Source organism: Carya illinoinensis, chromosome 8 (assembly GCF_018687715.1).
Source record: "Carya illinoinensis cultivar Pawnee chromosome 8, C.illinoinensisPawnee_v1, whole genome shotgun sequence".
In the NCBI taxonomy this organism is placed as follows: domain Eukaryota; kingdom Viridiplantae; phylum Streptophyta; class Magnoliopsida; order Fagales; family Juglandaceae; genus Carya; species Carya illinoinensis.
The window spans coordinates 33,388,951-33,460,522 of NC_056759.1; the positions used below are offsets into that span (position 1 = coordinate 33,388,951).

General features: G+C 35.0%; 5 protein-coding genes and 1 non-coding gene across 14 annotated transcripts; 2 read left to right on the top strand and 4 right to left on the bottom strand.

Moving 5' to 3' along the window:
• Positions 1-5,952: 5,952 nt before the first annotated feature.
• LOC122274166 (rhodanese-like domain-containing protein 6) lies at positions 5,953-13,432 on the bottom strand. 4 transcript variants are annotated; one of them, XM_043083148.1, is made up of 9 exons: positions 13,158-13,432; positions 12,841-13,002; positions 11,445-11,550; positions 11,105-11,303; positions 10,057-10,138; positions 9,180-9,262; positions 7,824-7,938; positions 7,506-7,668; positions 5,953-6,954 (listed from the first exon to the last, which is right to left on the bottom strand). In XM_043083148.1, exons 1-9 carry the CDS (start codon positions 13,329-13,331, stop codon positions 6,200-6,202), a joined length of 1,839 nt encoding a protein of 612 aa, XP_042939082.1. In that variant the 5' UTR covers positions 13,332-13,432; the 3' UTR covers positions 5,953-6,199. The 4 variants fall into 4 exon arrangements, with proteins under 4 accessions (XP_042939082.1, XP_042939081.1, XP_042939078.1 ...); XM_043083147.1 differs by having other exon boundaries at positions 7,506-7,671; XM_043083144.1 differs by having other exon boundaries at positions 7,506-7,671; positions 7,806-7,938.
• A 16,800-nt stretch (positions 13,433-30,232) lies between these two features.
• On the bottom strand, positions 30,233-30,340 carry LOC122274842. Its single transcript, XR_006228384.1, has one exon. It is a non-coding gene; the product is annotated as a small nucleolar RNA R71 (small nucleolar RNA).
• An 11,708-nt stretch (positions 30,341-42,048) lies between these two features.
• On the top strand, positions 42,049-45,249 carry LOC122319237. Of its 2 annotated transcripts, none has more exons than XM_043137213.1 (4): positions 42,049-42,234; positions 42,984-43,132; positions 44,729-44,802; positions 45,048-45,249. In XM_043137213.1, the coding sequence occupies exons 1-4, from the start codon at positions 42,126-42,128 to the stop codon at positions 45,082-45,084; spliced, it is 369 nt and encodes a 122-aa protein (XP_042993147.1). In that variant the 5' UTR covers positions 42,049-42,125; the 3' UTR covers positions 45,085-45,249. The 2 variants fall into 2 exon arrangements, 1 of the variants encoding a protein (XP_042993147.1); XR_006245038.1 differs by having other exon boundaries at positions 42,052-42,234; positions 44,729-44,929.
• Positions 45,250-45,579: 330 nt separating this feature from the next.
• Positions 45,580-48,761, bottom strand: LOC122319236. Of its 5 annotated transcripts, none has more exons than XM_043137210.1 (5): positions 48,613-48,761; positions 48,148-48,166; positions 47,513-48,056; positions 46,219-46,431; positions 45,580-45,858 (listed from the first exon to the last, which is right to left on the bottom strand). In XM_043137210.1, exons 1-4 carry the CDS (start codon positions 48,717-48,719, stop codon positions 46,373-46,375), a joined length of 729 nt encoding a protein of 242 aa, XP_042993144.1. In that variant the 5' UTR covers positions 48,720-48,761; the 3' UTR covers positions 45,580-45,858; positions 46,219-46,372. The 5 variants fall into 5 exon arrangements, with proteins under 5 accessions (XP_042993144.1, XP_042993146.1, XP_042993143.1 ...); XM_043137212.1 differs by lacking the exon at positions 48,613-48,761 and adding an exon at positions 46,871-46,938 and having other exon boundaries at positions 48,148-48,606; XM_043137209.1 differs by lacking the exon at positions 48,613-48,761 and having other exon boundaries at positions 45,580-45,826; positions 48,148-48,606.
• Positions 48,762-56,558: 7,797 nt separating this feature from the next.
• On the bottom strand, positions 56,559-57,505 carry LOC122318101 (transcription factor bHLH149-like). The gene is made up of 2 exons (XM_043135240.1): positions 57,365-57,505; positions 56,559-57,261 (listed from the first exon to the last, which is right to left on the bottom strand). Exon 2 carries the CDS (start codon positions 57,238-57,240, stop codon positions 56,656-56,658), a length of 585 nt encoding a protein of 194 aa, XP_042991174.1. The 5' UTR covers positions 57,241-57,261; positions 57,365-57,505; the 3' UTR covers positions 56,559-56,655.
• A 7,451-nt stretch (positions 57,506-64,956) lies between these two features.
• On the top strand, positions 64,957-69,794 carry LOC122317886 (acyl-CoA-binding domain-containing protein 4-like). Its single transcript, XM_043134936.1, has 9 exons — positions 64,957-65,488; positions 66,885-67,412; positions 67,560-67,625; positions 67,892-68,058; positions 68,133-68,289; positions 68,374-68,464; positions 68,543-68,910; positions 69,028-69,132; positions 69,222-69,794. Exons 1-9 carry the CDS (start codon positions 65,357-65,359, stop codon positions 69,525-69,527), a joined length of 1,920 nt encoding a protein of 639 aa, XP_042990870.1. The 5' UTR covers positions 64,957-65,356; the 3' UTR covers positions 69,528-69,794.
• Positions 69,795-71,572: the final 1,778 nt, after the last annotated feature.

Below are 71,572 nucleotides of genomic sequence, written 5' to 3' on the forward strand. Positions count from 1 at the left end.
TGGCTGGATGAAAATACATGCATATGAATGAAATGGCAATGTTCTGCTAAAGGAGGAGTATATCTTAATGACCTTGTTTCCTTTTTAAGGTTTTGGCACAGTAGACATTTTGTTGCAATTATATAGAATAGAATAATGTGCATACATTGTGGTCATATAACGTCACAGGATGCTGAGAAATAGCAGTAATGATAGTCATGGCTAGTTTCTTTGGGAGTAGCATTCAAGGTGCGACTGGCATTGAAGAGTGCTAAAGCTAGAGAAGTGGACATTTGCAAAGAAAAGGAAAGGCATGTGGAGTTCAAATGAATCTAAACATGAGATCTTTTTTTTTTATTTATTTGATAAGTAAAAGATAAATATTATTGATCATAAAAAAGGGCATGGCCCTTGTATACAGGAAGTATACATCAGGTACCTAAAAACATTCTACAAGCTAGGAATCAAAGACAAGAAATCATGAACACTGTCCCCATTTAGTACAATAGCAGAGAACCAAAGTAATAAAGTTTGAAAGAAAAAGTTCTTTAGCTCCTCCATAATGCGTTCCTTGTCTTCAAAACAACGCGCATTTCTTTCCAACCAGATACACCACATGATACATAGTGGAATCATCTTCCATGCTGCTGCCACTTGCTGGCACCCTTGTATCTTCCTCAAAGGCATAACCCAAGCAATATTGACCCTTTGGAAAATCTCATCCCATATCTCCCTTGTGATCTCACAATGTAATAGAAGGTGATCCACGGATTCTCTATTTTTTTTGCACATATAGTACCAATCCATCATTACACACCCCCTCTTCCTCAAGTTATCCGTGGTCAAGATCTTCCCAAGTGCTGCGTTCCAGACGAAGAAGGCTACTTTGGAGGGTACACGCGTCCGCCAAATATTCTTCCAAGGAAACGGAGGGTGGTTTTGTGTGGTCAAAATTTTGTAATACTCCTTTACCGTAAATTTCTTCTGATTATTAAACCTCCACTTCACACGGTCACACTGTGCCATAGGAGTCCCTATAGAGTATAGAAAGCTGAAAAGATCTGAAACAGAAGATAATTCACAATCATGAAAGTCCCTATTGAAGAGAACATCCCACTGAAAAGTGCCATTATAGATGGACCGCATATCCGCAACCGAAGCCTCTCTATTAGCAGCAATACGATAAAGGTTCAGAAAAGCTTTTTCCAAAGCATGCTCTCCACACCATACATCCTGCCAAAAACTAATTCTATTGCCTTCTCCCACAATGAATCGAATATGATTCTCGAAACAAGACCACCCCCTCCTTATAAACTTCCATAAACTCACACCATACCCCCCCTCCCTTCGTTGGAACACCAACCGCCCCAAGTATCTCCATAGCAAGCGACAATGATTTCCTTCCACAATGCATCCCCCTCTGATTGGTATCTCTATAACCATTTCCCTAAAAGAGCTTTATTGAAAGTTCTCAAGTCACACACTCTCAGCCCCCCCTGTACGACTGGATCACAAACTATCTTCCATCTAACCAGATGAAATTTCTTCTCCTCCCCCATGCCCCCCCAAAGGAACGCCCTAAAGAGTTTCTCAATTTTGTTTCCCACCCCTACTGGCAATAGGAACAAAGATAGAAAATAAGTGGGAAGGTTCGTCAGGGTGCTCTTAATAAGAGTGAGTCGACCCCCTTTCGATAAGTACATTCGTTTCCAACCAGCCAGTCTTTTCTCTATCTTCTCCACTACCCCATCCCAAATCGCTCTAGCCTTAAAAGTAGCTCCTAGAGGGAGGCCCAGGTATTTCAAAGGCAATGAAGACACCTGGCAATCCAAAAAACAAGCTAAGTTGCGTATATTTGAAGCCGCACCCACCGGAACCATCTCAGACTTGCCAAGATTCACCTTGAGCCCCGACACTGCTTCAAAGCAAAGTAGCAATGCCCGTAGAGTTTGGATCTGATTCCTATTTGCTTCACAAAAGAGTAGGGTATCATCTGCAAATAACCAATGAGAGATCATAACCATGTCGTTACCCACCTTGAAGCCAGATAAGAAACCTCCGCTAACAGCTGCCTGAACCATTTGGCTAAGAGTCTCCATAACTATAACAAACAAGAGGGGAAATAAAGGGTCTCCTTGCCTCAATCCACGAGAACTGTGAAAGAAACCAGCCAGTGTACCATTTACTAAAACTGAGAATCGAGCTGTTGAAATGCAGTGACGCATCCAAGCAATCCATCTATCGCCAAAACCACTCCTCCTAAGCATATACAGAAGGAACTCCCAATTCACATGATCGTAAGCCTTCTCCATGTCAAGCTTGCATAAAATACCTGGTTTGCCCTCCCTCAGTCTATGATCCAAACACTCATTTGCAATGAGCATCGAGTCAAGGATTTGTCTTCCATAAATAAAAGCATTTTGAGGCTTGGAGATAATCTGTTCCAGTGCTAGGCTCAAACAATTGGCAAGGACTTTCAAGATAATCTTATAAACACCACTAATCAAGTTTATAGGGCGGAAATCCTCAATAACCGAAGGCTCGTGTCTCTTAGGTATAAGGGCAATGAATGTCGCATTAAGAGATTTTTCAAACTTTTGAAAAGAATGAAATTCACTGAAGACTTGCAAAACATCACCTTTAACGATGTCCCAACAAATTTGGAAGAACCCCATTGAGAACCCATCCGGCCCCGGCGCTTTGTCTTTGGCCATACCAGAGATGACCTTTTAAATCTCGTCTTCCTCAAACGGTCTCTCCAAAGCAATCACACTCTAAGAATCGATTGTTTTAAAGGACAGGGCATCCAGCTTTGGCCTCCAACCAGCCGGTTCTGAGAGGAGACACTCATAATAATTCCCAATATGGTTTTCTAACTCCGAAGCAGAAGATATCACCTGGTTATCTGAGTGTAGAGATTCAATGGCGTTACTGGGCCGGTGTGAATTGGTCACTTTGTGAAAGTATTTCGTGCACTTGTCACCTTCTTTCAGCCAAAGAGCTCTGGATTTTTTGCGGGAAATCTCCTCTGACAACAAGACCCTCTCCAGATTTGCCAAAACCGTACCCTTCCTCATAAGCACCTCCTCCTCTCAAGTTCCTGCAATTCCTCCAAGAGAGTAGACTTCTGATTATCAATATGGCCAAAAACTTCCAAGTTCCACTTCTTCAGATCTTGTTTCAGTGCCTTCAGTTTACCTGCAAGAATAAAGCTTGGGGTGCCAATGAACTGATACGAGGCCCACCAAGTACAGACCATCTTTACAAACCCATCCGCTGCAAGCCACATGTTCTCAAACTTGAAGTACCGGCGCCCACTATGAATACCCCCACAATCTAAAAGAATAGGAAAATGGTCTGAAAATATTCTGGCTAGCCGTTTCTGACAAACCTCCAGATAGTGTTGTTCCCACGTAGGAGAAACGAGGAATCTATCCAATTTCGACCAAACCCGACCGTTTGACCAAGTGAACTCGCCCCCTGTAAGGGGGAGATCCATGAGATCCAGCTCAAAGATGAACTCGGAGAACTCCTCCATGACTGCAGAATTCCGGTAGTGCCCTGATCTCTCACTGGGGAAGCAAGTAATGTTAAAATCCCCCTCATGCACCACGGTACATCCCACAAAGAGTGCAGACCTGCCAAGTCTTCCCAAAGCCTCCTCCTTTCTCTATCCACATTCGGCTCATAAGACCCTGCAAAAGCCCATGCCCACCCGTCAACCACATTTTTGAAAAGAGTCGCTACTGTATAATCCCCGATACACTCCTCAGTCACCTCAACCACTCTTCTATCCCACATTAATAATACTCCGCCTGAAGCTCCCAAAGAGGCTAGATAGGCCCATCCCACATACGAGCACCCCCATAAACTTCGTACAATTCTTCTATCAATAAAACTAAGTTTAGTTTCTTGAAGACATACCACATCCCCCTTCTATAACCGCAATAAAGATTTGATACGGAGGCATTTATTGCGATCGTTAAGCCCCCGCACGTTCCAAGAGATAATCTTAGGCCGCATGTAAACCGAGATTGTCCCTCCCTTTCACTCTAGCCCTACCACTACTTCCCTCCTTTACATCATAATTAATGGAGCAAGTTAGCCTTTTAAGCTCCCTGTTCTGCTTAGTCTCTGACTTCGACCTCCTCTCTTCAATTGCCATAAGAAGGGCCATAAATTTATCTTCATCTCCTTCATATGAAATCCCAATAACAGCTTGTATCTCCTCCACCTTTTTGAAAACCCAATTAGATGGGCATTTATCATATTTAAAACTAGGTGGGATTGTGCATAAAGGGGTTAGCACAGCCCCCTTCCCATCAGAGCAATCTTTATCAACCAATGCCAACTGAAGGGACCCTAATTCTACAACTGCATCACATTTTCTAACAAACTCATCCCTGGCTATCTCAACGACTTCAGAAGACTTCACTATATCGATAGAATTGCTCTCATCCACCCTAAGACCATCCTGCTCCTCTATTTCTCGAGAAAAACCATCTGTCGGAGACCCCAAGAGCCACGTACCACTCAAAATTTTTCTGGCCGGCGTCAAAGGGACGGCAAGGCCTCCCTCCATCTCAGTCGACCCTGTCTGTGCACTTTCCGGTGCTAGACTGGCCACCCAAGGTTCAGTCGCTAGCCTCTCTTCCCTTCATACAACGGCAAATCTAGCTTCTGACCTTTCCGGCGCATCCTCCATCACCTCTGGCCTCTCCGGCAAGACTTCCAACCCCTCTGGCCTCGGCGGCGAAACCCCTACCTCCGGCGTTAACCCCTGACCCATACCCAAAGGTTGGTTTGTCGATGGACATACGGAGCTCGACGGCGTCGTATCAGGCTGAAGGGCAGACTGAGCTACGTGTTGGACCTGGGCCTGAGCCTAGGCCTTAGTCTGGGTCTGAGCTTGGGCCTGATTTGTAGGTTGCGATTGTTGGGCCTGAGCCTAGGCTAGGTGAGGAGTTTGAGCCTGCATAAGTGTTTTATATGGGTATGGACCTGGGTCTACATAAGTTACTTCCTTAGGCCCTTGTGGCCCATCTATTACCAGGCCCTTCCCCTTAGAATTAAACCCAACATTTACAGGGTCTTCAGAAGCCGAAACAGACTCTTGTTCATGGCCCAACTCGGCAAGGGTACTTATCTCCTCAACGCAGCGTTTCAGCACTCCCATATTCAACTGCATAGTCCCCATCTGTTTCTCCATTTCAGCCAGTGCATGCAGCACGTTTGCCATATTAAGCCCCGACACCCTCCTGTCAAACTTCCCACAAGTCTAAGCTATCACCATAGGGGATGGCTTGCCTGTCCTCTCTACAGGTTTTGGGGCTCGAGACAACACTTCTCTGTATGAAGGAGAGAGGCCCTACGGCGGAGGTAAGGGCTGGGAGGATGAAGACTACCACTGTGATTTTCCTCTGTTTTTCCCTTCCACGACAGAGGATGCTGCAACCATTTCCTTCAATAAATCCCCAAGGTTCCTCCACCCTACCCCCTTCTCCCTTCTGGTATCACTAGCATACCACTTCTCTTCCCTTGACCAAACTCTGATAAAGATAAAAAACCTCCCATTAGAGTTACGCTACCACTGCAAACCAATACCTGAGAACCACTTCGTCTTGATCTGATGAACTCAGAAGAGCCCCCCCAGCCTAGAACTTCCTGCAATGAGGCAACCAGCCAACCCATGGAAGCTTGAGCTATGAAAATGTGATGCACTGTACGACAACTACTCTCCAGTCTCCATGCATCTCCACCATCTCTCGTTTAATTTTTCAAACTCAAAACACTTTTGTTCAATCATAACATTTCTCAATATCCCCATCCCAACGTAACTACTTCTAGAAAAAAAACAAATTGTAACTAAACACCACCTCACATCACCATCATCAATGGCATGAGATCTATACCAGATGTCCCATCATAACGTCTACTAGTAGCAAGAAGATATTCACCTACAAATTTTGCTGCTTACAAACGCTCTAAACACACCACTTATTTGTGAAACCAATTATAATTATACAAAAAATATTCACATCCATAGCATTTAGGCCATTAGATCACCATGCCCTCGCCATCAATAAATCTACTCACAAGATTTTGGCTAAATATAAAGACTAAAATATTTAAAGATTAATCCCAGTACTAATTCTTATTTGTAGTTCACTCGTTGCAAAAAAAAAAAAAAAGGCCTAAATCTTGCACTCAAGAGTACCAATTAAAGAAACCGTTGAAGAAAATTTCGGATCTCATCAATATAAGGAGACCGCGTAGGAATGATATGACCGCAGTCATGCTCAATAATCACACGGCAACCATCATCAAACAAAGAAGTAAGGTCCCTGCTAGCCTGGTTTGCAATCTGCCTGTCCTTCCCATGGTCACTGCCGAAAATGTGAAGCGACGGGCAATTGATCCGTTTACACTCAAGCTCTGGTAATTTAAGAGCAAACCCAGAGCACAGAATCACAAATCTGAAATCCATTTCACCTTTTAGCCTCCCTTCTTGTGCAGAAACTAAAGCAGCAGCCATTGCAGCTCCCTGAGAAAATCCCAATATCCCATCAAATGGCCCTTCCTGAGAGAACACGGTCTTCAAGTATGCCAGTGATGCCTCAAAGCCATCAGTTTGTTGCTGGTACTGGAGAGGATCAAATGGACAATCTGCAATTTTCCAATCTGCTTCACTCCTTCCATTGAAATCAGGTGCCACTAACCATCCATACTTTTTCTTGCAATTCTCAGATGGTGGAGGCTGGGTTCGTTCTAATGAAGGTGATGTGCAATCTCCATGCGACTCTGTGAAGCAGGGCTGGTAGATGTATGGTAATTCATGAGGTGCGTCAACAAATACGAGCTCAACAAAGGTTTTGAGCTTTTTGGCTAATGATGCAGTTCTTCCTTTAAAACTGGAGGCATTCTGCCGAAAGCCGTGCAGGCATAAGATTTTTATTTTTCTCCGAGGTTGGTTATCTACAATGTATCAAGATGTTAGGAAGAATAAAAGGAAGCCAAAACATGGACCCTCAACTTTCAACTCTTCGGAATTCAAGAAAGCCACTAATCACTAAATGAATATTTCTAATTTAACCACTGAAAAAGGAAATACACAAAAAAATATGAGAAGTGCCACAACCACAAAGAGATTACACAAAAGTAATCCTACAAACTGACGTGGATTTATATAATCCGTCATATCTGCTTTATAATAAAAGTAATTTTACAATCTGACAGACCACATCAAGCAACATCAGTTTGTTGGATTATTTTTGTATAATCATTTTGTGGCTAGAGTATTTCTCAAAAAATATTCTATCATTGTTAAAAAGAGTGTTCTGATTCATCCAAATAAGAGAAAATAAGAAAAAATAGCGTTCCTGAAAGTTAACAGATTCGGCTAGTGTGGTCTACGTGTGTATGATAAGTGTTAACTGCCAGCAACAGAGAATCGGGAATATTGATTAATTTGCTCTGGCTACTTGGGACAGAAAGGGCATTTGGAGTGATGTAATTTCAGACCTTACCAAGGCTCCATGGCACTTGACGTAAGAGCTCTGTATCTGACAAAACAGTTTTAAGCTCTTCTGATGATACTGCTTGTGTTTCGCCATTTTCAATTAATGGCACTGATCCAAAACCCTTCCCGTGTTTCTGGCAAAGCTCACAAACATATAGAGATTTCTCCTTCTGCTGACCATGATAACAAAATTCAGAAGAAAAAAATACAAGGTATGAAGCACTTACAATCATTTAAAAACAAGACAAAGTGAAATCTAAAATAGCTCAGCCAATTTCTAATCATGAGAAGGATTATTTGCCTATACCCTGCAACTAACACAGACCAAAACTAGCATCCTACAATGGGTGCATCGGCAGCGTGAAGAATAATCATCAAATGCAGAGCCACAAAGTAGGCAGGTGGAAATGACACTCGCATCCAAGCTCCCAACTGATATCCTACCAGCCACAAAACAAAAAATAGTAGGAATCAGAGTTTTTCTTTTTACAAGTAAAAAGAGTAGGAATTACGTTTGCAACATTGTCAATGTTTTTTTTTTATTTTTTATAAGTAACATTGTCAATGTTATTGTCAGCAGTTCTCACAATGTAAGTTGCATATGTATAGTGCTGATTAAAAAAAAGTTGCGTATGTATCAAAAAAGCCTATATTGCAATATAGCACACGAGGCATTTACATTTTCCTTTTTTGCTTGGCATATTTAAGCACACACCCATGGGGCATGTCATTACTTTTTTTCAATGTTAATAAAACTAGATAAGGATCATCAAAAGGGGACACGACAATAATATCCTAAAGGAAGAAAAAAATAACAAAAAATTGATACATAGAGAAAACAAATCAAAATAGAAAGATCCTGGAGTTAAAAGAAAAATGGAAACAGATATGATAAGCATCCTATAGTTAAGAATATTAGTGATATCTGAGAGAAAGCCTTAAGAACCAAATGAAGGGTGAACCACGTCTGCATGTCATTTACTATACACACACATATATGTACATAAACATCCAAAAAAAATCAAATGTTTGATGTTCAAACCATGAGATTCTCATCTCAATAGTGATTCTCATCTTAATAGGTATCTTTTAGGTAAAACCTCTTTTCTTTTCTTTTTTGATTGGTAAAACAAAGGAAAAGCCTCTTCTTAGGTGCTTAATCTAGCAAATCTAGGGCTCTCAAAAGAACCTGGAAACCAAAGGCAGTTTTATTGTTACATAAGAAGTGAAGGGTCCATACATAGATAGCTGTCACAACCACTATTTACTAATTTATTTATAACATGAAAAATTCACTATTTATAAGATGATAAAACCTTTAAGCGAACCAGCACAAAACCATAGCCCTTGAAGTCTATGTAAAACCATGTATATCATCATAATTATTAATTAAAATAATTATAAAGATTCAAATCACTTGTTTAGTACTCTGGAACCCAAGCTCGTGAACAAGGACATCTAGTACGTCTCTTTTAGGTTGAGATAATGAGAAACAAGAGACCATCTCAACTAATTTCTTTGGGAAACGTTGTGACAGTTTAAAGAAACGTATTTCCAATAGAGGCATTGAATATGTAACACTTGCAAATTCAAATTGGATGTACCACATTCCAGACCTGACATGATAGATAGCAGTATCTGCATAAATAAGTAGAGGCATTGAGAGATTAAAACAACATACCGATGGTCAAAAACAAAATTCTTTCCTTTGAAAAAACCACCATCCGGAAATTGTTCCAAATAACGCTGTATCCCACCAAATAACTGCAATAATGTTTTTGCTAAGTCAAACAACTGCAACAATGACCATATTGTCAACAAATATGTTCATTACCATCTTTAATAAGAGCCATGTTTTTATGCCATTTTATCAAGGTAAGTACGTTTTTTAGAAGCACATACACTATCTTTAAGTAGAAAACACCCAAACAAAATATAGAGGTATGTATCCTATCATGAGTCCTAGCAGATCTATATACAACAATAAGATGACCAAACAACACAATTGCTCAGGTAAATATGGTAACGCAATCCTTGTCTTGGGAAAGATAATGAAAATGAAAAATAGACCACAAATTCATGAGCTTTTCAAATAAGCTTATCGTAGTCTATTGTTCATGACTAGGAAGCACTAATACAAATACAGAATACACAAGTATCAATTCTCTAAAATTTAAGATATGATACAATACAGGCTAATGTATTGAGATATAAGTAAATATTTTATAAATATATAATATGCTTAGCCTTACTTCAACAGAAAAATCAAAAGACTAGAAGGCATAAAATGTGTCAAAATAATAAAATTAACTAAGAAGCTATTGATGAGAGAGAGAGAGAGAGAGAGAGAGAGAGAGAGAGAGAGAGAGCAAACAAGTATACTGCTGTATCCAAGATTACCCCATCAGATACATACTGGATATGGATATAGCAACTATTGAAGTATAAATACTTCCTATGGCGAGGAAAAATTTTCGAAGAAAACAACAGAAATGGTAGCAACATCACCAATAGAAAATTTTGTTTTGGGGAAGAAAACTTTCTCTGCAGGAGCTCACCTGAAACACATTCTCAAACCCAGCACCTTTAGACCTAATATAGGCCGATGCCATCTCACACCTAATCCCGCCAGTGCAGTACCTGAAACATAAACAACGAACCAGGAGCCAAAATGAAGTATGCATCACAAGATTAGAAAAACAGAAATGACTTGGAAGTAGTATTGCCCATATACAAAGAAGTCGATATATAAGAAATGCTTGTCATGGTAGTCCAAGGTTAAATTACCATTCCAAGCAAGGTACATTAGAAAAACTATATAACTAACATAGGCTTTTCCAACCAATCAGTAAGCAATTCCAAAAAAATGTAAAACCCCCCAAAATGCAAATAAAAAAATTTAAAAATGAACTGCACTGCACTTAAAAGTACTTTCTCAAATAGCTACAACCTCCTAAACTCAACTGCAGAAATATAAATCAATAGAAATATATGAGCTACTCACTTGAGCATTGGCTACTGTAAATTCAAACTGAGGGTACTAACATATGGTGCAAGAAACAGTATCAAAACTGTTGGGTCTTGTTTGGTGTTCATGAAGGGAAATGAATGCGCACAATTTTGAGGCTGAAGAAGCTTCTGTTGCGGATTTGAAGCTGCTACTTCTCTTAATTTAATACTTTTTTGGCATTTCTCCAGTATATTTCCCATGTATTAGATTGCACTTTTCTTTGCTTTTGATAAAAAAATAGTGGAAACAAGGCTTTCTACGCAAGGAAACACCATTTTTTGATAAGTGATAAACAAGACAGCAGTGGGAAACACACAGATAAACATTATAAACAATATAAACATAAGCAGGATCCACAAATAGCTAGAGATAAGACACATACATCATGTCGTCCCAACTTATATCTCTACCAAAAGCTGAAGTTCAGATAGAATCATTTGTCTAAACAAATATGTATCAAAACAATTTGCACCCCAGGAAAAAAGAATTCCAAAAATATCTTACACAATAATGTTGTTCCATCTAGGTAGTAAGATAAATAGAAAGTGAATAGCAGGAACCATCCAGGAGAGTACGAGTTCCAGAGGTGAACTTACATAAGAACACTTTTCCCTTTCAATTGCTCAGAGTTATCATCAATCCATGAGGACAGATCACTATACTGCCTAATTCCCGGATCTAAAGTTTCCACGTTTGGTGCATGGAACTTCCCAATTCTTGTCTCATATAAATTCCTTGCATCCAATAAAACAAGTCCTTCGGGGTCTGCAGGACTTTCTTTCTTCAAAAGTTTTCCTGGCAAACATATGCGTAATCAGAAGATGACCATTGCAATTTCCAATTATTTCCTCCATAAGAGCATATAGAGAGAGAGAGAGAGAGAGAGAGAGAGAAGCATATTCAAGAGTTTCTGTGTGCCAAAACCAGATAACTTACCAGCACTCTGAAGGGCAGAATGAAAATCAACTGCAGAGAGATGTGTCCCAGCATTAGAAATTTCAGGTGACTTTAACAGGGGTTGAGAACTAAGTGTAACCAGATCCTGAAAATGAGGTAAAGTTGTATTATTAGATGGTTGAAGGAAATTTACACTGAAACTTGCAATTATTTGAATTAAATTGATAGTTTTTTGGTGAATTAGTTAAGTGATGCCATATCATCTTCATCTGTTTGATCCCTTGACTGCCCATAATCTTTCTTCAATATTTTCTTCAATTTTCCTATAATTATTTGGAAGTAAAATGACCTTTACAATAACTTTTTAATAGTCATGGAGGTACGGGGCAATTAGACGTAACCAATTCGAGGTAAATTTTAATTTCAACCTCTAAACAGATGAACTCCTTATGGTCATTGTGTGAGGAATTACACGTGCAAAAATATCAGCCTCCACACCAGAAAGTTCAATCTCACACCACTAACAACAGATGATGAATGATGGTTTATAACAGTCTAAGCCATTCTGGGAATCGAGTAATCCTTTTGGGGTGGGCTTGGGAGTACATTTATGGACCCCATCCTTCTCCCCTCTCCTTACAGTTACTTAGCAAAACGAAACCCCACAGAAAGCATATGTCATGAAAAAGTCTCTCTAGTATCCCATGACATAACAAAGAAAAATAAGAATTAAAAATCTTAAATTTAAAATTAGATATAAAACTAAATATAGATTAATCAAAGCTAAAGTTTTCAAAAAAGCACAAAGGAACCATGAAAAGAACATCGTGTATACAAATGTAGTCCTTTCAATTTTGCAAGCAATAAGAGAATTCATTAGAAAGCGGAGAACCCTCATGTACAGGGTGTGTATAAAGAGTCTTCAAGCCTACTCAAATTGTAAGGAAGAACCCTCATCGATTGATCATCTTTTTCTTCATTGTGAGGTGGCTAGGGAGTTATGGGTTGGTATTCTTTGTAGAGCTGGGCTGAGTTGGGTTATATCTAAGAGGGTGGTGGAGGTTTTAGCCTGGTGGAACAGAAATCACAATAGCTCTCAACTGGATGCGGCATGGAGGATGATACCATTGTGCGTATTGTGGTGTTTATGGACGGAAAGGAATGACAGATGTTTTAACAACAGGAAAAGAGCAGTGGGGGATATCTGGAATTTCTTTTTCGCTGTGTCCTCTCTTTTTCAGTGGTTTTCTGCTATTGTATTAAAGGGAGAGAGTGTTAATGCGTTTTTGTTTTCTTTTCAACTTTCTAGAATGTAATTAGGTGTCTTATCTTTTATAATTCCTATGTACATAGGCTCCGCCTAGTTTCATTCGATTCGATAAAGTCTATTACCTATCAAAAAAAAGTGTAACGAAGAAAAATCAATCACAATTACCTTGACGACTCGAATAGAAAGAGCAGTGAATCCACATTCCTTTGCAACCTTGTCATTCAATGGGTGATCACAAGTCGCGAGCTTGAAGTCAGTCCCTTCAAACAAAATATTTGACATGACAGCAGCAATGTGTTTCTCCAGCAAGGACAACTCCCCACCAACCTACTCACGTACCAATCACAATAACTCATCAAAGCGAGACAGAAGAACATATGTTAATGCCGCACTTGGTAAGTTGGTAAAGAATGGTAAGTTGGTAAAGAATCTTTGTATCCTCTCGGGAAACAGGAGAGTGAAGAGGGAAAGGAGGGGCCTACAGTGACATTGACGCCTTGTGGTGAGAGGCGGACACGGCCGAGGAGACCGAGGGAGTTGCAGTTGGACTCGTAGAAGGCAACGAGACCGTTCAGGTCGGGGATTTCGGTGTACTTGTAGTAGAGGAGGACTCCATACTGCTGTCGGTCTTGCTCTTCGGCATGGGTCTTCGCCATTGCTAGGGTTTCTATGGCAGCTATCTTTGAGTTGCAAGCTAAATATGGTGGAGGAAGAAGGGGAGACCGGAATTATCATTGAGAAATATTTTTGCAGTCGGCGTGTAATTGGCGTGCAGTCAGTTATAAAAAAAAATTAATATGAGATTTATATGAAAAAAAATTATTTTTATAATTTTTTATAATTCATGTAGGTCTTATTGAATATAAAAAAAAATTTTATAATTTTTTTTTATTTATTCCATACAGCCGACTGTATGTCGACTGCATATGACGATTATATATAGCAAAATCCTCATTGGGCCCAATATATTTCTTTTCTGCCCTTTTTATCGTCTTATGCATTATCATGCTTTTTTCCTTCTTCTTTTATTATTATTATTATTATTATTATTATTATTTTTTAGAAAATTTTGTACAAATTTTAAATATATAAATTTCATACAAATCTTTACCAAAAAAAGTTATATTTTAAAATAAAAAATATAAAAAAATTATTCTTTATTAGTGGGACTCACTTTATTATAAAAAAAATTATATAATGTTTGTCTATTTGAATCTTATACCTAACATTACTCTTAAATATTTTTTAAAAATAAAAAAAATACTAATACATAATTAATCACTTTATTAACTATTAAATAAAAATATTAAAAATAAAATAAAATACATGAATAATCAAATTGAAGAACAAACTTAGAGACATAATATTATTTTCCTTTGCACAATTTCCATTTCAAGTGAAGTATGAGTAAAATAGAAATATAAGTAAATAAGACTACTAAGCAAAGGAAAATGTTGTCTGCAAGCGCCTTGGGGAGACGGCGTGTAGTCGGTGCCTACGTGGCATTAATGAAACGAATCATTTCATTCAAATTTGAATGGTTAATGAAACGAATCGTTTCATTTTGGTTATTTCTTTGACATCCCCTTTCTTTCTTTTATTTTTGGTTCTCCCAGTTAGTCCTGTCCCCCTGCTCCCCCTCTTTTTGACATCCATCTTCTCCCCTCTCTTTGATTTCCCCCTTTCTTTTTGCAAAGCCTTCGATTCTCCCATCTCCAGACTACACAAACCCTCAATTCTTCCCCGTCTCTTCATATGTTTCCCTTCGATTTATGAGGGATCTTTCTCCCATTCGAGCACTGTGATGTTTCTCTCGATCGATTTCGCCATCTCGTTCTCCATTTCTATTCGGTTTCCATCTCCCAAGTCCAAAAATCCTAACATTTACTCTTTCTCTTGAGGCTGAAAACCATAACCCTAACCTTAAGAGTTTCTATTTCTATTCAGTGCAAAAACCCTAATCCTAAGAGTTCTGTTTCTCTTCGGTGTAAAAACCCTAACTCAATCAGGTGTGTTTCTCTTTGGTGCGAAAACCCTAACCCTATTCAAGTTTCGATTTCGCTTCAAAACCGAGTCATAACCCTAACCCTAACCATTTTTCCTTTCTCTTCGAAACATTGTCTCATTCTCGTGAATGAGAATGAGTTAAAGCTTGGTAAGCTCTCTCAACCTAACTCTGAAAACTAATAATTTATAATGTAGTAGTTCTCTAATATTTTACTTGCTAATGCTTCATTATTTCATTTGTAGGTTTGAGTGTGCAGGATTGTTGAAGGAAATCAATTCTGTTTTTTGGGTTGGATTGCTACATTATTGAGTTATAATTTAATGAATCATTTAACTTTCTCAATGAATCAAATCTGTTCATGTTAGCTATTCTTAGTTAACTTTGTTTATACCAAAGCAAATAAGTTATGTTTTTTAGTTTGGATTGCTACATTATTAAGGTATAATTTAGCAAATTAATTATGCTTTTTGGGTTGGATTTCTACATTATTGAGTTATAATTTCATGAATCATTCAATTTTCCCAGTGTATCAAATCTGTTCATGTTAGCTATCGTTTATACCAAAACAAATAAGTTATGCTTTTTAGTTTGGATTGCTACATTATTAAGTTATAATTTGGCTAATCAATTCTATTTTTTAGGTTGGATTTCTACATTATTGAGTTATAATTTAATGAAGCATTCAATTTTTCCAGTGAATCAAATCTGTTCATATTAGCTATTGTTAGTTAACTCTGTTTATACCAAAACAAATAAGTTATGCTTTTTAGTTTGGATTGCTACATTAATCAGTTATAATTTAGCAAATCGATTTTGTTTTTTGCTTTGGATTTCTACATTATTGAGTTATAATTTCATGAATCATTTAATTTTCCCAATGAAGCAAATCTGTTCATGTTAGCTATTGTTAGTTAACTCTATTTATACCATGGCAAATAAGTTATGCTTTTTAGTTTGGATTGCTACATTAATCAGTTATAATTTAGCAAATCAATTTTGTTTTTTGCTTTGGATTGCCACATTATTTAGTTATAATTTCATAAATCATTCAATTTTCCCAGTGAATCAAATTTGATCATGTTAGCTATTGTTAGTTAACTCTGTTTATACCATGGCAAATAGGTTATGCTTTTTAGTTTGGATTGCTACATTATTAAGGTATAATCTAGCAAATCAATTCTGTTTTTTGGGTTGGATTTCTACATTATTGAGTTATAATTTCATGAATCATTCAATTTTTCCAGTGAATCAAATATGTTCATGTTAGCCCTTGTTAGTTAACTATGTTTATACCATGGCAAATATGTTTTATTTTTAGTTTGAATTGCTACATTATTAAGGTATAATTTAATGATTCATTTAACTGTCCCAATGAATCAAATATGTTCATGTTAGCTTTTGTTAGTGAATTATGTTGCTCTTGAAGTAAATCTCTTCTATTTTATAGTTTGGATTACTACATTATTGAGTTTTAATGTACCTCAAGCATTTATTTTTCCATGTTGTCAACTCTGTTGATGTTAGCTATTGTAAAATGGTTTTTTTCAGCTGTTTAGATTATTGTAGTGTCAATTTGGTTTTGGTTAGAATGTCGTCATCATCATCAATGTCTTCTACATCTGTTGTAAATCCTACTTTGAGTACACCAGTGTGCTTCTATGAGATTAAAGACACACTAAGATACTCAAATACTGCAAAAAATCCTGGCCAAGCCTTCCTAGGATGTCGAAAATACAACACTGAGGTAACTACAACTGCATCTTAAACATTTGCATTATGTGTTTATTGTCCTACAGTATTTTCTTGCTTATCTAATCTTTTCCTTTGTAATGATTAGGGACTGTCATATTACAAGTACTTCAAATGGGCAGATAGTCAAGACATACACTAAGACCTTCTAAAAAGGAAGAATGATTTGTTAAGGAAAGAGGCATACCTGGATAAGATTCTCAACGATATTCATAAAAGAGAGATTCAGCTCCGAAAGATGGCAGATGAGATACAGAAGAGAGAGATAGAGCTAGCCAATATAAATTAGGAGATTGTGAAGAATATATCGATTCTTCTTCAACAACAAGCTCAAATAAGGCACTCTCGCACACTATTTCGGTTGTTTTGGGCTTTTGTCATTATTCTCCTTTGTTAATTGCTAGTATCTAAGTGAATCTGGGATTGTAATACTGATTGTTATTTGATAGTGTTAATTGTATTGCAAAAGATCTGTAACTTAATACTCTTTAAGTTGGTCAAAGCTGTTGCTAAGTGATGGTGGAAATATCTGTTTTGTCATTTTGGTCAATTAGGTTGGAGTTGATGTAATTGTAACACCGAAGGTTTACTCTATCAATTTTGTTAGCATGTATTTGCTTTTTTGAACCCGCTGCACTTGTACAAGTGTATACCCAAATTGTAATTATAGTTCCTTCATCAATGACAATTGTAGAATTCTTTTTTACAATTGGAAATTGTTAATTGCAGAGGTTGTTGTATTGAGTATTTTTATTGACCTATTCTTTTTGGGAATTTCACAATGGTGCTCGGTTTCATGTGCTTAACTACCAATGAGTACTTCATCTTACTTTGTCATTAACGCATTCATACACTCTTTTTACCACATCAATACTAGAATTCAACTCAATCTACCCTGGTCTGGCAAGCTTGTTTCTCAATCAATCATAGTAAGTTATGGAATATTTGCAGTAATCAAGTCTTCTTCCTTGCCATTTCAAGCTTACTACAACACCAAAAACTTTCTTCTTACAAAAAGAATTATATAACCTATCACCACCATGCTTTCTTTCCCCATGTACTATAATTACAACAACCAAGACTTGCATAAAGGTCTTCTTACAAAAAGACCAAGACCTTCACCGTTGTGTTGCGCAAGCCTTCTTCCCACATTAATGAGAACTTCAACAACTGGAACTCCAAACTTTCTTCTTACAAAAAGAATTATATAACCTATCACTTGCAAGCCTTCTTCCCACATTAAATCAAATCACAATAACTACAACTTGCAAGCTTTCTTGTTACAAAACGAATCACAAAATCTTTCACTTGCCAATCTTTATTCCAAGAGGAATTATAAAAACCGGGTGTTGCCCAAAGTATATTCTTCCACATAATATAACAAACTGGTCAGCACAACCTAATATGGCCAATACTCCTGCATGACAATAATTTAAAAATATTGTATGAGAAGTCATATCTAATAGAAAATTTTCATGCACATACCAAGAAGAAATTGAAAAAAAGTTCTAACAAATCCAACAAATATTTGCTCAAAAGAATTGAAGTTTAATCATATATCATTACATCGGTTGTGATCCATCCAAGCCAAGTTGCACAGGTTGTGATCCATCCACTCCAAGTTGTATCTATAAAGAATAAATAGAAAATATTAATATGACATCAATATGACTATTAAAATAAGCCAAGTTTAGGAATATTACACTTTCTTGACTCCCAATCATTATTTAGAAGTCCGAGTTGATTTCATAAGCTGAGCTGACTAGCACAGTCTAGTGATAGATAGATAACAAAAATATGGCAAATATAAGACTAACATATCAGCGAGATGGATTTTCCAAGTGTATACCTGCATATTTCCAACATCAGAAATATCTATCTCTGATGGCCCAAATAAATTCCTACACGTATTTTGGCCTGGCGTATCTCTTCCATCTCGCTAATAAGCATACAACAATTAAAAATAGGATGTCATCACAAGATTTGCATAAAAGAATCAACCCAAATAAACATGTATTTTCAAAATATGAAATACACCAAATAACTCTTACAAACATACCTCTTTACGTTTTCCCTTTACAATTGCTTTCTTAGTCCTTTGTTTAAATTTGCGCATATCTTGCTCCATCCTGAATGCTTTTCTCAGAGATAGGGGTCTACCTTTTCTGCGCATAACTCATGGACTAAGTACTTGTTTTTCACTTGCTACGTCAGTTATGTTCTTTGACGTACCACCAACATTGGAAGCCGTTTTGTTCATTAAAGGGGGTTCTTCGTTGTCACTATATAAATCAATCATTGCATACAACTTTTTAGTTGCATCCTCAGTATAGTCTTTTGAACCCGCTGCACGTGTAATTATCCAATAACAGATATTCAATAGAGTTGAATATCTATTACTATCTTCCTGCTGAGACCCTGTGTCATATGTACTATTGATTAACGTGCATCTCCATTTGATATCCTTCCTCCATCGATCTAAAATATATCTATCTGGCAAAAATTTTATCCTGTTACATTTGAATATGGTCAAGATATGCCTACACAGTATCCCCCTCATGTTTAAAAACCCACATGAACACTTAACATTGCAGTCTTCCTCATTAAAATCCACATAATATGTAACATGTTTAGTGAAGTCCTCAACAAGAACTTCATCTTCTACCATATAGGTCTTCTTCACACCATCTCGTCTAAGTAGAGATGGATCCATATCGACTAGACTCATAACTTGCTCCTGGACTTCCCTAAATTTTATGTTTGTGTACAATTATTGGAATCTCTTTTTGACTGGAGATCTAGATATGCATGAAATTGTAACGCTAAAAGATTGGAAGTCCAAACTGATTTCATTTTCGATTTTCTTTCCCAAGGCATTGTCAAATTGGTCGACAAACTCCTTCAAGTTTGTCTTTGCATGAAAATATCCGTCAAAAAATGCATTCATGCTCTCGCTCCTTTGTGTTGTACTCATGCCAGCCCAAAAATAGTCCCTTAGGAATACCGGTACCCAATGCGCGCTCTCAGTGTACAAACTTTGCAACCAGATATTCTCTTCCAAGGTGTAAGCGCCAATTAACTCTTCTCACGATTTCTCAAACTCTTCAATGGTTTGAGTGTCATACACACATTTCATCAGCTAAGTTTTCAAGCCACTTTTGTAGGCACGATGGGAACCAAGCTTCTCGGTGACTTTTTGGAAATACAAGGAAAATCTATGTCTACTTTTTGGAAATACAATAGCAATTGCATTTTTCATTGCTTTATCCTGGTCAAGAATAATAGGTGGTGGGACTATACCATCTATACACTCTAACCAGGTCTGAAATAACCATATAAAAGTCTCTGTGTCCTCACTGGAAATTAACCCTGCTCCTAAGAGAATCGATTGCCCATGATGGTTTACACCAACAAAGGGTGCAAAGGGCATTCTGTATCTGTTTGTCAGGTACGTAGTGTCAAACGTTACCACATCACCAAAATCTTGATAAGCTTCCCTATTGTATGGATCTGTGCAAAATACATTCTTCAACCTCTCATTATCATCTAAATTTATCAAGGCAAAAAATCTGGGATTCTTGTATTGCATCCTAGAAAAATAGTCTTGAAGCGCTCAAGCACCACCTGCTCCAAGTCGTAAATGTCTTGCCTTATCGATGTAGTTGCGACAATTATTTTCCAAAAATGAGAGGTTTTGAAATCCTCCTGCACCAACAACAAGCGATCCGAAGCTCTTGTTCATTCAAATGTCAGTCAGGTCGTTAGTATCTAGTACTCTTTTTACGGCCTCACTAACTTCGCGATTACATCGAAAGAACCAAAATTTCTGTGTACTCAGTCCGTGATTGTGGGTATTATGAACTGTGGTCAACCGCATCTTTTCCTAGACTTTTAAGTGATTAATCATTGCCTTACAGTCAGTTTTTCCCGTCGGCCGTGGTTTGGCGACATTCATTGTTCTATTCTGAGCTTTTCCCCCACGAGTACAACCAATGATGACATATCTGACACTTCCTTCGTCATCTCTCTCACTCCGTCGTGTCATGGATCCAAACCCACATTTCTTAGCATATAGCCTATAATATTTCATTAAATCCTCAAACTCCATTCCCAATTTTGGCTCCATAATCATATCATCACCATCCATTTGGTCTAACGGAGGTGAACCGATAGTGCCATACTCGGTTTCATGTAGGTATGGCCTATCCTCTTCACCTAGTTCATGAACTCTAGAGGAGGAACTGGGTGCTTCAGTTTCCCTACACCTAGGTGTATCCCCTTTACTAATCGGCACCTCTGTTCCGGAGCTTGTAGCCATGAAAGGAGTTAGAGATCCCATCCCATATTGAAATGGGTAACCAACATTCTGCTAAAAATGAAAGCAATTCAACTTCCAAAAAATTAATAAAATAAATAAATAAACAAAGTAATGAAGCATCACCATCTGAATGTTGCTTGTATATTGGTATGCATTTGGATATGGCATAAAAGCAGGTGACCACGTAGGCCATGGTGGATAGTAACCGTGCATATATTTTGGCATGTGTTGAAGCAGTTGTTGGGATGTCCTAATATAAAAATAATAATGATAATTAGTAAGGTCGAGGTTGATGAATGCATACAACTGTTAAAAATCATAGCAAATGATACAGCAGCTGGGGGATTTGAGCTAGATAGCGTTGAGAGCTGTGGGTTTTCTTTCCCTTTTCCCATGCTGAAATCTGTATCAAAGAAAATTGTACAACCATTTTTATAATGGAAAAAATATGTTCGTAGAATTCAAGACGTTTGAAAAGTAGCAACTTTTGTTAAACTTTATGCAAAAATTCAAACATGTAATTGCACATCAAAAAGAAGTAAGCTTGTGCAACTTTCAACCCAATAGGTTGCTGAGCAAGAAAAGAAAAAGAACATGAAAAATTAACCCACTAGGCTGAGATATTTCTTGTTTGGCCAGTGAGAATGGTTCCATGTGTGTATTTTCCGGACCATCATCTCCTAAACCATTTTGTAATCTTTTTCTTTTCCTTCTAACTATTAATGGTTTCTTGATGAATAAATAGATGCATTAAATATTAAGTAGTATATATTGTACAAAATACAAAAAGAGGAATGAGGCCCAACAATCATGAATCATTCCATAGTCATCAAAATGGTGCAAAGACAATGGGCCAAGTAACATGTAATTATGACAATGACTCTATCTTTCCCAGTTTATGCAGTATGATAAAATAAAATATTATTATACTCCCATCATTATCAAAGCTAAGAAGTAGTTCAGAAAGAAAGAAAGAAAGAAAGAAATGATGATGATGCCATTTAAAAAAAGCAAAATGTTGTGGGCAAGCAGTTGGATTTGGACTTGATTTTATTCAGGAAAACAATAGGGAATATGGCCTTGATTCTATGAAATTTGGACTTGTAATGATAACCAATGTATTAATTGCATGTTAAGAAAGACACTAGCAAAAGGCTATGCCTAAACAAATATAGCATGTGAGATACATCTGCTCTGAACTCCTTTGGGAATTGATCCTTACCATTCCACAATATGTCAATTTCATCCCAGTTTATGATCAATATATTAGAGCTAAAATCAATATTAAACATTACTTGGAATTACACTTTCTTCACGTGCCATTTCATCAATCAAGCTAACACACTCCACCACAACATCACCTTGAATATGGCAATTGATGTCTATTTTAACTAGTTTGCATTCTCCCTGATACTCAATTATAAGGTAAACAAATAGTCATATATACAAAGATTAGACCAAATTGTGATTCACCTAATAGGAAAAAATAAATCCAAACAAAGTTTGCATTCGAATATAATTTAATGAATCATTTACCAAACTGCTCGTGAAAATTAATATTTATCAATAGTTTCTTCCATAAAAATGGTTCAAAAAATAAAATCACCAAATAAAAATTTCATCAGTTAATGAGTGCCATTTCTCGTTAGTCCCACACCAAAAAATGTTGTGGGCAAACGGTTGGATTTAGCCTTCATTTTATTCACCAAAATAACAGGGAATATGGCATTGAGGGAATGAAATTTGGACTTAGCTCGGTTGGATTTGGACCTAGGAGACTAGAAAATTTAATTTTCCTTCAAAACCACAACTGGCATTGCAAAGCATTTACCTCTAGAGAAGGTTACTTTCTTCTCTCTGTCCAAAGCTCATAGGCTCTCTTTCGGTGGGGTGAATAGAGGTTCAAACAGAGCTTCAGTCATAAAGAAGAGGAAGGAGGCAACCAGTACGAGCAAAAGCAAGGAAGAGTTCATAGGAGCTGCTATCGGACTGCAAACTTAGTAAACTGAGATTGCGATGCAAAGATCCTAAGAAATTTAAAAAAAAAAAAAAAAGGGGTAGAGTTTTAGCAAAAATGGTAGGCGTACAAATCTTTTCTCCATTAATATAAACCCACATGCTAGAGACCCACACGAAGAACACTCACACAAAGAAGAAGAAGACCCAGACGAAGCTCTAACCAGTTTTTAATACAAACGACGATACCGAAAACCACGATGCAAAGATCAAGTTTTTCCACTTCAAGCTACAATGTGAACCAGTTGCATGAAGAAGACGACTAGCAACCAATGGTGAACAAACCAAAGCTCAGACCACACAAATGCAATTGCAGCTTCGACCACAATCGCCATTTCCTGAAGCTTGGAGAAGAAGCCAAACCCGTATTTCATCTTCTTGCATTTCTTCGTCTTCTTTCTTTCATTTTTTTTAAATCAGCTGACGTGGCATGACCGACTGCACGACAACTATATTACACGACTGTGTGTAGAAGAATTGACTCAACAAATTGTTTAAAATCAGCTTAGTTAAAGTATTTTTTTTTTTAACTTCAACTTAGTCAAACTAGATGTCAACTCAAATCATTTATAAAATGAACCGATAGTAAACATAAAATTATGATCGATTATTAAATCTTATAATTCACATAAATTTAAATAATTTTGTATTTATAATCTTTTATAATTATATTTTAAGCATTATAGCAACAATATCCTAAATGTCTAAGAAGATGAAAAAATAGCGTTCATAATACAATAAGTGTTGAATATGCTTCAATGATATATATATATATATAAACTATTAAATAGATTCACAAATCCTCATCTTTGTATGTCAAGATTTATAGGTAAAGTTTATACAATATGAAATAAATAGTTTAATTTTATAAAATTAAATGACTCGTAAACAAGTTTAAATTCTTTTAAAAATTAATAAATTATTTATAAACACAAAACATAACTCAATAATAAACTCAAACTCGACTTATATTCCAAACAACATTAACCAAACCAGTTTAACTCACCATTCGTTAAAATTAGACTAGTCTATACCCTCACAAATTAGAATTTGTTAGGGCTGCATAACCTTCAAGTACTACATTAAAAGGTTCTCATTCTATCTTAGTGCAAGACTTTTCTCATTCAATAATATTTTATGGAAAATGATATGTTGCATAGACCATGCATGCAAGTGCAAGGCTTTGTCTGTGCATAAAATAAAATGAAAATTATGCATTTTAAATATATGAGTCCCTCATGTCAAAACGTAAAACCAACAAAAGATGTTCTTCTATTGAGATAAGATATTTGACAGAAGGTGTAAAAGAGAGACTATTTTCATTCCTCTATTTCCATATCTTTTTACAGTACCCTATACATTGCTTTATATAGAGAAAATAGTAACTAATAGATTTTCACAACTGCAGGATCAATCGACATAGTCCTACTAGGAAAGAATTATTTATTCTAGAAGATTCACTATTCTTCTACTATGATTTCCTTGCCTCTGCAGTGTGTACATTCGACTAAATAATGCTTTCGATTTTGCATGAGTTGTTGCCCTCTTCTCCTTATGTGACTGCTTGTGTACTTGATTTGTTTTCTTCCTTAACAGCCCCACTCGATGGAAGCAGCACTAGAGAGATGGTGATGTTTGATTGGAGTAAGTGAAACCGAGCTGTTGACAATGGCTTTGTCAGAATGTGTGCTATTTGTTCTTTGGTTGACACAAATGTGACATTGAGGATCTTTGCAGCAACTCTATCCCTTACAAAGTAGTAACTAGTTCCATATGTTTGGTGCGTGTGTGTAAAGCTAAATTGATCAAGAGGTAGGTAGCACCAAAGCTGTCACACCACAAAGTTGGTGGATCTTTTAAATAAATCCAAAGTCCCATCAAAAGTGACTAGATCCATAGAACTTCACAGGTAGTATTTGCTACTACCTTGCACTCGGCTTCAGTAGATGACCAAGCAATCATCGGTTGCTTTTTAGAACCCTAAGATACAAGATGAGAACCAAAAAATACACAAAGTTCACCAGTTGATCTTCTATCATTAGGGCATCCCGCCCAATCCACATCCCAAAAGGCTGAAAGAAAGTTTGCAGAATTTAGAAAAATGAATGCCAAAATTAGAAGTGAGCTTAAGGTATCTAAGGATTCTTTTGACAGCTTATCAATAATGAATTTTAGGATTATGCATGTATTGACACACTTTCTTAATAGCAAAGAATATGTCAGGATGGGTAAAGGCCAAGTATTGCAAACTACCAACGACACTCCTATACAAGTGAGGATTTTCAAATGTGGTTCCGTCAAATGTTGTTAGTTTAAGAGATGAATATATTGGAGTGGAGACAGGTTTGGCATTATGCATGTTGGTACAATGAAGCAATTCAGAAATATACTTTGATTGGCATAAGTATAGACCTTGATGATTTATGAAAATTTGGATGCCTAGAAAGTCCTTAATAGGAAATGACATGCCAAGAGTGGATATAAAATCTGAAATCAATTTAGAACTGGACCTTGTGACAATAATGTCATCCACATATATGAGAACAAAAAGCATATGAGTGACAGTGCGAAAAATAAACAATGAGGTATCAGATTTTGATTCCTGAAAGCCTAGAGACAAAAGCTTTGTGCTCAGTTTGGAAAACCAAGGGCGAGGGGCTTGTTTTAGACCATAAATGGATTTCCTTAACTTACACGCATGAGAGGGAAATCAGGATGTACAAACCCAGGAGGTTGGTGCATATACAATGTCTCTTCCAATTTATCATGTAAAAACACATTCTGTATATCTAATTACTGCAATGACCAGTTATGAGTGACAGCAAGGGATAAGAGAATGCGAATGGTAGTGGGTTTTGCCACTAAACGTGCTTTACGTCTTTCTAGTGTGCCATCAGCCTTTCTTTTAGTTTTAAGAATCCATTTAGGACCTAAAACATTGAATGAGAGTGATAGGGGAACCAAGTCCCATGTTTGATTGTGCAGGAGTGCATGAAATTCAAGGTTCATGGCTTCTTACCATTCTGGGTATTTAAAAGCTTCTATGTAATTCATGGATTCTTCAGGAATTTGTGTGCTAACTGTGGAAGTGAGTGAAAGCGAGGGTTTGTTTTGTTTAGGCCAAAAAACAGCTCCATCAGTGCGATTAAGAGGGCATATAATGTTTATCTTTGAACAGGTGATCATGGAATGGAGATTGGGATGCTGAGAAGCAATAGAGCTCGACGTTGCATTTTTCAAAGGAAGTGGCTAGGAGGAACTATTTGGAAGAGTTTGGAATGATGGGGAAGACGAAGTCAAGGTATCGGTGTGATTTGGGAAAATGTGTAACAGCCCGCTAGAAATTTAATTGTGAAATTTCTACTAGCTTTAAGAACCTCGTGAAGACCCCATAAGTTTTCACGAATCCATTAATCGTATAGGTTTTAGTCTAACTACATAGTTAGTGTTATTATTTACTATGGTATCCGAAGTGTGTTTTTAATTATTGGAGATAGTTAGAAGTGTCAAAATGTATTATGGTTTGTGCCGTTAGACTCGGAGGGTTATTTAAGGTCTTATGGCGCAATAACATTTTTTCATATTTTCAGACGAAACATCTGTTCAAAACTGTAGATATTATTAGATAAAAATATCTTGAGCTAATTTTTGTAGATATTATTGGATAAAAATATTTTAAACTAATTTTTGTGGATATTATTAGATAAAAATATTTTAAGCTAATTTCGTGGATATTATTGGGTAAGAGAGTCCCACACTTAACTCTCACTTTGGGTAAAAGAGTCACACACTTAACTCTCATTTCGGGTAAGAGAGTCCTACACTTAACTCTCACTTCAGCCTCATCTCTTCCATATCTCATCCATAAGTATCTCCAGCCACCCCTCCCCACGAAATTATCTTCATTTACACTTTCCATTAAAAGAATATCAAACACTCTCTCTCGAACAGTTTTTAGGAGTTCTTTTGCACGCCCATTTCAAAGTTTTTGTAAGTATTTTATCATAAAGTCTCTTTCATATAAGTTGTTTCTTTTTTAGTCTAATTTATGTGGATATCTTATTTATCCCATTTGAAAATCATTTGATTAGTCAAATATTATGTAAACTATAGAAATGTCATTCTGGGAGATAAACTGGAGAATATGTTATAGTTTGGAGTTTTTGACCAAGCTAATGGATAGATATTGGTCTGAAATTTTTATGGAGTATTGTTAACATGTATATATGACTATTGATTAAGGATTTTTGAATGATTAAAGGTTTTGATGAAATATTTTCTTAGATTTAGAAACTTAGAAACTGGATGAGGAAAAACAGTTTCTGTTTTGAGAAAATTTAACTCTTTGGTGGTCTAAACCTATTCCAATGATTTTGATAATTTTATTGGAAGATCATAATCATCTTATATACATGTTATATTATTATTTTAAAGATATTTTATGTTAGTTTCAAAGATATGATATTTTATGCAAAGAGATATTCAGATAAGCCAAAGTGTGGATGTTCTTGGCTAAATTTATGTTTTGGTTAATTTTTAACCATATGATCTTGAATTAGAAGCTTATATATGTTTTAGAATATCTTTTTAAACCATGTGATGGTTTGGTTTGAAAATCACATATTTATAAGTCATAGATCAAAAGGTTGATCAAAACAAGTTGGAAACAAAAATCAATAGAAATAGCATATGGGAATTTCGGCTCTATGGAGTTTTAATAGTTGTGATTAGTTTTAAATTTTTCTAAATTTATATTTGAATTGAGGATAAAATTTATATGAAGCATGTAAATTTTGGTGACTTTTGGAGTTAATATGCAAAATCCTTAAGTTATGGGTAAAATGGTCATTTTCCTACATGCAGAGAGTAAAATAGAAATTTTACTTTTTAACTTAGTATTTTTCATATTTCAATTTATTAGTGATTTAGTGCTAACTTTTAGAATCACTAATTACAGTTCCTCGTAATCGCGCTTAAAGTTTTATAAGAAACGCGGAGATTGAGGTAAGTTAGCTTTTAACTTACTAGCAGTCTACTGTGTATGTGTGCTAAGTAAAGGAACTACAGTGTATGTATGTATGTTATCATATATGTCATGCCATGCCAAGTTATCACGTAATTGTCTATTATATAGAATTTATTCTGTCATCAATTTTTATCTATTACATAATATATTCTGTCATGTATTACTGTACCTTACAAGTACGTCATGCTAAGTATGTCATCTATTACATATATGTCAAGTCATGTAATATTCACTGTTGTAAGTATGTCATGTTAAATATGTTGTCTATTATATGTTATGTCATGTTACAAAATGTTTCTATCTCAAGTTGGTCATGTATTTCAAGTTATGTTCAAGTCACGTTATGTTATGTTAGGGCTTCAGTCCTTTCGTATTCTAGTCACGTTTCATCTTGAGTTATGATTAGTGTGCGAAAGTGCACTCTATATACCCTATTATTGGACTAAAATGCTAAAATGTGAATAGAAATCATATGAATTAATATGTATTCTTAAATAGAATTTCTATTTACGTTGGGATACTCCTAAGCAGTTTTTTTATGTCTAATTTCAGAGTTTATAAAAGAGCAAGTCAAGCCCAGTCAAATTCAAAGGAGGACATTCATGGGGTTTGAGAGCAATTTGGAAGAAAAGAAAAAGAAAAAAAATCACAAAATGGAACCACAAGAAGTCCAAGTCCGAAATTCGTTAGGAGACAGTTTGGACATCTTTTAGTCTTTTAACTGTATCTTTTTACTCATATATCGTATTAATGCGATTCTTGATGCATTGGAAAGATATCTTAAAGGGCTATAACTTTGTCTGTAATAAGGATTTCCAAATTCAAACTCCTGAAGGCCGTACGTGGCTGCCAAGATAAGTCCTAAAATTTAGGCGATTTTTTTATGCGGAAATCAAGAGGACATTAGGATTTCTTTCTTACCCTATATAAGCATATCATTAGCACGAAATGGAGGGGAGGAAGAGGCACAAGAGGCAGATCTGAAGAGAGGAAAAAATCACTTCCATGGCCACCGTTCGCTTTAGTTTTCTCTGGAGATTTTTGTTGTCCATTATATTTATGGGTAACTAAATTCTCAAGTAGGGTTAGGGATGAACTTGCACATTAGATGGTATTCCTAATTTATTGTTAATTCATGTACTTGATTTTCAATTGTTAAAACTCTTTTGTTTTATCATTCTCAATTCATCGTTGATGTTTTCTTCTCCGAATAATCATAGAATTTATTGTGTTTATGGAATCAGTCATACTTTTTCTATTGAATGGATTAGTTCTTTGATTATGTTTGGATCAATTATTTATCTATATTGATTTAGTTTTTTGCTGCAATATCACGTCCTGAATATATTGTCGTCATTGGATTTTATCAATAAGGGTAGTAATTCACATTTTTTAAAAGTGGTGAATATTTTTTCAAAGGGTTTCATTTGATTTAAGTCTGGTTTATAAATCTATACTTTCCGATTGGGAATTGCGGGAATTGAGTTCCTAATTGAGTTATCCAATGAATTAAGAATAATTAAAATATCAGATTTGTGCAAGGGATTCCCGACACTCTACTGTTTGTCAAATTTGAGTACTTTTTCTGTTATTCACTTTGCTTCACTTGAATTTACATTTAAAATTAATCTTTATTCTCTATTACTTATTTAATATTTTTTCTTTAGTTTCTTTGTTGCTCTTGCTATTCTTTTAATTTGTCTCCCTGTGGAATCGATACCCCAAAACTGTGCTACAACTACCGCGTTATTCTTTGGGCGTAATCAAATTTTGGCTCCGTTGCCGGGGAGACGGTAGAAGAATTGTGAGATAGTTTGTCTTTTCAACAGTTTGTCTTTTCAACAGTTTGTAAAGGTGGTAACTTCGTTCCCTATTTTAGCTTGCTGCATCTTTTTTTTTATTTTCTTTTTCTTTTTGTAGTTTTTTTTAGTGTTGGGTTTTTCTCTACCTTGCATGCACAGGTATAGAGACGCCTTGGGTCGGTTTGCTTGTAGACCTGTATTAGAGTCAGAGTTTAATTTTTCTGATAATTTGTTTGATAATTCTTCTAATTCTGAGAAAATGAGTGAACACGAAAATCAACCCACTAGGACCCTTCAGGATTACCTCCACCCTACACGCACAGCCACACCATCATGCATCATGTTTCCAACTAATACTCGCCAATTGGATTTTAAAACAGGGATGATACAATTACTCCCTACTTTTATGGCTTGGAAAATGAAAATCCATATGTGCACATTAGGGAGTTTGAGGAAGTAGTTGCGACTTTTCATAGTCAAAATGCAACTGATGACATTGTGAGACTTAAGTTCTTTCCTTTCTCTTTGAAAGATAGAGTTAAGAGTTGGCTATACTCATTGAAACCACGATCTATTGGGTCATGGAATGAGATGACTCAGGTCTTCTTTAATAAATATTTTTCCCAACATAAGACCAATGCTTTAAAAAGGCAAATCTCCACCTTTGTACAAAAGGACAGTGAGACTTTATATCAGTCTTGGGAGAGATTTAATGAGCTATTGAGTATGTGTCCTCACCATGGGTATGAGAATTGGCGCTTAGTGAGCTATTTTTATGAGGAACTTACACGTAGAGAGCGTCAATTTGTGGAGATGATGTGTAATGGTGAGTTCTTACAGAAAGATCCTGATGAGGTCATAGAATACCTCAATGAGCTTGCTGAAAAAGCTCACATTTGGACTGGACCTAGTGCTACTGAGAGCACAAATAGGTCACGACCTGCAGGAAACCTAAATGGTGGTGGAATTTACCATCTCAGGGAAGAAGATAACCTAAAGGCTAAGGTTGAGATGCTCACTAGGGAGCTAGAGATGTTGAAGAATAAAGACTTAAAGCCAATACACGTGGCTAATCATGCAGAGTCTTTTAGACCATGTTTTGTGTGTCGCGGGGTAGATCATCTTACCCAAGAGTGTCCCACATTTGCTGAGATGAGAGGGATGTATGAGGAACAATGTAATGCCTTAGGTATGTACATGAAGCCTGTTGCACCTTTCTCTGATACCTACAATCCTGGGTGGCGTAATCACCCCAATTTTAGCTGGAAGTCTGAAAACCAGCCGTCTGCACAACCCCCTAGATCATATCCTGCACCATATCATGCACCTTCATCTTCTAGGAGTCCTTTAGAAGACACTTTGCATGCTTTTATTGAGACACAGAGTAAAACTAATCAAAAGTTTGAATCTTTGATTATGCAGGTTGTTGAAGAAAACAAAGAGATAAAGAGTCATATATCCAAGATAATGAACTCCTTGAGTGTGAATGAGCGTGGCAAGTTTCCTTCTTAAGCTCAATCCGCACCCCAAGGTCAGCATATGGTACAAAAAAAAAAAATTAAAAGAAGTCAATGTCATTATAACAAGAAGTGGTAAGTCCTTACACATTCCAACAACTGATAAGCAGGAACCAAGCAATGATAGCACCGAGTTCCCCAAGGATGCCGAGGTAATCAAGAGTCCAGTTAAGGTACCATTTCCTCAAGCTTTAAAATCTGGTATGCGAACTTTAGATCCTAGTAATGAAATCTTGGAGAACCTCAGGCAGGTAAAGATTAACCTTCCTCTTTTGCATGTTATTAAACAAGTTCCCACTTATACAAAAGTTCTTAAAGATTTGTGTACAGTTAAGAGGAAGCACCATATTAAGAAGACAGCATTTCTGACAGAGCAAGTTAGTACTCTAATTGAGCAGCGAATTCCTCCTAAGTATAAGGATCCTGGTTGTCCAACCATTGCATGTAATATTGGAAATCATGAGTTTGGGCAAGCCTTGCTAGATCTAGGAGCTAGTATTAATTTGATGCCTTATTCCATTTATTTGCGGCTTGGTTTGAGTGAAATTAAGCTTACTTCTGTCGTGCTTCAGTTGGCTGATCGTTCAGTTAAGAAACCGAGAGGGATAGTTGAGGATGTTTTGATCCAAATTGACAAGTTTTATTATCCTGTTGATTTCTTAATTTTGGACACTCAATCAGTTATTGAGTCTAACTCTAAAGTTCCTCTCATATTAGGTAGACCTTTCCTTCCTACGGCTAATGCACTTATAAATTGCAAGAATGGGTTGATGAAGTTATCTTTTGGAAACATGACCATGGAGGTCAACATTTTCCATATTGAGAAGCAGCCAACAGATGACGAGTGCCACCAAACATATATGATTGATGCACTCATAGACAAGGGAGTTCACACAACTCATGATTTTGATCCCCTTGAATATTCCTTTGTGAATTCTGAGTTTAATACATCTGTTAGTGATTCATCTGATGTTATTGATATTTGTGCTGTTTTTTATGAAACTCAGGATTATGGCACACAGGTTTGGCAACAGAAATTTGAGGAGTTGCCTAAGAAATGTGGAAAATAGATTCCTGTAAGTATGAAAGCACCAAGAGTTAAATTGAAATCTTTGCCTAAGTCTAAAGTCTATAAGGTTAAAATGAAAGTGTTTCATGATAAAAATATTCTTAGGAAGAGGTTTAAACCTAATGACCGAATATGCTTATATGATTTTGGATCTCACAAGCACAAAGGAAAACTTCGGTTTAAGTGGACTGACCCATTTCTAGTGAAAAATGTTTTTGTAAATGGGGCGGTAGAAATAGAAGATCCTAAGGATGGTCGGATCTTTAAAGTAAATGGTTCACGCCTTAAAATATTAATTGATAGGCAAGTTCCGGAAGTGGAAGACATTCCACTTGTGGATCCAGTCTATCAACCTTGACCACACCACCAAGGTATGTGTTTCTTTATTTATTTTGTTTTGCTATGTTTTGTTTTTATTTTTTCTTATTTTCTTTCTTTTCCTTTTTGTTTGCTGTTGTTTTCTTTGTTTTTGATTGCAAGATAGTTTCATTTCGTCATTTCAGATTACCATCTTTGGTGTTTAGGGAGCTACCCACGTCACTCATCAGGTGTATTATACCATTTTCAGTTACTCCCCATTCAATTTTGATTCTTAAACATTGAGGACAATATTTCATTTAAGTTAGGGGGTGGTGGTGCAAATTCAGTTTTTAAAATGCTTGTTGGAACTCTGTGGCATATTTTCATGTGTCAATTTTTTTTTAATTTGCATCACACGTGCATCATTTTCACATGTGTACTCATTCTCATTCATAGCCATTTTCGTGAATTCACCAAAACCACCAGATCATTTTTTGCTGAAACATTCACAGATTCCTTAATGCACTTATCCAAGTTTTGTGGTAAGATGGTGGTTTGACACATGTAGCTAGAGAACTCTTTTGCTTAAGTTTTCATGTGAGTTTGGAGAGGATTGAGAGCATACAAATGCAGTAAATTGTGATAAGAGTTCATTGATCTGTTGAATTGGGCACTTCTTTTGAGAATATCATTACATGGTTTGCGGTACAATGGTGGATATATTTGGGATATGACGAAGGTCAACTTAGGATTAACGTTTGAGCCTTTCAAGCTATCCTTTCTATCATAGACCCCTAGTAGTCAACTTTGAGCCAATAAAATACTTGTAGCTTTTTCTTTTCATATGCCCATATCGTCCATGCCTCTCCACATTGGAGTATAACTTATACACAGATTTTCTTACCCTTTTTACTTCCAAGTGTATACTAGGTGTGGAATTTGTATTTTCTTTCTTTAATTTTATCATTTTCAATTAAAAAAAAAGAGAAGAATAAGACGACGGAAAAAAAGAGAGGAGTACAAGTTACAAGTGTTCAATTGAGTGAGATTCAAAAAAAAAAAAAAGAAGTTGGTATAGATGGAAAGAATACAAAAGTGGCATGTGTTTGTCCATCAAATTGTTAAAAAAAAAAAAGGAAGAAGAAGGAAAAGCATTATTATTTGATGATCTGAAAAGTTGGAGAGTATATTAAGTGAGAAGTGTAGTCTATTGAGATATTTAATAAAATTCTATTTGTATATACTTAGAAGTTCTTGAATCCCTTTCATCCTTTTTTTTCATATAACCCCAAAACCAAGCCACATTACAACCTTTTGTGTTGACCATTATGATCCTAAATAAGCTATTGGAAAGATTGATGGAAGTCTCATTTGTTAGTGTTCCTATCATAAGATCAATGTTTGCTTGTTACTTGTACATAATTGCCTAATTTTCCATGAGAGTGTATATACACCCCTTGTCAAATCCATAGAGAGAGCCCTTACACGAAACACTATTATACCCGTAAGTTATGGAGTTGAACCTTTTGCTTAAGATGTTCTTGATGTTGCATGTGTCAAGGTTAGTGGTACGATGGTTATGGCTTGGAGAACACACACACACTCTGTGGATTGCTATAGGTGGATTGATCTTAATGGGTTATTGGATTCCTTAGATTGTTTTGATATGTGAATCTGGAAAGTGTGACTTGATGGCCTTTATGTGTGATTTTCTTTGGTCTCTTTCGTTGTTTTGACATGAAAATTGTTAGGGACTAGCAAGGAGTAAGTTGGGGGTGTGATGAGTGTGTGAAAGTGCACTCTATATACCCTATTATTGGACTAAAATGCTAAAATGTGAATAGAAATCATAGAAATTAATGTGTATTCTTAAATTGAATTTCTATTTACGTTGGGATACTCCTAAGCAGTTTTTTTATGTCTAATTTTTAAGTTTATAAAAGATCAAGTCAAGCCCAGTCAAATTCAAATGAGGACATTCATGGGGTTTGAGAGCAATTTGGAAGAAAAGAAAAAGAAAAAAATCATAAAATGAAACCACAAGAAGTCCAAGTCCGAAATTCGCTAGGAGACAGTTTGGATATATTTTAGTCTTTTGACTGTATCCTTTTACTCATATATCGGATTGATGCGATTCTTGATGCATTGGAAAGCTATCTTAAAGGGCTATAACTTTGTCTCTAATAAAGATTTCCAAATTCAAACTCCTGAAAGCCATACGTGGCTGCCAAGATAAGTCCTAAAATTTAAGCGATTTTTTTATGCGGAAATCAAGAGGACATTAGGGTTTCTTTCTTACCCTATATAAGCATATCATTAGCACGAAATGGAGGGGAGGAAGAGGCACAAGAGCCAAATCTGAATAGAGGAGAAAATCAATTCCATGGCCACCGTTCGCTTCAGTTTTTTCTGGAGATTTTTGTTGTCCATTATATTTATGGGTAACTAAATTCTCAAGTAGGGTTAGGGATGAACTTGCACATTAGATGGTATTTCTAATTTATTGTTAATTCATGTATTTGATTTTCAATTGCTAAAACTCTTTTGTTTTATCATTCTTAATTCATCGTTGATGTTTTCTTCTCCGAATAATCATAGAATTTATTGTGTTTATGAATTCAGTCATGCTTTTTCTATTGAATGGATTAGTTCTTTGATTATGTTTGGATCAATTATTTATCTATATTGATTTAATTTTTTGCTGCAATATCGCTTTCTGAGTATATTATCGTCATTGGATTTTATCAATAGGGGTAGTAATTCACGTTTTTTAAAAGTGGTGAATGTTTTTTCAAAGGGTTTCATTTGATTTAAGTCTGGTTTATAAATCTATACATTCCGATTGGAAATTGCGGGAATTGAGTTCCTAATTGAGTTATCCAATGAATTAAGAATAATTAAAATACCAGATTTGTGCAAGGGATTCCCGACGCTCTACTGTTTGTCAAATTTGAGTACTTTTTCTGTTAATCACTTTACTTCACTTGAATTTACATTTAAAATTAATCTTTGTTCTCTATTACTTATTTAATATTTTTTCTTTAGTTTCTTTGTTCCTCTTACTATTCTTTTAATTTGTCTCCCTGTGGAATCGACACCCCAAAGTTGTGCTACAACTACCGCGTTATTCTTTGGGCGTAGTCAAGTTACATTCAGTTTTGTGAGGTCTACAACAACTGTGGCACATGAAGTATGGGGTCACAGCAATTGTGATGCATACACTACGTGAGACACAGCAATTGTAACACGTAGAATACATGGGGCCACAACAATTGTGGAGTATGTATTTAACTGCATTGTGACGCGTAGAATATATGGAGCCACAACAACTGTGGAATATATATTTAACTGCATTGTGATGTGTAGAATACATGGGGCCACAACAACTGTGGAGTATGTATTTAACTGCATTATGATGTGTAGAATACATGGGGCCACAACAACTGTGGAGTATGTATTTACACGTAAAATATATGAGGCCACAACAACTGTGGAGTATGTATTTTTCATGTTAAGTCAAGTTTGTGTAGAATACATGGGGCCACAACAACTGTGGAATATGTATTTACACGTAAAATACATGCGGCCACAACAACTATGGAGTATGTATTTTTCTTGTTAAGTCAAGTCTTAGAACCAGTTCATGATAAATCAAGTTTCATATCACGTTCATGTTAAGTCAAGTTTCAGAACAAGTTCATGATAAGTTAAGTTTCATATCATGTTCATGTTAATTCAAGTTTCAGAGCAAGTTCATGCTAAGTCAAGTTTCAGATCAATTCATGTCAAGTCAAGTTCAATTCATGTTTCAATTTAAGTTATGTCAATTATGCTATGTTGTACGCCAAGTTATGCTTTAATTACTTATGAAATTGATTATGCATTTATGCTTTTACTGTCATCCATGCATCATTAGCTTGTGTGGAAGTTTTTTGTTAACTTACTGAGATTTGTAATCAAATCTCACTTTGGTAGTCCCAACTACCATTCCTCCCGAATTTTAGATCTTGTTACAGGACCTGAAGGAGAATCAGGAGCTAATCAACTAGACACAGTTGACTAAACGACGGTGCGACGTCAATGTTAATATAGTAGTTAACGTAAATTACTACTTGTACGATGGAGTTGCATCTCTAGTACTTTTTGGATCATAACCATTTTGGACTAGTGTTGTGATCTTAGTTGTTCAATGGGTCTTTATGTATCAAGTATGTTTTAAGCATTTAGGATATTTTCAATTTGGTGTATAGTATTGCTAAAGAAAAAAATTATCCGCTGCAAATATTACATAATGTTATATGCATGTTAGGAACATTACATCTTATATGTCATGAACGGGGGCAGGTAACCTTGTGTTGCATATATCGACGCTTCAAATGTCCGTCCGATCCCAAACGAAATTTGGAAGCGTTACAAAATGTGTGTGGGCTGAGTTGTTCAAAAGAAGAAATGGAGTTTGTGTGAGGAATCGAGAATGGACCAAGGGAATTTATGTGAGATTTAGCTAGAGAATTAGTTGAAGGCTAAGTGGGTGAGGACATGGGTTGGCCGTGCATGTGAGTGATCGAAAATGGGTTAGTTGAAAGTGTATGGGTTTGAGCTAGAAACGTAGTGGGAGGTTGAGAGATTTGATTGGGCTAAGTTTGAAAAGGAAAGTGTGCTTCATTAAAGATAACATCCCTAGAAATATAGGTCAGGCTCGATGGAAGATGAAGACACTTGTAGCCTTTATGATCAGGGATGTAGCCCATAAAAACACAAAGTATTCAGTAAAAATCCATCTTATGACGATTGTAGGGCCGTAAATTGGGCCAACAAGCTTAGCCAAATGTGAGAAGGAATTTATAGTCCTGATTTTTTAAAAAAAGAATTTGAAAATTAGACTTATTTTGCAAAACTGGGGTAGACATTCTATTTATTAAAAAAACTAATGTTTGAAAAGCTTCAAACCAGTATTGTTGAGGTATAGATGATTGTACAATGAGGGAAAGACCGGTTTCAACTATATGTCCACGATGGCCTCAACTATCCCATTTTGGGCATGCGAGTAGGACATGTGAGATGATGAATTATTCTACTAGATTGCAAAATTTTTTTTTAAGTGGTCAAAATTCACCTCTCCAGTCTAATTGGACGACCAAAATTTTTGACAAAAAAAAATTATTGACATAACGTAAAAAGCCAACAAAGATTGATGAAACAAGTTGATTGAAACAGAAACATCCAAATGTATTTGGAGCAATCATCAATAATTGAAAGGTAAAACCAACAACCATTAGATGATAACATTGGGGCCGGACCACACACATCTAGAAACAATAAATTAAACAGATGTTGAGAACATGATATGATGTTGGATGAGGTAATGCATGTGTCTTGGCTTGTGAGCAAGCCGAACAATGGCAAACAAGTGTATTTGTTTTAATTGGAAGCTTAAAATGACAAATAATAAAAGCTATGGTTCTTGAAGAAGGGTATCCAAGTCGTTGATGCCACTGGAAGGAGGAAGTGCATTCACCAATAAAAGCTTGAGGTGAGACCAAAAAGGATAATGAGGTCGTAGCATCTATAGGTAGACATATAGTCTGTCTTTAACGGTGCCTTCGAGGAGAACCTCCCGAGTTTGTAAATCCCTAAAAAAAAAAAAGAACTAGAGTGAAACTCAAAAAATACAAGATTATCATGACAAAATTGACGAGCAGATAATAAGTTTTTGTAATTAATGGAATATGTAGAAGCTTAAACAGAAGGAATTTGCTCGATGTTGTGTGAAGATGGGCAGAATCGGTATGCTGGATTGGCATCGTGGAACCATCTCCTATACTCACTTGATCAGTATCATGGTATGAGGAAGCATCTAAATTAAGATTACTAAAATCAGAAGTGAAATGGTTGGCGGCAACAGTGTCTGGGAACCAGGAGTTTATGGGAGGAGCAAATGATGGTATGGAGGTGATATTTGCTGAAAGTAAAGGTGGTGAAAAGGCCTAATAGCTATGATTAAACATGTGATAGCACGAAAGGGCAATGTGCCTGGGTTTATGACAAACTTGATAGTATGGGCGAGTTTCAGATCGATTAGAAAATAAATTAGAGTGGGGACAACCTCATCCACGTTCACCCCAAGAACCTCTATTAGAACCTTTACCTCTACTAAAATTAGAAAGAGAAGAATGGGGTTTGTAAGAAGTAACGTGTGCAGCAAGGGGATTTCCACTAAGAAGTGTTTGGTGTTGATGTGCCAAATGAGATTCATGGTTTAAGAGAAAACTATAGAGTTGAAAAGGGGAAAGTGGGTCTACTCGTGTGGTAAGGGAGGTAACCAACGACTCATAGTTGATTCCTAGCCCTGTAAGGAGACACACAGAGAACTCTAAAGGAGATAATAGGTGACCGGCAGCTCCTAAAGATGCAACAAGAATTTTTGCTTTATGGAAATACTCGGTTAATTGACTCAGATCCTTTCTTTAATGTGGCTAATTGATACTGTGTTTGCATCACATGGGTGGAAGATTGCACAGCAAAAAGGCTTTGTAAAGTTGTCCAAACTTCCTGAGCAGTGGTGCAGTCAAGCACCTGGGAAAGAACTTAATCAGATAAGGAAGAGTTAAGGGCCGAGAGGATGAGTTGATCTAAGAGAAGCCACTGAGTGTGTTCTGGATTGGGGTTACCGTTGATCATAGGGGAAGCCATAGTAAAGGTGCCATCCAGATGATCAAGTAATTGATATCCTTTGAGAAAGGGAACCATTTGGGCCTTCCATAGAAGATAATTGTTTATGGAAAGCTTGATGGTGATAAAGTGGTTTGCATAGTCGAGAATGGAAGGATTGACAATGGGTGTTGGGTTCTGTGTGGAGGAGATGGGGGATGACTCATTGGACGCCATGGAAAAACATAGTAAAAAAAAGTTGTGAAGACAACAGTCTTTCAACCTACTCTTGATACTATATTGAGATAACTGCTTAATATGAATATCAATTGTTTGACAAAAGATTTAAAAGAGAAAGACTATTTTGATTCCTCTATTTCCATATCTTTTTACAGTGCCCTTTACATTGCTTTATATAGGGAAAATAGTAACTAAAAGATTTTTACAATTGCAGGATCAATCGACACCTATCCTACCAGAAAATAATTATTTATTCTAAAAGATTCACTATTTTTCTACCATGTTACCTTGAACAAGCATAAGAAAAGCCAAGCAACACAACGAGGAGTAAGTAATATGGTGCTTACTTTGTTTTGTTTAGCAAAGAGGGAAGATGGGAACAGATAAATGAAAAAGTTGATAAAAGGTCAATAAAACGGACCAACCAATAAGGGCATCAGCAACCCAAATATCTCTCTATTAGTGTGAACTATCACAGACACATATATAAGCAAGATAAAAGGTCAATGTATAGAAGAAAAACCAGTGTAAGAGTAAAGCCTACTGACTCAACTCATGAGATCCTCCAAATGTAGCATTTGATATAGCCCAAGCAGCCTCCTTCTTGATGTCAAATACAACATTTTGGAGAAGATGTACGAGAGGGAGAATGATGTTGGCCTCAATAACAGCCTGTAACAAAAATTATTAAAGATAGCAATAAGGGATTAATCATGTAAAATTATCATAGACCTAACCATTTCTTAGCAAATCATTTACTGGGAGAATAAGGTTTCATTAACTATATCCAGAGTAATGTTTCAATTTAATTGGCACCTTAGACTTAAAACAACTGTATTCATCAAACTTGCTCGCTGCCTTATAAAGAAGTGAGTGTCAGATGTCAGATGATTTAACCTTGTTGTCCATTCAGTAAGAAACGCATGCAAACCCACGACCCTCAGCATTTCTAGCTAACCACATGATTTTGATTAAATGATTAACTACCTAAAACAATGGCTCCTAGGAAAATCTTTCTCGGTGAACAAGTGGGTTTTGATACAACTTATTTCACCATTAAAAAAAGGGTTTACGTACACAAAATAATTATGTTGTGTGATTCTCTTTTCCTGCAAACATGTAACAGAAACCAGTTAAAGTGTGAGAATGATCTGGTTTAAGACAATACCAGATGATAGTTTTCATTATGTTTAAATAGGATTTTACAAGATCAGATGCTTTTCAAATATACAATAGAAAGATAACGATATATACAAGTTTGCCAGTGAGCCATTGAGTTGTTATGAAAGTTATCAACTTTATTTTCAAGTTCAGTGTTTTGGATATATTTGGATTCTGGAGTTTGAATGTTTTGGTTAACTAAATCAACATGCAAATTATCGAGAAAAATAATCATCCATCATTGCAGAAATCATGAAACAACTTGAAACGAAATAAATAACAAGAATAGTCAATCAAGGATGAGGAATAAAGAGTCAAGACCAGCTCATTTGATAAAAACAACTAATTACACAACTTCCATACAAGAAAATAATTTCATATGAGAAATTGTCCACTTCAAGAAAGATAAATTCCCTATAAACCACCCCAGACTGCACAACAAATTCTCCTAAAGAGTCAAGACCATCGCATTTTCAATTCCCTTGTTAAACTATAGGTTGCAACAAATCACCTTTTTCAACTATACTCTTGGAAGCTCCTCCACAAAATTAGGTTAAACTTAATTTTGATGGTATCTTATTTCAACCTTCAGAGTTAGCTAGTATTGGTGTTGTTTTAAGAGATAATATAAGTGTTGTTTAAGGTAGATGATATTGAAGTTTTAGCTACATTACAGGATTTACAATTAATATTGCATTTGGGTGTTTCTAATATGATTTTAAAATGGGATTCTTTGACTATTATTGAAGTGATTTGTTCTAAATAATCGAATTTATCTAGACTGGGTTTAGTGATTGCAGAAATTCAATATCTTCTTCTTTGGTTCAAAGTGTGTGATGTGATCCATGTTAGTCGATAAGGAACTCAAGCCAGTCACTTGCAAGACATGCTTGTTTTGTGAAAGACATTATACAATAGTGGCATCAATGTCTAGATTTTATCCAATCTAGAGTTTTTATTAGATGCTGTTTTTGTAAGTATACTTCTTTGTGATCCTATGTACTTGTATTTCATTATGAATGAAATCTGTTTCTCTCTCTCTATATATATATAGATATTTAAATATATATATAATAATAAAACTATTCTCACACCTAAGATCTTTGTTAAAAAAAAGGTACAAATTATTGGTCAATTGCCCATTTATACTAGAGAAATAATATTTGTAGTCATGAATTGTATAAGGGTCGAGCACTCATTTTAAAAAAAGTGAAAAAGAATTAGATCCACATGAAAAAATTAATTTTTTAATAATAGATCCTACTCATTTTTTAAAGGAGTGCACGACGTTTGCATAACTCATAACTGTATTTAATATTATTCTTTTAACTACAACTGATATAGTTAATATCATTATTCCTTATTAAAAATATAAAATTTAGTTAATTGTTAATCCATGTATGTTTGTATACATTCGACTATGGCTTGGGCCGTGGAATTGGGCTTCTTTAAAGTCGTATTTCCTTTCCGGGATTTTCATATACGACATGCCGTCTGTGAATCACTCTCGAAGTCATATCATGGGAACTCCCCAATTTAGAGCTGCAATGGCCTGTATTCGCGAGTTAAACTCTAGAGGCTAGTGAGGAGACGATGGCATGGAGGCAAATAATCTTCAAAGCGAGAGCGATTTCCATCTCCCCACATCCGCATCCAACACCTGGGTTCTCTAGATTCTTCTCCAAAGCATCTCTTTATGTAGGTGAGGTTTTTCTCTGAGTTTATCACATACCCATCAGACGGTATTCTCTCTCCGTTTCGTTTCTTAAAAATGTAAGAAATTTTGGGAAAGGAGAAGCAATTTCTGGGTGTAATGATTTTTTTTTTTTTTTCTTTTGGGATCTTGCTGAAAATAATTTTGTGTCTACCATGCTAAATAGTTATACGAGGTAATATGAAGCATTCTGTATAAAAAAATGAAGCATTTATTTTTTTTTTCCCCTTTCTTTTGTGTCATTACTTTTTACTTTCATTTGGTTTCTGAACAAACTTAGGATGGCATTCCAAAGATCTGATGTTGTTTATATTTTCTTAATAGCGAAAAACATATATCAACGAATATAAATGTGGGGTGAGAGTAAAGGTTGGCTCTTTCTGGGGTCCCGGATGTTCGAAAAAAAATGGAAGTTGCAACAATTTGATTCCATTTCTTTGCAACCAAACCAAGCATTGACCTTTTTTGGTTTCTGAATTACTGAGATAATTCCAAAGGAGAAGGAAATTGATTGTTCACGATATTCTTTTTGAGCTGTCTGGGTTTTCTGAATTTTGTTTTTGAAATTAAAAAAAAAAAAAAAACTTGCATAAACTAAGCCAAATCGTTGGATTAGGCTCAGTTGAGGAGAGGTCTTGTTTTCTCATTCCTCTAATTACTAATATTTTTCACCAGGAAAAGGTTCCGGTTGTTGGGCTGAGTAATTGAGTTTGAGGCTCTGATTGTTGTCGTTGCAGAAAAGGTTGGCATACCAGAGTTTTTAAATGGAATAGGGAAAGGGGTTGAGTCCCACGTGGCTAAGCTTGAATCTGAGATTGGTGACTTTCAGAAGCTGCTCGTCACTCGCACTCTCAAGCTCAAGAAACTTGGCATTCCATGCCAGCAGGTATTCACTGCAAATTCTTCTTAGTTGTGCCCGCATGCATTCCTGTCTGATATGCACACCGGTTTCATCATAGTTGTGGCTAGAAATATTTGCACTTTGGAGTTTGTATCGAGAAGTTTCTGGTTTCTCCTTTTGTAAGGTTGCTTCTAGGGCAGAAAATAAGATTTAATATATAAAAGAGAAAAACAAAAGGTTGCTCCTAAATCAATAAGTTAAGTTCTGTCCTGCCATACATGCATATCAAGACAGAGCTTGCAACAAAACTATAACTTATACAGCCCCATTATGCTGATATATTGCAAGGACTTCAAGTTAGGCCAGAGACTATACAGTCTGATGCATGTCTTGTCTGAAAGGTTCTCTATATTTTTCCCATTGTAGCCTAGCTATGATATGCTTGTCTAATTAAGTGTAGAATCAGAATGAACTATTTCTTAATTTTTGCACGGTATTAGGCAAAACCTTGAAAGGATATATAGAAGCTCATATAACATATGCAAAGCTTCATATTTGCTCACCTGGCACAGTAATCTATACACCTGTTTGAGATTTCATTATGTGCATCTCTCTTCTTCAATGTGCACAGTAATCTATTAGGTTGGCGAAAAAAAAAGATGACTCGAAGAAGAGATATGCACATTGAATTGATTAACATTCAAATCTACTCCATTTTCACTATTTTGTATTTATGCAACCAATTTTCAGTCCCAGTTGTGATGAATAATGTTTCTCTAGATGATATGTTTTTGCCTCAAATTTCTTGCTGTGTTTTGGGTTATAGTTTTTTGTTCTTTTGTTTTTTTGAAATCACTAGCAATACATTCCAACCTGGCAGCTGATTATTTTTCTTTGAGTTACCATGTTGATGACCCTATGATCTTCTTTCGTGGCTTTTGGCTGATATCACAGCTTGACATTTATCACACGAAGTTTGCAGTTACCATGTCATGATATGTTAGTGTTATTCTTTTCTATGCTATGAGAATCTGATAGACGTTGGTCTATGGAATATGGGACTTTGGTTGATTGCCAAAAGATAATTGGACTGATAGATTTATGATGGTTTTGAAGATGTCATGTAACAACTTTGCCTTGTTTGTATTCGCAGATTATATGAGATGAGATCAAAGTTCAAAATTGAATAAAATATTGTTAGAATTTATTTTTTTAATATTATTATTGTTTTGGGATTTGAAAATGTTGAATTGTTTATTTTATTTTGTGTGGGAATTTAGGAAAGTTGTAATGATTAGATGAGATGTGTTGTGAAAACAAATGAGATTATCATCGTATTGTTTGATTATGGTTCTTTTATTTGATATATGTAACTGTTTTACTTGTGAGGATGAATGCTTAGACCTTTGACCATGGCTGTCTTAGCCAGATGTCATTTCATGGTCTGATGGATGGATTTCACAATTAACTTCTTTTGCATTGGTAAATTACATTTAGTACATTGGGCTTGGCCTGAATGAATTTCGATTATGAGATTTTCAGGGGGGAAAATATGGCATGATCAAGTCTATATATTATATTTGGGGCATGATTATTCTGGTCAACTTCCATATTTTCTAACATCTTATTTTTGTTTTGCAGAGGAAGCTGATATTGAAATATGCCCACAAGTATCGGCTGGGACTCTGGAGGCCTCGAGCTAAGCCTTTGAAATCGTAATTAGTTTCTTAGTAACTAGTCATTTAAGGATTTAAGAGCAAGATTGTTGTCTACTGGAGAACATGATAGCTGGACATTTACACATGAAACTGTTTTTGTCTTGAAGAGTTTTAGCATCTAAATGTAAGAATTTAGTGGACAGGATTCGTTGTTTTAATTCTAAGTACTTGTGCGTTGTGTACCATGCATGGTTAAACAGTTTGGTAGTTGCATGCATTAACCATATAATTTGTTATTGCAGAGTGACTTCTGAACAGCGAAACAAAAAATTGTTCTAGCTGAGCAGGAGGCCTTGTTATGGATTTGGATTCCACCTTTCTGTTTGAAGCACATATGATTGTAATGTTATCAACCGGTAAATGTAAGCTAAAGAATATCAGCAGTCTTTTCTAATATTATGTTGAATCCATGTTCTTCCCCCTATAAGAGGGGAGGCACTCATCCCTCCTTTTGCGTTCTCACATGAGTTTTTATTTACCGACTTTATCTGCATTCTCTCACCTTTACTGATTAAAGTGGATCTAACCGGGATGAGATTTGAAGAGTAATACTATATGCTACACTTTCATCCTATTACGTAAAATTTGACACATCTATCACTATTGAATTATAAAAAATTATCCAATAAAAGATCACCAAATAATTATAAGTATATCACATCTTCCGTAGTGGAATAAAAGTAAGATATTAATATAGTGCATAGAATTTTTCTTTTCAAAATAACAAATTTAAATGTTGATAAATTATATTTCATCAACAGCGTAGGATAGGAGTGGAATGGGAACCTACCATATAGCATTATATATATAGTATATGATAATATTACACTCAGTTATCATAAACGCAATGGGAAGAAATTTCTCGAGGTCTAGCCACATGACATCAGATATTCCACCAAAAACTGAAACAATGTTCTGCCAGGCTGTGGTCAAATTCCTTGTGAATCCAGCTCTTAGTGCTTTGTGCCCTGTGAGATGATAACCGTGGCCAGTTTGGATAATCGAGGCCAATTTCATGTATCTGCAAATCAGGATTCAGAGTTCCAACCTACCCTGCAGGAAAGGCCTCCACATGCATATGTTAGAGACTGACATATAATAGAAGCATACATTGTGGAACGCAAGATTTAGCAGGAACCAAAAAATGCAACGTCTAGATTTTTCTGCAGCTGTACAAAATTTCGCTTCAAAAACCAACAAAATTTGACAATTTTTCTACAAGTCTACAACTGAAGAAAAATGGCTGTAAAAAAATTTTAACTTTCTAACTGGCGGTAATGCCTTTGGAGACCTGATCCGAGGATGACTTACATACCAACTGGAGAATTCTTAAAAACAGACAAGTTACCTACACTACTTGCAGAAAACAAGAACCAAACACCAGCTTATGTAACTAGGCATAAGATTGCTTACCCAAAATGCAGGTAGTACTTGCACAGACATCTTTGCACATTGAAAGTTGTAATGCATACAGGGCAACATACTTGGGAAACCTAGAATCGGGTCCATTGGTTCCCTTGCAGAAGGATGCTGAAGTACTCAACTTGAATCTCACCACCAATTGCCATCATTGCACACTTAGGAAATTTGTGGAGACTAACCTTTGAACGCTTCTAAAGCAAACATCTGAAAATATCTCAAGTTACAAATGAGCTTGCCTACAGAATTGGTCATTCAAGGATAGAGACAGAAAGATAAATAGATAAACAGATGGATAGATAGACAGATACACAACCAGAGAGAGAGAGAGAGAGAGAGCATGGATGTGAAGTCAGTGTTCTTATATATTTCCTTGGTTGGTAAATCCCATTATGTCGTCTACAATCACACAAATGTATAAAAGAGCGGTACTTTGAAGCTACATAACAAAGAATTACGAACATTTGCACAAGTCCTAGCAAAAAAAGGAACTAGAAACGAGTAGCATTGATATTTATCAATTCAGGACGGGTTGCTTTTCTGAGATATCATCCAATATGGAATAAAATTGTAATATGGATTGCAAAGCCAAACCAAAACAATAACAGCGGAGAGAAAGGACAAAAGGGTCAAAAAGCAGATATACATGAATGTACTTGGTACCAAGTGAAGACTAACACGTCTAGATACATCACACACGAGACCCCAAGATACCTGAAAGTTGAAAAAAAAAAGAGGCACATTATGATTCCTAAATGAAGAGCAACTATAGATATGGAAATGCAAGCAAAAACAAAACAAAAAAATTATAAGGGGTAATTTGGCCTAATATACATAGCTTCATTTTCATCACAATTCCCTTGTTATAGAAATTTGATAGGATTAATCTTTGCAATGTAAGCACTTCAGTGGTAGAATAGTTTTTCAATTTTTCGTTTTTAAAAAAGCTTTTTACATGCCTATTCTCGAATCTAAGGATATTATCCTATAATTAACATACTCAGCAATATTGGAATTAAAAGCAAAAGCAAACTTGAACAGGAACAAAATAAAAGATATCACGAGTGCATGTTTAATTTGCTATCGATGACTTCCATAAAACTACAAAGTCGTCGGCTTTGAAAAGTATCATAAAAATGCTATTAGTAGTGCTGATTCATTGATAACCCTTTAGTATGATGAGATGAGTTTGCGAAGAAAAAAAAGGAAAGAAATATTTAAGTAACCAATCAGTGACAACATAATGCAATCTCCAAAGTGGTAACCACGATTAGTAGGACAAAAGTACCTTGGAAGATTATGACAAAGCAGAAGAGTGTGGTGATGACCAGCGCAATAAGGTTAGCATTTGACGATGATGCTTTACCTGCTCTCCTTTTCTTTATTTCCTTCCTTCTTTCAATCCTTGCACGCCTCAATCTTGCAAGCTCATAAATTTCTCTGACCAACTTCATATCTGCTACATCCAATGACGGACTATTAGGAGGACGAGGCGGTTTGGGAGGCTTCTTAAAGCTCCTAATTCTCCTTTTCTCTTTTGCCATTTTCATCTCCACCATACCCGCTGTCTTCCCCTCCACGTCACCAGACTGTAAAACATTGTTGCTCGAACCCAACCCATCAATATCCCTCCCTGATCCGCCAAAACCATTACATCCACTCCTCGGACTACCCAACATTTTCTTTGCATTCTTACCAACCACATCCAAATCTTCAATTCCATCATCTTCGCTTGTTTTCTCACCACTTTCCAAATCAACCATTGAATCACTTTCCTCTGAATAACCATGATCCATTACATAAACAGTTCCTTTCACTTTCCCTCCAACTGTCTAATCTCAATAACCCAAATGTTTACACCAAATCAGTCCTTTTTAACATTAAAAATCAAAACTTTCACAAGAAGATGGGAAAAACCGCAACCTTTTCAGCTAATCCAATACTGCGATCAAATAAAAGCCCATAATTCAAGAGCTCATGATCTTGCAACCAATAAAAAAAAATGGAAGTTATACCCAGGAAAAAAATCAAAAAAAACTTGAATAAAATTACTAAACACATATATATTAAAAAAAATACAAAACAACCACATTGTAAGAACCGGAAGGCTCCGTTTGGTCGCAGAGAAAATGTAAAAAATAACTTCGGGATTGGACGAGGAAATAAAGAGCCGTACTTATTACATGAGCCATAAACGGTTAAATTGAATTAGCTAGCATGGGTTTTTTCATTTTGAGGTTAGGTCAACAAGCAAACGAAAAAAGGACTCATAAGATTAAAATTTCCTCGGTAATGTTTTTCGTTGGTTTTCTCCGCAACCAAACAAAATGTGAAATCAGAAGCAAAAAAATAAAGAGACAACGATCATCGTCGATTCGTAGAACGTACCGTTTGTTGTTAGGAAGAAATGAAACGCAAGGGATAGAAATGGACAGATTATATCCGGAAGTATTGGCCAACAGTGACAAAGTTTCTCTGGTTAATATTTTTACCATTTCGGAGTATGTCTGAAAATTTTCCTACAAAATAGTGTTCAGCTTCTTCGAGCCGCGCAAACGTTAAAAAAACATTAACATAATAGTAAAAGTTTAAAATGTTGATCATCATCCAAAGCTAGTGGTAGTGGTAGGCCCGCTGGTAGCAAACGTTTTAAAATCTTAATTAAATAATTTAGATTTAGATAATGATACTCTTATATTTTATTATTATTATTTTATTACCTAATTTTTTTATTTTAATTTAAATTAAAAATCTGAAAATATGAATTTTTTATGTAATTTAAAAAAAATAAATTCAATCAATCAATATAATTATATAAATCTTAGGCTTCTAACTTTCTCCATAAATAGAACATTCTAATAATTTCATATGATCATTACCATTTTTTCATAGGGTGGTGATAGTGTGTCATCTAATTTTGACCATTGAATGTGTCTATTAGTATAAATTTTATTTTATTTTTTTCTTTTTTTCTTTTTTATAATTTTTTAACATATTTAAATATTTTTAAAAATAAAAAAAATATACCAATACATTAAAAATCATTGTCTTACTTATTAATTAAATAAAAAAATTTAAATATATAAATGGCCAAAATGAAAGCGCAAACTCATAAAACATGCTAGTATTTTCCTTTTTCATATCTTATTAGTGCGTTGTTAACCCTATAAAAATGTCTTTAACACGAAGGCTGGTAAATCGCTCTAAAATTTAAAGACATAAATAAAAAGAAAATAGACACAAAAAATAGAGAAATATTTTAAATATAAAGGAATTATATAAAAATGAATTCATAAATTGACATAATTTGATGCAATATGTCAAATTGTAAAATTATTTTTAATATAAAATAAATCTGACGAGTCATATAAATTCATATTAATTTATAAATTTATTTATATATAAATATGTAACAATTGATCAAAAAGTTATAATTGAAAAGAATTTTATTATTTACAAGCTTCATATACTATATATTATACAATTTTTTATTTTTTTAAATTATTTAGTTTTATTCTTTTTAAAATAATTAAATTTTTCTATTAATTATTCATATATTATATATTTGAGAAGATAAAAAAATAATAAGAAGAATGATATAGTGTATTAGAGACTTGGGTTCTACTTAACCACTGAGAATTTTCAGATAAAAATTTTGAATTTTAAAATTAAATATTAAAATATTATATTTTAATATTATTATTATATTAGGATTTAAAAAAGTTAAGAAAAAATTAAATTATTTATTATATTTTATATGAAAATTTGAAAAAATTTATAATAATAAAATAAAAAATTTATATTTAAAATAAAAATTTCTTAGGAGCAAACGCGACGTTAGAGTTATAAATAGAAGTTTTCTAATTGACGCTAGGGAACCGAAACTATCCAGACAAGAAAGAATCAGGTGTCATTTTCGAGGCCACAGAGCAACCACGTACGTGTTTGATAGAGCAACCACGTACGTGTTTGATCTTTGGGTCAAACTTTATGTTTGTCACAAGACAGACTGACAAAGGAAATAATTAATATTATTATTTACACACAAAAATTAAAAAAATTATTAAAAAAAAAAAACCTAATTTTAGAGAGGAGATTGGGGAGATAATGAATGGTGCCGTGCCTGCCACGTGGGGTGCATTCAATTATTTAATTTAATTTATGGCACCACATGACCACCACGCACAATGTTGTCAATCGGTGAGACTACCTGTCCAAAAGCCTGATTCGACACGCATTTCTTGTCTCTAACTCTATCAGGGGGGCCAGCCCAAAACGTTGGTATGTGACCTTTCACTTCTGGGGCGGTTGTCCTTGGACTTTGTCACTTGGATAACTCAAAACTTCTCTCTCTCTCGTTGTCGTTTTGTGCCTTTGGATGCAACTTGGGTGTCAAATTGATGGTCAAAATACACATGTAATCTGAGTGTTTTCCAAAAGTAATCACGTCAAGTGGTTAAATACGACTTATCCCCAAACCTAAGCCTAGCTAGGCCTTAAACCCTCAATGTACTTAATATAGAATCCCCAAGTTTCTGATGATAAAAGTACTCCGATGATTATGTTTATTGTATATATTATTGGGAGAGGACTAATTCCCAATTTTCACAAATAAAATTGAGAATATTGCAGAAAATATATATATATATATAAATTTATGCGTGGACTTGATAAAAATAGTGACACGCCATTCGGTGTAAAAGCAATGATGGTACCATGTGGTGACAATTTGTCAGCTTCAAAATTATACTCAGAAGTTGACATGTGGCCCACAGGACTAGCCCTCGTGTCGGAATTCAGTCGGAAAAGTGGGTGTAAAAACAAACCATTTTTGAGACCCCCCTTCATCCCAATTTTGGAGGTTTATAAACTTAAAAGATCAGAAGGAAGCAAGTGGAAATGCATGCTTGTGGTGTCCTCATAATAGAATAATTTAAAAGAACACAAATTTAGGGTTAGTTTGGATTCTTAGATAAAATTAGATAATTTTATATAAAAATTGAATAAAATATTATTATTATTTTAAAATTAAAAAAAATTAAATTATTTATTATATTTTATATGAGATTTTAAAAAAATTATAATAATGAGATGAGATGAGATATTTTCTGAATCCAAACGAGGTCTTAAATTTGAATTTACAAGCAAACAATTAAAAGGAAGATTTAAAATATAATCAAGAATGGAGGAAAATCAATATGCTTGGAATTAAATGTGTCATGCATGGGTATATTTATAGCTAGAAGCTCCAAAAACAATGTGCCATGCATTCATGCATTAGAGAATTGAAGGGAGAGACATAAATGATCAATTACCACATCCACGTGAGGCTTTTAATTAATGGTTCACCTAATATTCAGAAATTTTTTTATGCTGTTTTCAACAAGTAGCTAGCTAGCTATACAGGTATATACACTAATTTCCTCACAACATAAATGCACTTGAATATGCTATATGTCAATATTAATTGTCACGCATGCATGGCTCATGAAAAGTCATAGTGCTAAATATCGTACCTTAGTTACTTGTCCTAGCTAGCTCAAATTAACGTATTAGCTATATATATATATAGAGAGAGAGAGAGAGAGAGAGAGAGAGAGATGGATGCATGTGAAAGCCACCCAACCCTACAAACTTATAAAGTCATAAGGATTTTAATTCCTACTCTACTACAGGAGCTATCAGTTATTCAAACGAGAGAGAGAGAGAGAGAGAGAGAGAGAGAGAGTGTGTGTGTTTGTTAAATGAAATGAAGAAAAGGCACATGGATGCATGTGAGTTATTATGGTGCATAAAGATCAAAGGGAAGAAATGAAGAAAAGCAATTAAGCAACACAGACATGAATGACTAATGAGGTTTTCTGGACAGACAAAAGCATTCAATAAAAACAACACATGCATTTAATTTTTCATGTGGTCCTAATTAATTTCGATTCACTCAGCCTAGCTCGCTCTCATTTCCGGTCTTGATCCAAAAACTGACAGCTAGACAGTCTCTGTTCGATCGCCCTAAAAGCTTGGAAAAATAAATTAGTATCCCATCCTGTCGTCCTTGAGTCTCGGCGCGCCTCCTCACCGTTTTTCACTCTACGATGGCTGGGCAGCTTTCATGCCCCTCCGGCGGGAAGTTTTATCCATGCATGAAATAATGTCTAACATATATATTAATATCTTTTACTAAAATTATAATTATTTCCATAAATTTTATATATTAATATTTTAGACATCAAAACTTCGGGTTTTCAAAAAAGTTTTTTTTTTTTTCTTTTTAAATTATTGTTTGGAGCTAAAGAAATTTTAGTTTCTAGATAGAGGGTCGAGGGGGCCATCGCCCTGTCTGGCCTCCACGTGATTCCACGGCTGGTCCCCAAAATGCCTTGTCCTTGACCACAATGTTTGTTCTCGGAACAATGTAGATGAATGCACATTGTGTAAAAGGAAAAACAAAATCGTAATATTCTTATAATTAATGACTCACTCAAGATTTTTCATACTCACATGCAAGCCATTGCTTGGAAGAGGGGTGGGGTTGAGGGTCGTCAGAGCAGTACTTGAGATTGTAGGGCATGCATGCATGTTCAGGCACATGAGGTGGTGAGTCAGCTTGTCCTCGTTAACAAATATGTAATGTTAGATACAGTCGTGGAATCTGTAAGTACTATACAATTCTTTTAAAAATGTGGGATCTATTATTTAATTTTTTTTTTCATGTAATATTCAAAAAGATTACGTAATGCTTATGCATTATACGATTACAAATATCATTTTTGTTTCCAAATTTACTAAAGAAGATTTGATTACTCTCAATTCTCACCTCTCACCTTCATGACTTCCTTCCCAGCCTTTTCTCGCATTAAAAAACCAAAAAAGGAAAATACTAAAATTCTAGAAAATATATATATATATATACACATATATAAATGAGTGTTACAAAATACTATAATTTGTATTCTTAAAATGTTATGTTTTAAAAAGGTGCATCTTAACTACGGTAAGTTATAACATATAGCATGTTGCTATAATTTTTCGTATGGTCAAATCGTACGTGGAGGTGCTCCTTCTTTAAAACAAGAATGTGGTCCTGTTTTGGAAGACACTTCAATGACTAAATCAACCAATTATGTACATGAAGAAAAATTTTTAAACCAGATATAGAGATGTAGAATGATTCAATTACCTCATTTTAAGAAGAGTATACATTTTAATAGGATTTCTAGAGTTTGTAGATATTTTTCAAGTGTCCAGCTTGAAGCCATTTAGGTCCGGTTTAGATGCTTAGATAAGATGATACAAACTATTTCATATGAGCTGTACTTCATCTTTCATCTGTCTGTCCAAACAGAAGAATACAAAATTTTATCCCATCTCTTATTTTTCAACTATAGCTACAGTAATACTATAGGCCTACAAAACTAATACTACAGTTGATCTACTACAAAGTTTCATCTGCTGCTACAGTGTTGCTACAGTGTTACTACAGTAATGACAACTACCATATTTTTAATTTATATAATTATCTATTATAATTTTTTATTTTATTAAAATATTATAAAATATAGTATAATAAATAGGTCATAATTAAAATAATTTCGTTTAACAAAAAATTGCGTTCATATTTGAGAATATTGAAATAATCACGACCAACTATAAAAAATATATTTTGAAAAAGTTAAAATATTTACAAGTTTTTAAATTAATAATAGATATTACTTATTTTTAATATATTCATAATATTTTTCACCCAATAATTTTAAATAATTAGTGGGATCCATCACTTTATAAAATTTTTAAACAATTAAAAATATCTCGTCTCATGTGTGAGACTAACATTATTCCTTTGAAAATAGCCCGAAAATACAATTCTTACATCAATATCTTGAGGAGATCATATTTGTTTGCCAAAAGACAGATTTGTCCCCCAAATCTTTGTTACCTCCCAAATAGGGAAATGAACAAAAATGGACATTTGAAGTTGAAAGCAAATATGTACATGCATGGTAACTGACTTTGTTAGGGAGAAATTGACAATGAATTCTTTATCTTTATATGTAAAATTATATATTTTGAAGATTGATTTTGAATATAAAGAAAAATTTCTATATTAGATTATGTATTTTTTGATCAAATAATAATAAAATAATAAAGATGTTGAACCCAAGGTTTCAAGTTTCATGTGATTATAAATCTACACATGAATTTTGATGATAACAAATAAATTCAAAGAATAAAGGAGTTTCAAACTCAAGTTGTCCACACAATGGAGTCAAACACATCAAAGAACCAAGCATGAACAATAAAGAAACAAGTTCGCATTAAAGTCATAGAGTAATGTTGTAAATCTCTTAAAATTTAAAATTAGGATTAATGTTCAAAATTAATATTTTATCATAAAGCATTAAAATACATTTTCCACATGTGCATGAATTTTTTTGAAAATTAAATTTGAAAATTTTGAAAGATAATTGATTGTCATCTTTTACATGTGCATGCCTTGATTAAAGGGTTAAATTTTGAAAATATTAAAGATGATTGATTGTCATCTTTCACATGTGCATGTTTTATTTGAATATTTTCAAAAGTGATTGATGCTTTTTTAGACTTATACAAAATGTAGATGATTTTGTTTGAATTTTTTGAAAAGTAAAGTGTACTCCTTTTGTCATATACAAAAAGTAAAAGATTAGGTTTGAAGTTTTTGAAAAAGAAAGTGTGCTCCTTTTGTCATATGCAAAAAGTAAAAGATTAAATTTGAATTTTTGAAAATGAAAGTGTGCTCCTTTTGTCATATGCCAAAAGTAAAAGATTATGTTTGATTTTTTTGAAAAAGTGAATGATGTTGTCTTTGACATGTGAATCTTTTTAAATTTGAATATGAAGTCTCATATGCCTATAAATAGATCATTTGAGAGTTTCACATTTACAATACCAAGAACATACAACATTCATTCAAAGCTTTCATTCTCTCTTCTCTAAGCATTGAGCCTTAATCCTTGTTCATTTTGAGAGATATAGTTTGCGCTGTATTGTTCTTATTTCATTCATTGATGAGTATTTTCTGATAACCTACCCATTATCAGTTCTTGTATTAGAAAAAGGGTATGTATAACCCTTATGCGTGTAGAAAGTATTCTACACGGGGAATAGTTGAATCACCACGTGTAAGGTGATTGCAAGTGTAGAGTGTGTTCTACATGGATCCTTTGTAGCGATGTTGTTCAAAGGTGTAATAGGTTTCTATCTCTACCTGAAAGATGTTGAATAGTGAATTTGAGAATTCTCAAGGGGTAGCTTGAGGCGAGGACATAGGCAGTGGAGCCGAATCTCGTTAACATACTGAGTTTGCTTCTCTCTTACCCTTACTCTTTTACCATTACTATTTATATTTATTGTTATTTCATATTTTGTTTATATTTTATATTATATATTTGATTTATAATTGTTATTTTTTTAATACAACTCAATTCACTCCCCTCTTGTGTTAGTCATCTGGGCAACAAAAGAGAGAAGAGAAAAGAAAAAGAGAGAGAGAAAAGAGAGAGTTGGGAAGAGAGAGAAAAAATAATAAAATAATATTTGAAGAAGAAAAATGATATCTTTAAATATGAATAATCACTGTTTATAGTTATTTAAAATTATAAAAATAGATAAACTAATGTAAGTGATTTTAAGGCAAGTTTATTCAAATTTGAAAATAAAAATAAAGATGAGTAAACTATTACTAATACTCTTTTATAATGGTTCAAACAATAATCATTAAAATATATTTAAAATAATAGATACTTTCATACTAATTGATCAACTTTGACATCAATAACATGTTTAATTTTTAATTAGATTTTCCCAAAGAAAGGATTGTGTTTAATACCTTGTTCTTATCTTAAAAAATCACTATAATTATAAAGTAATTTTATAAAAATAAATTTATTAAAATTATTTCTTATAAAATTATTTTGTGACTAAAGTATTTTTTTAATTTTATAATATTATTTAGATTTGACAATTGACCTTTATGATTTGGGATTTTCAAACGAAAATCCAAAGAAAAAGAAAACAGAAATACTGCTTATTATCTAAAATTCAATCAAGCTCCATCATTCATGGTGATGTGTGTGGTACCACATGATATATGATACATCACCATGTGTAATTAGAGATGACAGATAGAATTTTTTAAGAGTTTAAAATGAAGAAGAGTATCAGACCAAAAAATTAAAAAAAGGCTCATCAGCAGGCGATATCTGTTCGAAGAGAACCAAATTGGGTAGCATCTCCAATTCAATCAGACAAAGAATAAACTAAGATGGTGGAGATCGAGGAAGGCAGAGACGGCAATGTACACTGTAAAATACATGACTATATTAATCCATAAAACAATATTTAAATGGGAAAAAAATTCAAAAAAGAACACCTGGCCTATGTAAAGCCAAGGTCTTACGAGTTGGAGGTCGAGCCGAGCCGATCGACCGGTGGACCGGTGACGAGCTCGGTCAGAGCAGTCATGGCTCGGACCTGCATCTCCAAAGCTGCAATGTAATCGGTGGCTTCTTCCAGAAGGTTCGGGAATGAGACCTTCCGGCAACCGGGAACCAAACGGCTCAGAAGCCCTGCTTTTCTTTGCAGAGTCGGTGAAAATCTCTTCTTCTCCAGCCTCTTCGGCCGGCTACAGCCGGTCACCTTCGCCCTCTTATGCTTCATGTTGTTGGCGAGTCTCAACCTGAGTTGGCTAGCCAGAATCGCCCGGCTCCACCGAGTCCTACCCTTGGCAGCGACGGCCAGGACCCGGTCCGCAGCTTCCCGTATTTCACGGAAGCTGGATACCTTATCCGCTGTCGAGGGATTCCGGCGGACAAGCCGGAGAGCATCGACAAGCTTGGTGGAGTAGATCCTCTGCTCAGATTCGGATCTCCAGCTGGTTTCGGATCTCGAATTCGGATCTCTCAGCTCGTACCCGGTTTTCCACAGCTTCTTCCGCTTCGACTCTTCTTCAAATTTTAAGTAGGAGATCAAAGACGCCATGGAAAGCAATCCAACAGCAACCTTCGATGGATCACCAAATTAAAAACGAGAAAATATGACTTTAGAAACAAACTTCAAGAACCTGCCTTGCAATGTATGTATATATGTATGAATAATATAATACCTTCGAGGAGGAAGACCGCAACGAGGAGAATGAATGAATATCAAGGTTGTGTGAGAGTGAGAGGAAAATACGTAGTTTTGGAGATTTTAGCTCGAGAGAGAGAGAGATGGGCAGGAGTGGAGGGGGAGGGGAGACTTTATAGAGCAATCACGGGGAGGGGAGGGTAGCCACGCGGACTCGCTCTTTAATCACATGGCCTTTTGGCCCGTTGAAGAATTTTGATTTAAGAAATGGAATTAAGAAAATTAGTTGTTTTTTAGGAACGAATTATTTGGTGGAATAATATATTTTTGGCCCTTTTATTTATTTTTCACTTTAACAATAACTATTAGTGAAAATAAAAAGAGAGTTACCAAATTTATGATATGGTTAAGTTTGGATAACTTAATGATATTCAGGATTGTTTAGATTTAAAAATGAGACGAGATGATTTTATATGAAATATGAAAATTAAATAAAATATTATTCAAATATTATTATTACTTTAAAATTTAAAATTTTTTTAATTATTTATTATATTTTATATAAAAATTTTAAAAAATTATAATTATGAAATGCGATAAAATAAAATACTTTTAAATCCAAACAGGAGCTCAATATGTATAGCTAATGGCGTGTGAACTTCGATTCTAATAATTGTTGGTTAGAAAACAAAAGAGAGCAATAATAATTATATATATATATATATATGATGTTGTCTACAACCCTTTATACAAATGTGTTTTAAATAAAAAATATTTTTATAAAATAATTTATAAAAATAACATCACTTTACATAAATACTCTTATTTTAAAATATAGTTATATAAAATATTGTAAAAAGTGTTATGCGTATATTATTGATATTTTTAATCATGAAATATTAAGAACTTGGACTACTTAATTTGCTTAACAATGAAGTTTTATCAATTAATAGTGATAGACTATTACACTAGGCTAGGTAGTAAAGATCAAAAGATACCACCTCACATTGTTATTTGGTTGAGAGTGCCTTAGCCATGAGCAAGCTCAATCTTTTCATTTTTATTTTTGAATTTTTATAATCATAAAGTTCATTTTATTCCTATATAATAAATATAATATTGACATAACTATTCGACAATCTTTATGTAATTTTTCTTAGTAATGCACAAAAAGACAAGTAGCGATCCACTTGAAGCATAATCCTCCACACATTTTGCTTATGGTGAATGTGGTCTTGAAGGTGGAATGTTAGTTCAATCATATCATCTTGAACACAAAGTTAAGCAAAAATAAATAAATAAAAATTGTGACAATAATAAAAATCAACAAAAACGGCTAAAATATGAAGGGACTTGTGAAGTGTTTGGTGATGATAAATGTTTTAAGTTGTACGTCACCCGCCAAGTGAAACATTATTAGTTGTGATCTTGTCTCAACACAACATCAAAAGAAGAAACAACATTTTAGTGTACTTGCCAATTGGAGATTTGGGAGAAGTGAAAATCTTAGATTTTTGCTCCTCAAGTGGTTTAAGGCTCCGTTTGAGTAGTGAAGTGATTTTTATAAATTTTTTATTACTATTCATAAATTATCTGAGATCATCTCACTATCCAAACATAATATTTAACTTTTCACCTAATAACCTCATTGAAAATGACCGATCAAAGAGTGTCATTCTCATCGAATCGGTCAAGATCGAGTAGTACAATTGGGAAATAACAGTCAATGGTACATTATTTTAGGTATGGTCTGCCTCATTAGATACTTGTAAGGCCATGCAATAAAAAGCATATACACAAAAGAATGAGCATGTCTATTACTTATGAATTTATTTGGAATATTATTGGATAAAACAATAAATAAAAGTTGGGGGAGGCTCTTAATTTGAGCTGGTTGATGACGTGGAAATAGGTTATTGGATAATAAAGTATGTGTTGGCTTTTAGGCCAATGGGATTGATTTTGTCTTATAGCAGAGCAATGATTAGTGGGTGATTCACCGAATAAATAGAAAAGGGCAAGCATCATGTGGATGTTTTCATGGCACTTTATATCATCTGGGCCTTTATTATGTTTGTTTTTTCCATTGGAGTCTTTGGACTCAACCCCACTTTATAGAAAAAAAAAATTAAAAAAAAAAGTGTAGTATGTGGTGTATGAGCTTATGTTTAGAATTTTTCTTAAATAAATGAACATACTTTTTTGGTGTCATAGCCAATTGGCACAAAACCCTAGAGAGCTTGGCTCCTTGAGTGAGACTGACGTTTGGATCATAAGTTATCTTCAATTTATTTTGTTTAATTGTTATAATTTTTTAAAATTTTAATACAAAATATAATAAATAATTTAATTTTTTTCAAATATTAAAATAATAATAATATTAAAAAATAATATTCTAATAATATTTTATTCAACTTTCATCTCAACTCAACATCCGAACAGGCTTAAAGTCACATACAGTCGACGCATGTCGCAGATGGTCAATCCATTCTTCAGAAGAAATATTACTTGCCCAAAGAAAAGGGAAAGTTAGTGCAAGGCTTCAAAATGCAGAAGTTTTAAAATTTTAACTTGAGCATGTAAGTAAGGAAATGAATTTACTTCCTAGAGATGTTAAACAAATGCAGTTCCCTTTTCTCTCATGGTCATGAATTTTCTACTCTGAATTTTGGATTGTTATGTTGGAGTAGAACATGAGCTATATATAGTTGCAGATTCTGAAGTTATCCAAGTCAGAAAGTACGTACTCGTAAAATATAGAAATGAAGACGTCCTCTTTTGTGAGAAATTTGGCCTCCATCACAATGATTGGCTGCATAATTCTAATGGATAAAGTTCATACTTCTCCCTTCTCTTAACCGCGCGCTCTCCATGGAAAAGCCAGTACTTAGGTTCTACTGGTTTGCCATTTTCTCTCCTTCCACTAACGAATAACTTATGAATGCTTGAATTTGACATATAAACCGTCTAATTTGCATAATATATATAAGTTGTTGTTGACTCTCTCATCATGCAGTGGAGTTATATCCAAGAATGAAGCAAACAGGTTAGTCGTGCCACTCATGTAACATGCCTGGTGTTGGTTTTCAGGTATTAAAGATTCCATCATCTTCTTCTATTCGTCTGTCCTTACAGATTCATGCTCCTGCATATCTCAATTCACACCACTTGGTCGCTGTAGAACTTCCAACAAAATCTTACATCCAGACATCCTTTTGGACAAAGTCATTATATTATTCAAATGCTGCTATAACAAAGAGGACTGAGTAATGAAACCTGCATTAATAATATATATCTCTTTTGGTTTTAGAAATCCATTCTGCTGTACCGTTTTAGATGTTATCCATTGAACCCCATTATTCTAAAACTCCATTTTCCTCAATTTCCTTTACGTATAGAGCCAAAGTACATATTTTACATGTTATATCATCACTTATCCCAAAAGTTTAAGCCAATAAAAAAATGTAGATTTTATTATTTGTTTAATATCTTAATAGTACTCTCCTTCACGTGTGGGTTAGACTCTCCTTAAATGGGTGATCTAATACGTATAATATTTAATTAAATGAGATAGAGTGTAGAGTCAGAATTAGAAGTCAGGATCTCTACTATGATATCATATAAAATTACCACTAGTCTCAAAAGTTTAAACCGATGAGAAGAGATAAATTTTATTATTATTTTTATATCTTGACATTACAATTATTTTCTCTTGTGGCGTATAGCAAGGCATGGTGGGTGATAAAACTGAACTAACTGGTACTGTATGTGAGTGGCTATTGAAGGAAATTAGTATTTCTTTTTCCAATGGTGGAGACATGGGCCTTTTCCAAATTGTTCGTTATCCACTTGTTTTTTCTTCTTCTTTACCCTGTAATAGATTAGTGTGATTTTGTGTTAGCGGGCAGCTCAATGGGTTGGGTCCTTTTTGGATTGAAGTTTAAAACAGAGACCAAAAGGCCCAAACATCCCAAATCTTAACGACCTTATAATTCTGTCATCCTTCAATCACCATTGCATCATGCTGTCTGTGGCAATACACAGTGAATTAATGAAAACTACAGTATCCTACATGAATTACAGCCACTACTTGCCTGCTATCTGAACCCTATAATGGCAACATAATCAAACTATAGTATATTAATAACACCATCTAAACCTCACATCATACCATTCTCAGGAAGTTTCATTGTCATATTTACTGTTGCATGTTTACTACTTTAGGACCACTATCGAGTGGTACAAGCACACCAGTCATCCCAGTAGAACTTTTCTACCATTAGTCCCTACATTCAGAGTCTTACCGTATAAGCACTCATCATGCTTAATATCCATGAATCAAACACATTTCTTTTATAAAATTATCTTCCATCAAACAGCAGCTACCAGAGAATAAAGAATACAAGGTATTCCAATATGCATGCTCGCCCTTGTTAATTTGGTTCATAGCATTCATCGATCATATATATTATATATATCTTGTTATAAGATACTATTCTGAGTATTGGTTTTTAAGTGCAGGTTAATCATCATGAAGACAGTACGTGTAGTTCTAATTGCCACTGGTTTTCTGCTCCTATGTGCACTCCAAGGTGATGCCAAAAGGTTTATCTTGGAGGATGTGACCAGAGGAGAAGAAGCTGGAGTAGCAATCAACAATGGCAGCAATTCAGCAACAGGTAATTCAGAACCACCAACTGTTGTTGAGGCCAATTCAATTGATAACAAGAGCATCAACGATTCCAAGCAAGATAACAGCAACAGCATGGATGAGAAGAACGATAGTTATCATAATGCTTCGGGATCATCAACTGAGAGTCACCATATTTATGTAACTGACCGTCCGCCTAAAAAGAACTCGTGAACTTTCTTTCTGTGAGGAAGAAGGTGTCAAGAGTACTCGTTCGTATGTAAACTACAGTAATAAAAATAAAGACATTACCGTGGACAATGGTCTTCCACGTACAGTACTGTTTATAAAAAAAGTAAATCTCTTTAATGATATGTAATTCATGTGACCAGTGTGTCAAATTGTCATGTACTCATGGCTAGTGCATGTGTGGTTTGATGTATTATACCATCTATGAATGATCATGGCTAAAGCAAATTTAAGATTATATGTATGTATGCATGCATTTATTTTTATTTATCTTTATAAGTAATGCTACGTATAATCATAAAATACGCAAGCATCATACAGTCGCTTTGAAAAATAGTAAGGTTTATTGTTAAAAATTTAATTTCTTTTAATATGGGTCACGTATTTATTTACTTTTTTCAAAATAATTAGACGGCACTTACGCACTCACAACTACAACTATCATTTCTCTCTCTTTATTATCTGATCGAGTAACATCCAGTTCCACACATAATTTAAAGTGATTGGGATGAAATAGGTTTACTTTCATTTTCTTTTGGCATCTATATATTTTCTCTTACCCCCCTTCCTCTTCACAATACTAAAAGAAAGGAAAAGAATTATGCAAGCTACAATTTTCTTGTATGGATGCCAAACAAAACTTGGGATGGTGTATTTTCAATGAGTTTTGCTATAAATCAGCTACTATTCATATCACACACACTACACTTTTAACTTTTCATAGGATATGATAATGTTTTTCATAGAGTGTATAGATGTTTTTCATTAGGTGTGAGATGTGGATGGTAAATAGTGACTGATGAGAAGACTTATTCTTTTTCAAGAGATATATTTATAGCCCGAACGGAATTCCTAATAAAAATGAAAAATTCTATTTAATATATTTTTAATATTTTATAATATGATATTAAATGATTAGCTTACAAGTAAAACATTATAAACTAGTAATCTTTAATTATTAGATATTATATCATGAATTGGTCATGAGAGAATGAAAGTCGTAAAAAAGATGGGTGGGTAACAATCTATATGATAGAATGCTCGTTCGAACAAAGTTTTCAGAGTGTGAAATGTAATTTTCCTTAAAAGGTATTATTTATATGATTTGAATTATCTAGACATATAACATTGATGCCTCGTTTGGATATAGAAATGATTTTATCTCAAATCATTTTATTATTATAATTTTTTAAAATTTTTACATAAAATATAATAAACAATTTAATATTTTCAAATCTCAAAATAATAATTTTATTAAAAAAATATTTTAATAATATTTTATTCAACTTTTAAATTTTATTTAAAATTATCTTATTTTATCTCACTGTCAAAACTATACTTGAATGTGTTGAATTAACCCCTCTTGCTTCATTGAAACATATGGATAAGGAATTGTTTAGAAAATATTAATAACTAAAATTATTTTTTAAAAATATTTTTTGTTTATTATTATTATTTTTTTTACGAAAATCATAAAATAAGAGAAAGAGATTAAGTTTAAAAAAAAAAAAAAAAATCAATGCAGGGAGGCAGGCAGACAGACAGACACTGGTACCATAAGCCTAAAAACTCTCCCGTGTTTCTCGCGTGTACTCTACCCCTCTGTCTCTCTTTTTACAATATCCATTGATTCCATTCCCAATTCCCAAACAAATCCACACTATTTCTTTTAGCGTTTTCCCAATCTAATCTCCGCATAATATATATTTCCACAAACGCGTAGGATTCAGGAAAATTATTTTATCCATAAAAAATAATGTAAAAATAAATCTATAAATTGATAATTATAATAAGTTATTATAAATTAAATTATTTTTATTATAAATTAAATTTAATAATTCACATTAAATCACGTAAGCTTATGAGTTTATTTTTATGTGCTCTCTTTATATATATTGTACTTCTCATGTCAAAAATATTTTAGATATAAAAGATTACATAAAATTAAATATATAAATTGATATGATTTGATGTGATATATCAGATTATAAAAAATTATAAATACTGCAAAATCTAGAGATTTTTTCAATCCATGATTTGGATCAGGATCAAACTAGATCGTGGATCCAAAAAAAGGTGAGCAAATCTTAAATTTTAATAAAAAAATAATTATTTTACAGAGAAAGCACGATATTTATTCTTCCTAAAACTATATAATATTATTTTATGGATTTGGTGAGAACACAACCCCAAGGGTGGCAGTATAGCCACCGGGAGCTGGAGCTACCGTTAGTATGTTTTGTTTTTTTTAATATATGTATTTATTTAATATTTTTAAATATATATTTTTAAAAATTTATAATATTATTAAAAAATAATTTCTTAATCACAAAATTAAAAAAATAAAAATAAAAATTACCAGCGTAGCTCCCAGCCAGCGGTGGCTTTAGCATTATTCCAACGGTTTTTCTCAAAACTAAAGAATTTTACTCGCAACACAAAGCTCCACACTTCCCCGAAGAACCCTTGAGGAAAGTGACATTTCTAGATCCACATCAATAACCCACCTTGAAAATTGGGGCGTGAAAGAGAGATTGAGAGCAACTTGGCACGACCATCAATCCCAATGTCACGTTAACAAAGAAAGAAAGTGAGAAAACCATGTGACATTAAAAGCAACGTCACTCTCTAACTTGTACTGTCAAAAACCTCAAAACCCCATGCACCTTGGTCCTTCTTCATCATTTTCCACAACCCAATGCCCCCACACTCCCATCATTTTCAGCAAGACAAATATGAAAACGTAAAGAAACTACTCATAAACAACTCACAACAAAAAATAAAGGAAAAGAAATAAACAGTCCGTCTTTCTCCTACTTCATACACATGATTTTACATCATCGGTCAATGTTCTTCGAGCTTATCCAACCACGTAGTGTATGTTTCTAGTATAGAAGATTTTAATACGGAGAAAAACGTTCTTTTCACCCCGACCCTCTGTTGCTGTTGGTTGACAGTGATTTGGGACTTGAAAGCGCCCATCTTTTCATGTCCATTGACACTGATTGTTGATACATCACTCGGCTTGCTCATCTCCTCTTTTGTAGCTTTATTCCATTCTCTCATCTTCTATTTCTTTAACTTTTCTCAAGCACTGTGTTGAAGAAATACCAGACTTGTGCTGCTCAGAGAAGGAGCGTGTGTTTGATAATGGGGTCTTTGGGAGGTGAAACTGCGAAAAAGAAGGCAATGTGGCTCTATCCAAAGGTTTTGGGATCCAATCCGTCCGAGAGATGGGGGCATTCTGCTTGCTGTTCTCCTGGGGTTGTTTACGTGTTTGGGGTTTGTATAATTTATGAAGTACAAATGATTTTTCGCCTTTAATGCTCCAAGGATAGCTTTTTTCTTCTCTAATTGTGGTTTTTGAGGCTTCTCATGGTTTCACTTATTTGAAATGCTGCCTTAAAATGCAGAAATCGTTTCCTTTAGGCAGTTGTTCTGTTATAACCGGTAGCAATTTATTTATTTATTATTTTTTCCTTTTTGCGTTTATTTGATGTTATTTTCATTTGGATACTTGTACTCTCTTCTTTAGTTTTGAAACAAAGTTATCATTGGCTTAAGGTTACATACACTTTCTTCACTGGATACTGCTTCTTCCTAAATTTATCTTCTTTTGTGTCTTGTTGGAGAGTATTGACTTTATTTTCTTGGATTTTTGTTTCTCTAATTAGTAGGACAGTTAAGAGGTAGGATGGGCTTTCTTGAAATAGGGAATATTTTTTTCCATTTGCTTTTCTTTTATCCTTCCATTTCCTTTCATCTACTTGTTTCCCTTCTTCTTTAGTATCTTTTCCTGAAAATTTTGTAGTGCTTGCACATAAAATGAGATTAGTTGTGTTTCTGACAATTTTTCTGGTTCTGAGATAATAAGTAGTGCATAACAAAAGTTTGATGTTCTGGTTTGAAAATTTGATTCAGAGGATAAATACCAGTATTACACTTTTCCTATTGATGATACTCAAACACTTTAATTTCTTTCTAACTTTTCCTTCCCTCTTCCAATTTTTTCGAGAGAAGGAACGCTTTCTAAAAGATGTTTAGATGACAAGAGAGGTTTTACTCGCTGAATTACATGATTTCCTTAAATACACTACTATGATTTTTCTTTTGAGTTGACCAGTCTTTCCCAGAGAGTTCCTCTGGTGGTGTTTGTGTTTAGCACTAGCCAAAAATGGTTAGCGGTACCTATCAAAAGGATCCTGTGGTTCAAGCTTCTTCCACTCTAATGGGGTATGGTAATTTTTCTTACTGAAAAAAGCAGGGGTGGTGAGGGGTGGAAGGGAAGATATGGATGAAGCACTTCAGGTTTCAGCCTTCAGACTTTTGTCTTGAAGAATGTCTCTGTGTTGCTTTTTCTCTGATGTTCAATTTGATGCGCCCTCTGGGGGAGAAATATGTCCTCCACATTCAGCTATACTCTCCGGGATCATTTAAAATATAGAAAATCCATTATTTACTTGGCCTCTACGAGCTTAAACACCTTTATGTTTGACAAAGCAGAAATCAAGATTTCATGTTTCTGTCTGCAAGATATAATTTACTGAAATTGATGTTATCTGGCTATGTTAACTAACTACTATAGTTAGATCCTTTAGAACTACATGTTACTGTAATGCAATATTTGTTCCCATTGGTATCTCAAAATTGATCTCTTCTCTTTCACTGACTGTTTCAGGGATGTTGTGGGGGTTTGCATTTCAGTGACGTCCTTGCGCTGCATCTGGATTCAATGGTTTGGAACACTCTTGTAACCACGGGTCAAGGACCCGGCCCAAGAGACAGCCACAGTGCTGTTCTTGTGGGGCACAGGATGATAGTGTTTGGTGGTACAAATGGTTCTAAGAAGTTGAATGATCTTCATGTGTTAGATCTTAAATCCAAAGAGTGGATACAACCTGAATGTAGAGGGACTCCACCATCCGCCCGTGAAAGTCATACTGCCACGCTTATCGGAGATGATAAGATGGTTATATTTGGGGGTAGTGGAGAAGGAGAAGCAAACTACTTGAATGATTTACATGTTCTAGACCTCAAGACTATGAAATGGACTTCTCCTGAGGTGAAGGGTGACGTACCTGTTCCTAGGGATAGTCACGGTGCGGTTTCATTTGGTAACAAGCTTTTTGTTTATGGTGGGGACCGTGGTGATCGTTATCATGGTGATGTAGATATGCTTGATATGGAGACACTGACTTGGTTAAGGGTATGGGCATCCCCTCACTATTTCCTCATATTTTCAGCACTTCACTTATGGATGAATAGCTTTAAATTTCTACATGTTTTGGAAATATATATTGTTTGAAATACATGCAAGAATCCTCATGATTGCTTCATTTTTTTTACCCACCAGTTGGCAATTCAAGGATCCTCGCCAGGTGTTAGAGCAGGTCATGCTGCTGTGAACGTTGGGACAAAGGTAAGTCATGTTACTAACACGTCACAGCATATAGACGCTGCAAAGACTTGAGTTATTTCCATCTATTTTCACGTTGTTATGGAAGTGGGGCTCTACATTATCTGCAGTTAATTCCAAGATTTTCATTTATGGATGGTGATTACTCCACCTATTTTGTTGGATGATGGTTTTTGATTTTTCATTGTATTGGATAGATTAACACAGAGATTTGAAACCTCATCAGTTTCTGAAAAGACAGAAGTCCCTGTGCTCTTCATGATTTGCAGGTCTATGTCATTGGAGGGGTGGGAGACAAACATTATTACAATGATGTTTGGGTCCTAGATGTGAGTACTTGTTCATGGACTCAGCTTGACATATGTGGCCAGCAACCACAAGGACGCTTTTCTCATGCAGCCATTCTTACAAACTCAGACATTGCCATATATGGAGGGTAAGTTCTCACATCAAACTTTTTAGCTTATTGTTTATGCGTAGTATCCTCAAAATTGAGAGTCTCATTTGCAGGTGTGGGGAGGATGAGCGTCCTCTCAACGAGTTTTTAGTCTTGCAGCTTGGGGCAGAGCACCCCAATGGCCGATACAACATTTCGATGTGCAAAATTTTTGGAAACCATTGGAATCAAGAGAAGAGAAATTTTCAAAGAGAAGCAGAAAATAACGCGGTACAAAACTTTGCATGGATTTTCAAGATTTTATATCTCCTTTATAATACTTTTATTAAAATGGAGAATTATACTTTGGAGCAGAAAAATGCGCTCATCAGGAACAATATAGCATTAATAAAGAGAGCTCATGAACCAGAATCAGAGACAAAAGAATGTTTTGGCTTTAGTTCAGGTTCGTTTTGAAAATCAATATATCTTTGCCTCAGGTAGGCGTGGAGGTTTATGATAGATTTTCTTCATTATCATTTAGATATGTTGCATCCAAAGAGAAGAAGAACTGCCACTTCAAAGCCGTGGGAGGCTGAATTGGAACAAGAAGAGCATTCTCTTTCACTTTCTCAGCATTCGTCTTCCTCACAATCTGATCAAGAACAGGCCTCGCTTAAAAAATTGAATGATTCCATCTCAATCTCTCAAGGATTTCATTTGTTTAAGCAAATTCCAACCAATTACCAATCTAAGCTCAGAAATATAGCCCAAAGAACTCAACAGGATATTCAATTTCTAGGAGAACATCAAAACCAGCTAAAATTGGAACAATGTCTTCATGTTGTTCCTACAGACCAATATTCAGAAGTAGAGCAGACATCATTGGGAGGAAGGCCTGCTCAATCCCTCGTAAGAAATGGTTTTACCATGATCTCTTTTAACGCACTGTCAATTTTCACTGACTTGTTTTATGCCTATACCATTTCCATTTGATTATGCTATTGAATTTTACTTTTTACCCCTTAGATTGGTGCTGAGGTCCGAGGTAAAGTTGATGGAGCCTTCGATGCTGGTCTCCTGATGACAGCAACTATTGGTGGGAAAATTTTTAGAGGGGTATTGTTTGCACCGGTAAGTGTCGAAAACTTCAACTTCAAGTTCCAAATGGTAATCTTATGGAGAGTATCTGAGCTCTTTACGAGACTGAACTCATTAACCAGGCACCTGGAGTTGTCTCAAGAGGAACAATTCTTGCACAAGATCCTTCACCTATGTCAAGCCAGATTGCAGTTAATCAACCCTACCCGCAGAACATAAACCATTCGGGATCCTTCAAGTCGTTGCAGCAGGCAATGAAACATTCCACCCCAGATTCCGGTCACAGTTTCAAGCAAGCTCAAGTGGTTCGACAATATCCACTCATTAGAACTGCTCCGTCTTCAACCAAAGAGCTGAAGCTCAGAAGTGATCTCCAAGGTGTGGTTCTAACACTAGGAGGGCCTGGAAGTGGCCATGGCATATCATAAACACATCTGAATTCCGCATCAGGATGGACATTTGATCCTTGTAATTGAATAAATTTTGTAACTCGAATGTTGTCTCTTTCGTGTTTTTTTTTTTTTTTAATTTTTTGGTTTGATTAATTATTATTGGTTTTACTTTCTGGCTTTCGGAGTTAGGTAAGTTAGTTGGTCCCCTGTATCAACCATTGGCCTAGATGTTTGTTTCTTAGATGGTGTAATGTTTATAACCAAGACTTCCTTTCTAACGTTGTTAGCGTGCTTTGTTCAGTCTATAAGACTTTTCCTGTGTTCTTCTTTAAAGATAGGAGACGTTTGAATTACGGATTAAAGAAATTTACAACTTATTTTATAAAAATGCTTCCAATTTAACAAAATAACTTAATTTGTTTTTGTAGAAAGTTATATCTTTATATAAATAAAATGAAGTTATTTTCTCAAGACGTGTTTAGAGTTGATGTGTAGCTGCTATGGGGGAAAAAATCTTTAAAAATTATAAATGTCTAGTTGAGAATCTTAAAGTTACGATCAGAATAAGAAAGCAGTTGAGTTCATCTGAGTTAAGTTTAAATTTAAATTTAGTTCAACATCCAAATACATAACTTCAAAATCACTAAACATCATTAAACTTAAGATCTCTTTACACTTGGGATTCACAACTTTTTTTAACTCAATATCTTTTTATACGCAAGACCTATAACATTTTTTAACTTTTTAGAAATATATCTAACCTCATCTTAACTTTCAAACACATCTAAACTCATTTTAGATGGGTCCCATAAAATTTACTGTATTATCTTAACTTATTACTATTCATAAAGAATTCAATTTATTTAAGGTCGGCTTAATATCCAAATGCAACCAAAGTGTAATGCACGTGTTTGATTCCTATGCATGAAATGTGTCAAATTTCATTAAGTAAACAAATGCAAAAACTTGCAATAATGCCAAAAAAACATATTATACATACCTATAATATTTTGACACTAATCCATGCCAAAGTGAAATGTACAGTTTAGTAGTAGATCATTGAACAATCAAAATAGTCTGATGACCCATGCTTAATCAAGGGAAATAGTTTGAGAGCACATACTTCATAGATGTTTAGCCCAAATTTAATTCCAAGGCGAGCGACAATATTGAACACTCTACTTGTATTCCAAGCAAGCAAGAGTGCTCGTACTCTGAATGAGTTACAACATCCCCTGCCAGGGGTAGGCACTTCAGTCACCCTGAGTATGTGCTTGCCCCAGGCTAGTAGTATAAAGAGCATCAAGAAAATTAAAGTGCTTACTACCTAAACGAGTAATGTGGAGAAAGAAAGTGCTCACCCAGGCTAGTACCCCAACAAGAACGTGGAAAGGGATAGACCTAATGCAGTAGGTGAGCACCCCAAGAGCCAAGTTCGCCCCCAACAAGGTAAAGTGCTCGCTCGGAGGCGAACACCACGGGAGGCAAAACGCTCATACCCTGAGCAAGCTAAATGAGAGGCAAAAAGCTCCCCACCCCTATGGTCTCCTCCCCCCCTCCCCAACCTTGAGGGGTGAGCACAACCAAATGACAAACGCAAAAGATGTGAGTCACTAGACGGTGAGCACCTCGACAAAGTGCTTGGTACTTTGAAGGCAAAGAGTTTGTACCGTGGGAACAAAGTGCTTATAAAGAATGGGATTGACACAAAGGCTTGTCCAGTCCATGGGAAAAAATGTCGCCTTTGCCAACCCCAACACAATGAGCACCGAGCACTTTGATTGCAACATTGAGTTTGGTCACTAGGAGGTGAATGCTTGGGAGCTCAGCCCCCAAGCATATGTGCCCCATTTTTTAGCATGGTCAATTTAAGCTCTCAAGCATACGTGCTCCTTTCTCGAGCTTAGTAGATTCAAGCTCCCAAGCATGTGTGCTTCATTCTTGGGCACAGTCGGAGACCACCAACATGGTGATCATCCAACACTTTGATCAAAGCATGGTCTTCACAAGCCTAAGCGCTCGTCTTGCCTTTGCTTAGGGTTTGGTTCCCAAGCATGTGGGCTCACCTAAACCACAAGAAC

Excerpts from the sequence above, each read along its gene's own strand:
- LOC122274166 (XM_043083144.1), bottom strand. The coding sequence starts at position 13,331 with ATGGCGAAGACCCATGCCGAAGAGCAAGACCGACAGCAGTATGGAGTC. Across the intron at positions 11,551-12,840 it reads TTTCTATTCGAGTCGTCAAG|GATCTGGTTACACTTAGTTC; the intron begins GTAATTGTGATT and ends CCTCATTTTCAG. Across the intron at positions 9,263-10,056 it reads GGTTTGAGAATGTGTTTCAG|TTATTTGGTGGGATACAGCG; the intron begins GTGAGCTCCTGC and ends ACATTATTGCAG.
- LOC122319237 (XM_043137213.1), top strand. The coding sequence starts at position 42,126 with ATGGCATGGAGGCAAATAATCTTCAAAGCGAGAGCGATTTCCATCTCC. Across the intron at positions 42,235-42,983 it reads CAAAGCATCTCTTTATGTAG|AAAAGGTTGGCATACCAGAG; the intron begins GTGAGGTTTTTC and ends TTGTCGTTGCAG. Across the intron at positions 44,803-45,047 it reads CGAGCTAAGCCTTTGAAATC|AGTGACTTCTGAACAGCGAA; the intron begins GTAATTAGTTTC and ends TTGTTATTGCAG.
- LOC122319236 (XM_043137209.1), bottom strand. The coding sequence starts at position 48,285 with ATGTGTTTAGTAATTTTATTCAAGTTTTTTTTGATTTTTTTCCTGGGT. Across the intron at positions 48,057-48,147 it reads GTATTGGATTAGCTGAAAAG|ACAGTTGGAGGGAAAGTGAA; the intron begins GTTGCGGTTTTT and ends TATTGAGATTAG. Across the intron at positions 46,432-47,512 it reads CTTTGTCATAATCTTCCAAG|ATGTTTGCTTTAGAAGCGTT; the intron begins GTACTTTTGTCC and ends AGATATTTTCAG.
- LOC122318101 (XM_043135240.1), bottom strand. The coding sequence starts at position 57,240 with ATGGCGTCTTTGATCTCCTACTTAAAATTTGAAGAAGAGTCGAAGCGG.
- LOC122317886 (XM_043134936.1), top strand. The coding sequence starts at position 65,357 with ATGGGGTCTTTGGGAGGTGAAACTGCGAAAAAGAAGGCAATGTGGCTC. Across the intron at positions 68,911-69,027 it reads GAAGGCCTGCTCAATCCCTC|ATTGGTGCTGAGGTCCGAGG; the intron begins GTAAGAAATGGT and ends TTTACCCCTTAG. Across the intron at positions 69,133-69,221 it reads GAGGGGTATTGTTTGCACCG|GCACCTGGAGTTGTCTCAAG; the intron begins GTAAGTGTCGAA and ends CTCATTAACCAG.